The 72,089-nt window shown below is 46.8% G+C and overlaps 1 protein-coding gene and 1 long non-coding RNA gene across 2 annotated transcripts; both read left to right on the forward strand.

Moving 5' to 3' along the window:
• Positions 1-20,687: 20,687 nt before the first annotated feature.
• LOC147866251 (uncharacterized) lies at positions 20,688-22,518 on the forward strand. Its single transcript, XR_015529469.1, has 3 exons — positions 20,688-20,774; positions 22,010-22,082; positions 22,307-22,518. It is a non-coding gene; the product is annotated as an uncharacterized LOC147866251 (long non-coding RNA).
• A 114-nt stretch (positions 22,519-22,632) lies between these two features.
• On the forward strand, positions 22,633-25,160 carry LOC147866252 (uncharacterized). Its single transcript, XM_087317514.1, has 4 exons — positions 22,633-23,837; positions 23,983-24,328; positions 24,423-24,587; positions 24,732-25,160. The coding sequence occupies exons 1-4, from the start codon at positions 22,633-22,635 to the stop codon at positions 25,158-25,160; spliced, it is 2,145 nt and encodes a 714-aa protein (XP_087173640.1).
• Positions 25,161-72,089: the final 46,929 nt, after the last annotated feature.

A 72,089-nucleotide genomic window follows, 5' to 3' on the forward strand; every position in this document is an offset into this window, starting at 1 on the left:
TCATGACGTATCCGGATATTGACTGGCTAGTATCCGCATCAGCCGACATATCCGAATCCGTGAAACCGTCATGTTGGGGTTTACCGGAGCCGAATCGGAGGCACATACTTGAGGTGCCTTTCAAGTACAAGAGTATCCATTTTACTGCATTCCAGTGCTCCTTCCCGGGATTGCTCATAAACCGGCTCACCACTCTGACGGTGTATCCGATATCCAGTCGGGTACACACCATTGCGTACATTAAGCTCCCGACGACAGAGGCATATAGTATCTTCATCATATCCACCTTCTCTGCCTTCGTCTTCAGGCTTTGCTTACCGGATAACTTGTAGTTTGCCGGGAGTGTCGATCCAACCGGTTTCGCATCTGACATGTTGAACCACTGAAGCACCTTTGTCACGTACTTCTCTTGTGAGAGCCACAATTGCTTCTTTGACCGGTCCCGGATGATGTGCATCCCCAGTATCTTTCTTTCTGAACCCAAGTCTTTCATTGAGAAGGTCCGCTTAAGGGCCTTCTTCAGCATCCGAATCTTCGCTTGGTCCTGTCCGATGATCAACATGTCGTCCACATATAGGAGCAATATCAAGAAGTCTCCTCCATCGAATTTCTTCACAAATACACAGTGATCGGCTTGCATCTTGTGGTACCCTGTATCGGTCATGAAGGAGTCAAACTTCCGGTACCATTGCTGGGGAGCCTGCTTCAAACTATAGAGGCTCTTCTTCAACTGGCAAACCAAGTGCTCCTTCCCTTCACAAATCCTTCCAGTTGCTGCATGTAGATCTCCTCTTCGAGGTCTCCATGGAGGAATGTCGTCTTCACGTCTAATTGCTGTACCTCGAGGTCCATGCTTGCCGCTATGCTCAACACCGTCCGAATGGAAGTCATCTTTACTACCGGGGCAAATATCTCGCCAAAGTCCACGCCCTTCTTCTACTGGAACCCCTTCACCACGATCCTAGCTTTGTATCTTGGGGGGTTGCCGGCATCTCCTGGTTTCAACTTGTACACCCACTTATTCCGGAGTGCCCGCTTTCCTTCTCGGCAACTCCACCAGTTCATACGTGTGGTTCTCATGCAGGGAATCCATCTTGTCCTGCATGGCACTCAACCACTTGCGGCTGTGGGTGTTTTCCTTTGCTTCTTCGAAGCTTTCTGGCCCCCCCTCATCGGTTAGTAGCACGCGCTCTACATCCGGAAATCTCCAGGGGGCCCTTCTCTCTCGGAGAGGATATCTGCGTCCTTGGCTTTCGGCAATCGGCTCCTCTGTTTGTTCTTCATCCGAATCCGATTCAGGGTCTTGGCCGGTTCTTATTTTTGCTTCTTCTTCTTCTTCGGTCGGTTCGGTTTCCTCTCTGTAACCGGAAGGTTCTTCGAGTGTCAACCGGCTCTTAGCCGGGTAGGTCTGTACCTCATCGAACCGATCCTTACCGGTCGACTCGGAGTTCATTATCTTCTTCTCCGACTCCCAGTCGGCAAGGGTATTGTCCTCCATGAAGATAATATCTCGACTTCGGAAAACCTTCTTGTCGATCGGATCCCACACTCGGTAGCCGAACTCATCATCACCATATCCGAGGAATATGCAAGGCCGGGACTTTGGATCCAATTTTCCTCTCCGATCCTTTGCAACATGCACGTAAGCGAGACACTTGAACACCTTTAGATGCCGGTAAGACACTTCCTTACCGGTCCACAGTCTCTGTGGCGTGTCTCCGTCCAAGGGTACTGAGGGTGATCTGTTTATCACGTACGTCGTTGTCGCTACCGTCTCAGCCCAAAACGTCTTGGGTAACCTTGCATGTGCCAACATACTCCAAACCCTCTCCATTATGGTCTGGTTTATCCTCTCGGCCAACCCGTTTAGTTCCGACGTCTTCGGCACGGTAAATTCGAGCCGGACTCCCTTCGAGCGACAGTACTCCTCAAACTGCCCCCAGTATTCGCCTCCATTATCTGCTCGAACCGCCTTCAGCTTCCGGCCGGTTTCTCTTTCCACTCTCACGTGGAGCTCCTTGAAGACGGATAACACTTGATCCTTCGTCTTTAGCGGCGTGGCCCACAACTTCCGGCTGTGGTCATCTATGAACGTCACGAAGTACTGCGATCCGGCATGTGACTTCGTGTCCACTTGACACACATCAGTATGCACCAGCTCCAGTGGTGCATTACGTTTCATCGGTGGCCTTCGATTTGGAGATGCTGAATCAACTGAAGGCCAAGTGGAGAAAAGGGCAGTGTAAAAGGTGCCAACACTGCATGAGCAGACAAGCCAACCGAAAGGGTCGAGGCACGTGGAATCGAACGGGTCGACGAGCGCGAGCGAGGCGTGAAGGTATGTTGATCATATATCAATAAATGATACATATCCTTTTATAAGTTCTATAGTCTATAAAGTAAAGGTACAAGGTTCAAATCCCTATATGCCTATTATAATATTGTACTTGATCCTCAACACTTCTACTTTATGTTGATGATTTAGTCATTGCCGGTGCCGACCTGTAGGAAATCGGCCGCGTCATGTCCCAACTTGGCACATCATAAAGGATCAAAGTGGGACCTTCATTACTTCCTTAGGATCAAAGTGGGACCTTCATTACTTCCTTAGGATCAAAGTGATATGCACCCCCTAAGCATACTGATAAGCTAAAGGCACTATGTGTTGAGTATGCTCTTCAAGTTCGAGATGACAGATTGTAAAACCATCGCAACTCCTCTGGACCGAATCGGGAACGATGTGTGATTGACATGGTTCTGACAGATAGTTGGAACCTTGATTTACTTGACATCACTCGTACGAACCTCGGCTATACGGTCGGACTGATCAGTCAGTTCATGTCGAAACCGACCATCGAACACCTTCAATGCGTGCAGAGGATATTGAGATATGTCAGCGGCATTAAGGATAGAGCGTTACTGTATCGAACCAGTGTAGCTGAACAACTAGTTAGCTACATGGATGCCGACTAGGCCAGAAATGCTGGTGATCGTCGATCGACTTCTAGATACACTTTTTCCTTAGGAAGTGTGGCGTGTGCATGGAGCAGCAAGAAATAGTCGCTAGTCGCACAATTGAGTACTGAGGCCAAGTATCGAGGAGCGGCAATCACAACATGTGAAGCCATTTGGCTCAAGAGACTCTTGAAGGATTTGCATGTGGAGGTGTTTGAACCGACAATTATATACTGCAGCAACCTCAGTAGCATCCAACTTGCAAAGAACCCTCTCTTTCATGCTCGGACAAAGCACATTGAGGTGCACTATCATTTTGTCCGTGAGAGTGTCCTCTTCGATGAAGTGGAACTTGTGTATTTTTCAACAAATCGGTAGGTGGCTGACATCTTCACCAAACCTCTCGTATTGGACAAGTTGCAACAATTTTCGAGCATGCTTGGCTTGCAATACCGAAAAGATGGAGAGAGATGAAGTTTGAAGAACCGAATTAGATGAAGAGTTTGATCTCGGGACGACAGAAGAAGCCGAGGATGAATGTAGAGGGGGTGGCCAAAAGAAAGAGCCGTAGTCGGCGCCAACCGAACAAAGGGGAAGTAGAGTCGACAAAGGCAAGGTAGGCAACAACGTCAAGAAGGAGAGAGCTAATTGAAAGAAGAAGCCTAGGACTAGGACAAGGGCAGATGTAGTCAAATGCTTGAAGGAAGACAAATCGGAGACAACCGATTTGGTTGAGTGGTATAATCCGGATGAGCCGAATCGCATGAAGGCCAAGCGGACAAGGAGGCAGCCGAAGCCAATGCTGATACAAGGAAGCCGAGGGGCACCAATGTTGCAATAACGTGGAAGCTGAGAAGGGCCTAAAGAGCAGACGTATTGACTATAGGGATCTAGGAGCGTTGAACCATAGGGGTTGTGGAATGCAAGACCCGACTGGACGAGGAGTGTGAGCTAGGCGCGAGGATGCCAAGAGGAGCTAGAAGCAAGGACTGGCTAAATCTAACACGATGAACCGACCTCAAGTTGAGCTTGAGGGGAAGTGTTGAGCAAGCAAGCTCAACATGGGCCAAACTAGCTGGATAAGCTTGTAGGTTAGACTGGAATTGATCCAGTTGGCTAGGCCCAATGTTCGGACCGGATGCCGGATCGGTTGAAGAAGCCAGATATCAGATCCGGATGATGGAGCGGTTGTGGAAACCATTCCGGTATATCACACGTGCCGATTAGAACTATTCTAGGAAATAGGCCTAATATAAGCAGTTAATGAAGAGGCTCTTTTAAGAGCATTGAAATAATGGTCAGTACTTTTGTCAGTCCTTTTGAGGACTTGTATAAATAGTGCTCACGAAGCACAGTGTATGTACACTAAGCATTTTGTTTACAATAGAATCATTTTGTTGTCTGCTCTCACTCAGTCTCTCTCTCTCTCGCCCACATTCTATGTGTTTCCCTAACTATAATACTTCCGGATAACCAACCATGTACTCTGTGTCTTCCCATATGCTTCCATAGTTATCTTTTTACCGTATCTCATTACATGTAGCCCCATCATCCGTGCTCTGTCTGAGTCTGCGATTGGTGTGTCCGTGACATTGGCGCCCCTTGATCCATCGGTATTAGCTTCGACTGCCTTTCACACTTTTGGTCTCTATCTGATTTGGCTCATTCGAATCTCTCCCATTGTGCAAATCGGTTGTCCCCTTTCCTTGTTTGGCTGGCTCATCTGGTTCCTGCTCCGCCTCACTGTTGTCCTCATCTGTTCTCCCCCTCAAATATGGCACATCGAGATATTGTAGTCCAAACATCTCCAAAAATTGCCGCAACTTGTCCAATCCGAGTCCCTTGATGAAAATATCAGCCACTTGTCGATTAGTTTGAACATATCTTAGTTTCACTTCACCACTCACGGCTCGTGCACGAAGTGGTAATGCACTTCTATGTGCTTGGTGCGAGCATGGAAGATGGGGTTCTTCCGCAGCTGGATGCTACTTATGTTATCATAGTAGATCGGGATCGGATTGGCAACCACCACTTGCAGATCCCTCAAAAACCGTTTGAGCCATATGGTTTCGCACGTTGCGACATCTGCTCCTCTATATTTGGCCTTGGTGCTCGATAGTGTTGGCATACAAGGCCGACTCCTTCAACTTTGTATCCTTAATAGTGTCAACACGTCCAATAGTTAGGTCTTGATTATATAAGCCCTAACCTAATGTTGTAACACGACGACTTCTTGTATATTGAATCTTGTAGAGAGAGAGTTAAAGAAATTGTTGGGAAACAGGTCCCTCCGGATGGGAACAAAAGAACCAATTTGATGAGTAACTCGGCCAAGGTTGAAACCAAAACCAGAACCGAAATCGAAGTCGAAATCAAAAACCGAAATCGTTTCGGAAGACTATAATTGTTAATAGTCTAAAATGCCTCTTGGGGGCTATACTTTGTAAATAGCTAGAAAGTTGTTTTTGTTTATAAGCAACTAGGGAAAACCTTAGTGAGGTGTAGTTAATCATTATTGTAAAGTTAGAAGGAGGTAGTTTCCTGTGTACCGTGCGTGAGAGTGTGTGTGTAACTCTATAGTGGTTTGTCAGACGAAGGAGAACTCGAGGTCGTTGCCTTCGAGTTCCGTATTTGTACTTCCTCTCCGAGGGGTTTTTCTCGGGGTTTGTGAACCCCCCGAGGTTTTTCCCATTTCAGGTTTTCCACCTAAAATATCAGTGTCTCTATGTCTTCAAGTTTTTTTGTCTGTGTACTAGTTCTTGGTTTTTGCACACGAATACGAACGTGCAACCGGTTGTGGCCGGTCGATTCCTAACAGAAATAACAAAGCTTCCATTAAAGCTTAAGTGTGCATCCATCTTCTGTTCATCTTCTTGCCCTCATTCTTTCTATGTTGTTTGCTGAGCATAGCTCAACAGGTCCTCATACATATTTCCGCATATATTCGAACATCATAACCAAGAAGTAGTATTAGAGTGATTTGTTGTTCAACAACGACAAATAGCAGAAAAGAGGAGAAGCTATTCAGCTGAAAGAAAAGACCAGGTCAGTTAAATCTTACTTCCTACAAAACATGGCTTCAACATCTGGAACACGAGTTGAAATCTGAAAATTCGATGGCAAAATTTTGGCCTTGTTGAAGGAGATGATGCAAGATGTGCTAATCATCAGAAGACAAGTTAAAGACAAGTCGAATCCATTCGACATAGCGAAAAAACCATTACGATGTCAGCCGAAGAGTGGAGATCAATAGACGAAATTGTGCGCTCCACCATCCGAATGCATCTGGCCGAAAACATCTACTTTAGCATGGCCAAGGAGACGACAAAATTCTCGTTATGGGAGATGCTGCAAGCTGTGTACGAAAAGATGTCCTCATCTTCGAAATTGATATTGATCAGATAACTATTCAACATGAAGATGAGAGAGTTGGATCCCGCCACCTCCCACATGAACACCTTCAACCGGGTGTTATCTAAACTCTCCTCCCAAGGGATTAACTTCAAAGAAGAAGTGAAAGCCCTTGCCCTCCTATCGAGCTTGACGGCGAGTTGGGAGGTATTCTGCATGACATTTGCCAATAGCCGACCAAATCTAAATCTAGAGGAAACAATTGGCCAAGTCCTCACAAAGGACATTCGGTGAAAATCAATGGGACTCACCATCAATGAGTCGGTAGAAGCCCACCACTGAACCGAGTCGATCAACCAATTCAGTCGATGGAGAGAACATGCCGATAGAACTCGTCAGAATACCAATCGGTCAAGAACGAAGGGAGACCGACAAATATCGAAGTCCAGAACCATTTGACCTGGCGATTTCTGTACCCAATATAGAAAAGTAGGAGGTCACAATGTTTCCAACTGTTGGTTGATCAAGAGGAAAGAGAGTGGTCGGTGATCTGAGTGTAATCGAGGATGATCCGACTCGATCATTCTCCAGTCGGCAACCAAGTCATTGTTGCCGACACCGAATACAGAGAAATCCTCTCCTTTGAGGACTCGATGATCGGAGAAGTTCTCTATAGTGCACAAGATGCACATACGTGGTTGTTGGAGTCCAGCGCCACATTCGATATGACCCCAAAAATCGAATGGTTTTGGAACTATTCGGTTGGCGCTAACGGCACAGTCTAACTAGGCAACCGACAGGAATGTAAAATATCCGGAGTAGGCGAAGTACCCATTCAATTGTCGAATGGGAACACAATTATCCTGAACCAAGTCCGACATGTACCTATACTAAAAAGGAGTTTGGTCTCTGTTGGATGTTAGCCTAAGACAAGTACAAAACAACTCTTAGTTTGTCGGCATGGATGATCAGCCAAGGAAATCTAAAGATTGGCAACTGACACAAGTACAATAACTTGTATGCAATGATGGCTATCAATCCAGAAGGGGTCGTGAATGTAACCGAAAACACCGACTTGAACCTATGGCATGGCCAACTCTGCCATTTGTCACAATCTGGTTTAGATCGGCTAATGGCGGTTGGCTATATTCCAAAACTCCAAGCAAAGAAGGATTCCTGCGAGCATTCTAGATACGGGAAGCAGACCCGAAGTCTGCACTCTCTCCATTAGGAGATGGTACGACAACCCTTAGAGCTCGTGCACATAGATATATATAGGCCTATGCCTGAGCGATCACTAGGTGGTTCCCGATACTTCATCACATTTGTGGATGATTGTACACGGAAGGTCTGGGCCCACTCGATTAGGTCCAAAGACGAAGCGTTCAAGGTCTTTAGAGGGTGGATAGTTGAAGTGGAGAACCAGTCGGGACACAGATCACTATAAGAGAGGAGGTACAATAAAGAACTCGAAGGCAACAACCTCGAGATCTTCTTCATCCGTATGTCGGTTACAGAGTTACACTCACACACACTCTCTCACCTAAGTTACAGAGACAACTACCTTCTCTAACTATACAACAATGATCAACTACATCTTAAAGTTTGCCTTACTTGTTTATATACTAAAACAACTTTCTAGTTATTTACAAGTATAGCCCACAAAGGGCACATTTGGACTATTTACAAATATAGTCTTCCGAATCGGCTATTAAATCGATTTCAGTTCTCGATTTCAATCTTGGCATTGACTGAATTACCCTTGTGTCCTCGATTCGGTTCATTCTCTTCTTCCCGTCCGGAGGGACCTATTTTCCGAACAAACTCCCCCTTCACTCCAACATGGGGCACTTCAACAATCTGACCCTCTATCGGCACTCGTCCAGCTTTTCAGCCGACAACACCTTTGTTAGTATGTCCGACCCATTCTCCATCGTACGTACCTTTACTAGAGCAAACTCCTTCTATTCTACTCGCTCTCAAAGCCAATGATATCTCCTTTGGATGTGCTTTTTCCTTGATTGGTAGGTGGCATTTTTTCCAAGGTGGATGGCACTCTCGTTATCGCAATAGAGTCAGAATTTCTCTTGTTGAATTCCCAACTCTCCAATAAATTCCTTCATCCAAATTATTTCCTTACTGGCTTCCGTGGTTGACAATGCGACGATCTTCAGCAGCCTCGACTGCCATGAAACGGCTCCCCCTACAGAAGCCAATACGTACCTAGACATGGATTGGCTGGTATCCGCATTAGCCAACATGTCTGAATCCGTGTAACTTTCCAATGTGGGGTTACCCAAGCTAAATCGGAGACACACGCTTGAGGTGTCTCCACTCGAGGTGTCGCTTAGGTACCGCAATATCCATTTGACGGTTGCCCAATGTTCTCTTCCGAGATTGTTCATATATCGTCTTACGACTCTGACTCCATAACCAATGCCTGGCCTAGTGCAAACCATTGAATACATTAGGCTTCCAACTACCGAGGCATAAGGGACTTTTGACATCTCGTCCTTCTCGGTTTTCGATTTCAGACATTGGTTCTTGCTTAGCTTGTAGTTTGTCAGCAGTGTCGAGCAGACTGGTTTTGTGCTTTCCATGTCGAATCCCTGGAGCACTTTTTTCACGTACTTCTCTTGTGACAGTCATAACAATTTCTTTGTTCGATCCTGAACAATGTGCATTGCCAGGATTTGTTTTTCCAGACCCATATCTTTCATTGAGAATGACCTATTCAAGGCCTTCTTCAAACTTCTGATTTTCCTCAGGTTCTGTTTGACAATCAGCATGTCATCAACATACAACAGGAGGATGAGAAAATCTCCTCCCTCATACTTCTTGACAATAACGCAATGATCACCTTGTGTCTTGCCGAAACCATGATCCACCATGAAACATTCGAACTTTCGGTACCATTACCTAGGTGCCTGCTTCAGCCCATATAGGCTCTTTCTCGCTTTACCTTTTTCTTCAAATCCTTCCGGCTAGTGCATATATATCTCTTCCTCCAAATCTCCATGAAGGAAGGCAGTCTTGACATCTAGTTGCTCGACTTCGAGATCGATGCTGGCTGATATGCTCAACACTGTTCAGATTGACATCATCTTTACGACCGGGGCAAATATTTCGTCGAAATCGACACCCTTTTTCTATTAAAAGCCTTTCACCACAATTTGGGTGTTATACCTGGGTGGATTCTCACCGTCTCCCGGTTTCAACTTGTACACCTACTTATTTCAGAGTACCTTCTTCCATTTCGGCAATTCGGTCAATTCACATGTGTGGTTCTCATGCAAGGAATTCATCTCCTCTTGCATGGCACTTAACCACTTTCGGTTGTGGGTGTCCCTCTTTGCTTCTTCAAAGCTTTCCGGCTCCCCCTCATCACTTAGCAGTACACGCTCTTCATCCGGAAATCTTCATGGGGGTCTTCTATTTCTTAGGGGATATCTTCAGCCTCTATTCAGCACGGTCGATTCTTCTTCTGTCGAGTACAATTCGGTTCCTCGTTCGGCCAGTTCCCTTTGTTCTTCAGTTGGTTCTCGATTTTGCAGAGTATTAAATTGACCAATAGGCTCAGATTTGATTTCGATCGAATAGACTTCTACTTGATTCGGCCGAGTATTGACTCGGCTCGATTCGGTAGTTGGAGACTTATTCTAAATCTCCCAATTGACAATCGTCTTCTCGTCCATGAAGATGATGTCTCGGCTCCTAATCACCTTCTTCTCGGTTAAGTTCCATAATTGATAGCCGAATTCGTCATTGTCATGAAAGGGAGGAATGAGGCTAAGTACTAAATGTTAGGATTCGACTGGCCACAACCGGTTTACGTTCGTATTCATGTGCAGAAAAGCAAGAACTAGTACACAGACAAGGGAAAATGTGCAGACACAGAGACACCAATATTTTACGTGGAAAAACCCGAAATGGGAAAAAAACACGGGGTCCACAAAATCCAAGAAAACAGATCATTATGGTAGAGAGGAAGTACAGATACGGAACTCAGAGGCAACGACCTCAAGCTTTGCTTCGTCTGACAGATGGTTACATAGTTACACTCTCACACTCTCACTCCTAGTTACAGAGGCAACTACCTAGTCCTAACTTTACAATAATGATCAACTCCTTATCTAAGGTTTTCCCTAGTTACTTATAAACGCAAGCAACTTTCTGGCTATTTACAAATATAGCCCACAAGGGCATTTTAGACTATTTACAATTATAGTCTTCCGAATTGGTTGTCTTTACGATTTTAGTTTCGGACGATACATCAACTTGGCTCTCCTCTTCCCATCCGGAGGGACATGTTTCCCAACACTAAGAGAGAGCAATAGCATAATCAAGATCACAAGATTGTCACGGACAAGTAGATGAGGCTCAATATTAAGCGATAATGGGAGAGAGAGCATAAACAAGAGAACAATCAAGAGAGAGAGAAAATAGACAAATGAACAAGACCTGAATTATGCTTTCGTAACTGGTGTTGTTCACCTTGATTGTAATCAAGCTGCACTCTAGTATTTATAAAAGAATGGGGAGGTAAGCATGAAAGCTAGAAAACTTCTAGAGAGTGCATGGAAACTTCTAGAAAGTGCGTGAAGATGCATTCTCTAGAAGGTTCTTGAAAGTTCTGGTCATCAATTTATAATGAAATAAGTTGAATCTTATACATTACAATAATGCATTGATGGATGTAGCTCAACTGGTAAGGTTGCCCAATAAGACCAAAAGCTCATGAGTTCAACCCCCACCATTGCATGTGGCATCCTGTCATGAGACCAAATGGGTGTAATGAGGCTAAGTACTAAGAGAGAGTAAGCAAGATCTAAAGATTGTCAAGGACAAGTAGACGAGGCTCAATATTAAGAGAGAGCATAGACAAGAGAACAAGCTTGAGAGAGGATAGACAAATAAACAAGAACTGTATATGCTTTCGTAACTGGTGTTGTTCACCTTCATTGTAATCAAGGTGCACCCCAGTATTTATACAAGAATGTGGAGGTATGCATGAAATCTTGAAGACTTCTAGAGAGTGCATGAAGATGCATTCTCTAGAAGGTCTTTGAAAGTTCTAGTGATCAATCTATAATGAAATAAGTACAAGAATGTGGAGGTATGCATGAAATCTTGAAGACTTCTAGAGAGTGCATGAAGATGCATTCTCTAGAAGGTCTTTGAAAGTTCTAGTGATCAATCTATAATGAAATAAGTTGAGTCTTACACAATACAATAATGCATAATTGGTAAGGTTGCCCAATAAGACCAGAAGGTCATGGGTTCAACCCCCACCATTCCATGTGGCATCCTGTCTATGACATTATCCTCCTTCTAAGGCTACCTCCTAGGACCCGCGGCCGGTTTCTGTGGATAGCGTTCATGAAATGCTCGAACTATGTCCGGGGCATGCTTGAGATGATGTGCCGGCTCCGATATTGCTTTGGAGATCGGGTACCCTTTCCAGAGAGCAAGGTATTGAAGCTGGTGGAGGAGAAGGGTGTCGACCGGGGATTTCAGATATATGGTGAGGTTCCATAAGGGAGACATGGAATACATTATGAATACGGAAGTGGGATGATAGCTCAAGCGGACAGCCATGGAACCAATTTTCTCGATGATTCGGAAAGGGCCTAAATTCTTGTAATCAAGCTTCGGACAAGGACGAGTGGTGGCAATATTGCGACGGAGAAGCCAAACAAAGTCACCTACCTCGAACAGGGGAGCATCTAAGTGAAGACGGTCATCTTCCTCCTTGTGGCGTTCGCCAACGAGGGTGAGCTCCAAGGAAAGATTGCAATGTACATCCTCCAAGAGATGTGCTCAGTCCTCCGCAGAAGGATTGACACAGTTTGAGGGAAGAGAAATGTTGAAGCGGGGGTGGAGACCGTAGTTTGCGAAAAATGGAGTAACTCCCATAGTGGGAGAAGGTCAACCCAGTTATCTTGTTGGTAGCGAAGAGAGCACCACAAGTATTGTTCCAAGATTTGGTTAACCCGCTCCGTTTGTCCATCGGTTTGTGGATGATAGGCGGAAGACAGATTCACAGTACAACCGAAGGTTTCTAGAAGGTAACGCTAGAAATTGGAAACAAATTGTCGTCCTCGATCAGAAGTGATATCGTCCGGGAGTCCATATAGGCGAACCACATTTTTGAAAAACAAATCGGTTGTCTCCTATCTGGTAATGGTTTTGGCCATCTTGGTGAAGCGATCGACCATGACGAATACCGAGTTATAGCCACCAACAAAAGGAAGGTCAGTGATGAAATCCATGGAAAGAGAGGCCCAAGGCCGTTTGGGGATTGGGAGAGGGTGAAGGAGACCATATGGTCGATGATGAGATGCTTTAGAGCGAGCAAAAACGTTGCATGATTTAACGAACTCCTTTACCAAATTCCATGGTTGTGGCCACCAACACCCCCGAGATATCAACTCCAAGGTTTTCTCAACGCCAAAATGACCAACAAGTGGATCATCGTGACACTCGTGAAACACCCTGGTCCGACAGGAACCTTCTGAGACATACAAAAGATTATCCTGAATTGTAAAGTGAGCTAAATCAGGCCGTTTGGGTTCGTGGGAGGGGTTTGTGATACTTGCCTTGACCTCTGTGGTGAACTTGTCAATCGTAGTGGCTTTTGCTATTTTCTTGAGCAAAGAGTCATCCCGGAGCAAGCAAGTCGCGAAGTTGTAGAATTAGTCACGCTTTAACAAACTCTGGGATTGCTAAACATAGGCTTCATCCTCCGGAGTGAGCTCAAACTTAGACCGACGGGATAAGACATCGGTCGTCGTGTGTTGAGCGCCGGGTCAAAAGATTATCTCAAAATCATAGTCTGCCAAGAAGGTTGACGATCGCGCATGTCTATGATTTAAGGTTCGTGTGGTAGAAAAGTATATTAGATTTTTGTGATCGGTAATCAGTTTGATACGGTGTTGCGCCCCGGCTAAATAGGGTCTCCATTCTTCAAAAGAAGCAATAATAGCGAGAAGCTCCTTGTCGTATATGGGGTAGTTGATTTCTGGGGCCGTAAATTTGCAGGAGTAGTAAGCCGTTGGGTGAAGCACATTGACCTCATTTGGCTGGGAGAGGATTGCCCCAATGGTGAAATCGGAAGCATCCATTTCGACTTGAAAAGGCTTAGTGGGGTCAAGATGTAATAGGATTGATGCAATAGTAAATGCTTGTTTCAGCAAGTCGAACGCCTTTTGTGTAGTTGTTGTCCATTCGAAAGTAGCATCCTTCTGGGTAAGAGCAATGAGAGGTTACACAATCATTGATAATCCTTTGAAAAAAGTGACGATATGTCATCGACACAATGGAATGTAGGGGGTTGGACCCATGACCTTTTGGTCTTATTGGGCAACATTACCAATTGTGCTACATCCATCTATGCATTATTGTATTGTATAAGGTTCAACTTATTACATTCTATGTTAATCACTAGAACTTTCAAGAAACTTCTAGAGAATGCATCTTCTTGCACTCTCTACAAGTTTCCATGCACTCTCTAGATGTTTCCTAGCTTGCATGCATACCACCACATTCTTGTATAAATACTTCGGTGCACCTTGATTACAATCAAGGTGAACAACACCAGTTACGGAAGCATAATTTAGTTCTGGCTCTTTTGTCTACCTTATCTCTCTCTTGTTCTCTTGTCTATGCTCTCTCTCTATCTATATATCTATCTTTCACTCTCTCTTAATATTTAGCTCCCCTACTTATCCTTGTCCTGGTCTACCTGTCTGTAAGAGTTTGCTCACCTTCCCTTCTTGTTACCATGTCCAACTCGGCCTTAAGCCAAGTAATGGAAGCCTTGAACCAACTTCAATTACAAAATGAAAGCCTTCATCAATCATTACGAGAGCTTCAAAATAGCACAACCAACAACCCTCCACCCGTTGAGCCTCACCTTCCATTAGCACCTAACCCAACCCCTTCCTGTTAGAGACATGAACTAATGTAAGCATTAGATAAGGATAGAATATAGATAGATAGATAGAAAGGGGAGAGAAAAAGAAGGGTGCCGATCCACCCGACCACCCCCGAGCGAAGGGATCGAGACGAACTCGAGCCTCGATCGGCAACCCATACCACCACCGTGGCGTCGAGTCGTACCTGGTGCTGGCTCGCTCGCTACAAGGGTTGACCCACCACAAGACAGAGTCTCGACGTAGTCAACAAGATGCTCAAATGAGGGTAGCTAGGCCTCTTAATTATAGCGATACCCAAGGCCCCAGGCAAGTTCACATTTGGCCTAATGGGTTGTCTCAATCCCGAAGATTAAAAATAATCCGCCCCCTTCTTTACACTCTCATTTAACCCTCACACTTATCCACGTGTATAGAATGCTATGGTAAATTCTGACCACGGGATATTATATGGTCATGCCCGTAACATACTCCTCTTTAAAACATTGCAATCTTGCAATGGAAAGTTAGGGAAGTTAGTTCTGAGAGTATTTTCGCTTTCCCATGTGGCAACTTTTATTGATTTATCCATCCATTTTATTTTAAATTCTCGGATTTCTTTAGTACGTAATTTTTTTGTTTTAACATCGAGAATTCTTTCTGGTACATGTGGTTTAGAAGATAATTCTTTAGAAGTAACCAGAGTTTCAGTTATAACTGTATTGTCGCCAGAACCTAGAAGTTCTTTTAGACGACTCACATGAAAAACTGGATGAATTTCTACGCCATCGGGAAGAGCGAGACGATAGGCTGATGACCCAATGCGTTTGAGAACTGTAAAGGGTCCACAAAACCGTGGGCCTAACTTAGCGCACTTACCCTTAGACAATGTCTTAGAATTGTGAGGTACACGTAAAAATACCTTATGTCCAGGGTTGAATACAAGAGGTTGCCTATGATGATCGGCATAAAAACGCGCTCTATCTTCAACTGTTTTTATATTATCTCGTGCAATATGCAACATATCTTGCATATCCCGAAGAAAGTTTTGCGTACTTCACAACTCATCATGATATATATTAACATCAATCGGGGCTCGTGGCTGAAAACATCAACATAAAAGGACTATATCCTATCGATGTATGCTTGGAGCTGTTATAAGCAAAGTCCAAAATTGGGAGATAACGTTCCCATTTTGTTGGTTTTGCACCAACGTATGCTTGAAGCATGTCCTCAATAATTTGATTTACTCGTTCTGTTTGTCCATCGGATTGAGGATGATCCGTGGAGCTCATGCTCAATGTAGTTTCTAACTTCTTGAAGACTCGCGTCCAGAAGTCACTAGTAAACTTTGGATCTCGATCACTCACGATATCCATTGGTAACCCATACAAACGAAATAACTTGTCAACGAATTGGTAAGCCAATTCAGAAGCTGTAACCGCGGTTTTAGTAGCAATAAATTTGGCCATTTTAGTTAGTCTATCAACCACAACCCAGATGGCATCATGGCCTTTTTGGGTGCGAGGAAGGCTAACAATAAAATCCATGGATATACTTTCCCACTTATTATTGGGAATGTCCAAGGGATGTAAAAGTCCTGCGACTTTAAGTCGCTCGGCTTTGTTAACTTGACATTGGTGACATTTAGTCACATAGCTATGTATGTCAGGGCACATCTTAGGCCAATAAAATTGAGTGGAGATGAGAATGACTATACGATGTATTCCAAGGTGCCTTGCTAAGGGTGCATCATGGCATTAAAAAAGAATTCTCTTTTTGACATCAGGCAAATTTGGAACACAAACTTTCCCATTACGGTAGAGCAGACCGTTAGCAATGTGGAAGTATTCCTTCGAGGATGTGGTGGTGTCTGTTCCAGACTCAACTCTTGCCCAGTATTTTGCGAAATAACTGTCATCAGGATACTTTCCTCGAAGGTGATCATAAAGATCTGATGTTATTTCAGTGAAGCTAAGCATGTTAACTTCACAGATGCGACTTAGTGCATCAACGATAGTGTTCATGGAACCTTTACGATATCGTATGGAAAAATCAAAGTCCTGGATGAGATCAGCCTATCTTGCCTTACGATCTTTCAGGTCTTGTTGGTCACAAAAATATTTCAAGGACTCGTGGTCCGTAGTTACCACAAATCGATTTCCATAAAGATAATGGCGCCATGTTTTGAGTGCATGTATAACTGCAAATAATTCCTTGTCTTGAATGGTAAACCGAAATTGAGCAGAATCAAGTTTCGTACTCTTAAATGTTATTGGTTTACCATCTTGATATAAGACAACACCTATAGCATAATCGCTTGCATCAATTTCAACCTCAAAAGGTTTTGAAGGATCGGGTAAAAGAAGTGAAGGAGCCTTGCACACCAGGTCCTTGAGTTCCTTAAAGGTGAGGTCTAGTGTAGCATTCTAGACAATAGGTTTTGTAGACTTACGAGTTTGACCTTTTAGAAGATCAGTAAACGACGTCATCAATTGGGAGTAATTACGAAGGGATTTTCGCAAAAACCCAACAAAACCAAGGAATGATCGAACTTCTCGAATGTTCCGAAGAGTGGGCCAAAACATGATTTTGTCGATGCGAGAAGGATCAATTTCAACTCCTCGTTCGGTTATGAGATGTCCAAGATAAGTAATTGATTTCTTGAAGAACTCACATTTAGAGATCTTCGCATAAAATTTTTTGTCACGCAATGTTTGTAAAACAAAGCGGACATGTTTAGAATGTTCTTGTAATGTACATCTATAAACTAAAATATCATCCAAGAAAATAACGACAAATTTACCAAGTTGTTCTCGGAAAATGTCATTCATTTCTTGTTGAAATGTAGCCGGAGCATTGGTCAAACCAAAACGCATAACCAAAAACTCATAATGGCCATAGTGCGTACGAAATGCCATTTTAGGAACATCGTCCTCACTTATACGAATTTGATGGTAGCTAGTATGGAGATCAAGTTTCCTAAAATACTGAGCTCCCTGGAGACGGTCAATTAGATCGTCAACCCGGGGCAATGGATACGGATTCTTGATCGTCACTTTATTCAAGTGTCGGTAATTAATACACATACGCCATGTGCCCTCTTTCTTTTTAACCAAGAGAACTTGTGTACCCCATGGAGATTTAGTATAATGTATATAACCCATTCGTAAATAGTCCTTGAGTTGCTTAGATATGTCATCCTCTTCAGATCGACTTAAGCGATAAGGAGGTATAGTTATTGGTGAAACGCCAAGTACAATATCTATACGATGGTCTATATTACGTTTAGGAGGTAACCCATTTGGTAGTTCACTCGGAAAAACATCATGAAAATCATTTAAGATTTCATCAAGTTGTTGTTGTTCAAAATATGTTAATTGAACCGAGACATTATCGATATTGTAAACGTGAATGTCCGGATCAAGTACATAATAAAATAGAGTAGAATAAGACAACTCGGATATTGATGGAGAGGAAACAATCGAGAGGGATTGTTTTTTTACACATTGAATAAAATGAGTACAATCGTTCAGTACAAAAGTTATTGAATGATGAACCCAATCAATAGATAAAGAAGAGTTTTTATTATAGAACCAGGGATAACCAAGTATTACATCAGTGGTACAAAGATTCATTACATGGAAGCGTACTTCCTCTATATAAGTATCAATAGAAATTCCTAATGAATGAATCACATAGTGAATGTATTGTACTCTTCCATCAACCAAGTGCATCGGGTAGGTGTGATCACTTACAGTGGGTTGGATTCCCCATATCTGAACCAAACGATCATTCACAAAGTTGTGTGAGGTTCCTGAATGAAACAAAAATTGTATGGGAGATCCATTGATATACGCGTTTGCACGTAGTAAATCATTGGGACCCAATACATAGTGAGGGAAAGAACATTGACAATTACTTAAATGATGTGTATAGACCTGAAGGACATTAGGAATCTGACCTTTATGGTCTGTAGTTTTAGCTTTGTTGTCATGCTCTTTCCGTTGGAGCTTTCGACATTGTTCTTTTGTATCACGCTTCTTTTTTGTAGAATACGCAAAAAGGATGTTGTTGCTTACAATCGCGATCCATGAATTCGTTGGGTGTCTCGCGTTTCCCAGTGAATTGTGACTGCTTAGCCCCGGGCGCTTCGTTGGGTTTATTGTGGTCCTTCTTCGAAGTGCGTTGATAGTGAAGAACTATTTCAACAGCCTCTTCGAAGGATTTTGGATCCTTATCATGCACTATCCAGTTATAGTCCGAATTGGGGATGCCATTGACAAAACAAGCTATTAACCAATTGTCCCCTTCTAGACCCGCTTTTGGATTTGGGTTCTAGCATGGTGGACATAGTCTTCTAGCGAAGAAAATTTCCTGCTAGAGAAGTTCATTAAAGCTTGAGCTGCCTCAGTTCGAGAGGGAGGTTGTAGAAATTAGCCCTTCAAAACTGTGACAAAATCTGTCCAGGTATCGGGCAATTTCCCCAAAGTACGGAGCCCATGCCACCAGGTGGCGGCTTTATCCCCTAGTTCTCGGCCGACATATGCAATCTTTGTACTATCTGGCATCGGATAGAGCTCAAAATGAGACTCCCATCGGCCCAGCCACGTGCAGATTGCTTTTTTGGTTCTTTCCTTTTTTTCTCCTGTAAATGGCTTAACGACAAACGATGGTTCACCTTGTTGCTCATCAGCTTTATTAGTCTCACGTTGTAAACTAATGACACGTGCCTCGAGAGCACTTTGACATTGCCGAAGTTCGGTCATCTGTTGAGCGGTGAAACTAAGGTATTGGGTTATTTTTGAAAAATACATCTCAATGGACATTTGTCCAGGAGGATTTCCTTGAGTTCCTTCTGCTTGAGCGGATGTGTGAGCGGATGACATCGGGTCGTTATTTTGAGCCATTGAATGGTTATTTCTATCAAAGAAATAGGATAAGGTTAGACAAATAGTCGTAACATCATGTCGTGATGTAAACATATCATGGACAAACATTAATCGATATCATGATCTCATGTCATTACCCCTCTAGACGTATGAGATGAGGTTCAAGATCAGGTTACTATGGTAACACAAAGATGGGGGTTACAAATAAATGTCTTTCCCTGATCTCTATATCAATTTTTATCATGGCGGCTCCTTGAGGCTTAACCATGTATGTTTGCGTCATGAATAGTTTATACACGAAAAAAATGTTAACAATAAACTACGTTTTTGTGCCCACATATGTGGTTTCGGCTCTTTAAGTCCTATTACGAGGACCCCGAAGTGCACTTAGACCTCAAGTCTAAACATGTGTTATAGTCATATGTATCAACGATGTTGTATGGTCTTTGCCATATTTGAACTCGAGACCTCAAGAAAAAATGCATTAAACACTTGAGCCAACCAAGTAGGTTGCTCTTCTTGAATGTTTAATGTTTCATGCGTATAAGAGATGTGTAAGGCATTTGCCCATATATGTGTTTTTAAAGGAAACATAAATGTCAAGAGTCCTTATGTCCCCCTCATTTACTCCAAAATATGTTGGTACGTTACCTAACCTCAAGTCTCGTAATTACGATGGCATACGCCAAAGTGCAACCTAATGGCCAAGACAAATGAGCCCTCTTTTCGTAGTAGGCCCATGTGGCCCATCATATGGTTACGTCATTACGAATGCCTCTCATAAGAATGATCTCATGGTGGCATCGTATCCATGTAATGAGGGAGGGATGTTGGTTATGTGTGTCATAGGAGCGACCTCACATGAAGTGGGTTAAGCCCTACGTACTCAACACCATTGTGGCTATGATTGTTTCATTACGTAACGAAATATTGAAGTGACCAACGGGGATTTCAACAAAAAATTGCTGAAAAAGGGATAGTGAAAACGCCATTCTCACAAAAATGTGTGGACGGCCACCAAGATCCTTTTCCCAACAAGGACAACATTCGATAGAAATCGCGTAATATCAAATAAACACGTATGTTTACTTATCACATATATACGATCAAATATGTATACACGTGACCACATATGCGTACATTAAACAAATCGTTACATCAAATACCCAGAAATGATGTAATCGAGATATGTAATCAAGGCATATACCCTCTACGCACACGAAACATCCAAAAATAAGGGTTCATCGTGATACGTAATTGAGGTATTGACCTTTTACGCACATCATTTACAACGAAATCGAGGTATTGAACTCATACGCATACGTAACATATGTATGTGAGCGTAATACGCAATTGAGGTACTAATCTCGTGCCATTGTTTTTAAAAAACGCGTATTTTATAGATAGAGTACGTTTTAGAATACCCACACGTATTCTAAACGTATTCAACCTTTTGGACTTGTCATTTTTTCTAAGGCTAAATTTGTAAATAATTTAAAAATTATTTTTCTAGGGTATTTTTTACTAGAGAAAAAGAAAATAATTGGGGGTTTTTGTAACAATTTCCTACGTTTTGCAGACACTAGGTTTTTCAGCAGGATATGGAAGCTATCTACAGGAAATCCGAACTCTGAAGCTTCCAACAACCTAGGTTTTTACGCAGGTATTATGGTATATGAACTAATATTGCTTCTTGAATCTTGATTATATTATATTATTATACAAAATACAGTAAACTCTAGCTTTCAATTTTAGTGTTAATTAATCTTACACAGTGCACACATAGAGAGCATAAAACAAAGTTTTATTTTTGGCCTAATTTGACCAAAATTTCATAAAATTTGAAAGCAATTTCGATTATAAATAAACTATATACAATAGATACATTTTTAATCTTTGATGACTATTCATATTGACATGGAATAAACATCAAATTGAGCTTAATCTAGCCCTTTTAATGGTTGGTTATGATTGAATAACCAACCATTAAAAGGCCTCCCGATTTGGAGAAGAAAGAAGAGGGAGATGAGGAATGCCTCATCATTGGAGAATGTCTTTTGTGTGAGATGGAGAGGGGTAGAGTAGAGGGATGGGGTCTGGGGAAGAGCTAAAGCTCAGCTCTCGACAATGGGCGGCCATTATCTCATTCTTTATCTTGTGCTAATTTGACCGGAATTTCATAAAATTTCAAAGCAATTTTAATCATAAATAGACTATATACAATAGATACATTTTTAATCCTTGATGACCATTCACATTGACATGGAATAGACATCAAATTGAGCTTAATCTAGGCCTTTTAATGGCTGGTTAATTCAATCATAACCAGCCATTAAAAGGCCTCCTGATTTGGAGAAGAAAGAAGAGGGAGATGAGTCTTGAGAAAAACCTCATCATTGGAGAATGTGTTCAATGTGAGATGGAGAGGCATAGAGCGGAGGGATGGGGAAGAGCTAAAGCTCAGCTCTCGACAACAGGCGGCAATTATCTCATTCTTTATCTTGTGCCTTCCTTTGGCCACACAAGAAAGAAAGGAAGAGAAGAAGTGAGCATTTACAATACAATACACACACACACACACACACACACACACACATACACACACACACACACACATATGTATATGTATTGTATTGTATGTATGTGTGTATGTACATGTGTGTGTGCGTGTTTGCATTGTATTGTATATATGTATGATTCATGATGCATACAATTGTGACACTCTTTACATCTATTTCCTAGTCATGATATCTCACTAAATTTTCACTATCACTCTTGAGATTTTGGAACAAGTATTTTGGAATTTATAATAGACTATAATATAATACAACATGTTACATGTATGCTTTGGTTTTATGTGTGTCTATCCCTTCTTTAATACAACAATGTTGGTGGCAGATAGAGACATTGATAGCTTGTGGTGAATTATCAAAGAATAGTGTCTTCATACAAGAGCATACCGACATCACAGGTAAATGTTCCGTGATTATGTGCTCTTTTATAATTCATTTATAATGAATAATAATTTTTTCCTCTTGATGGGGATGGAATGCCATTTTCTTAGGCAAGTATCTTCCATTCGAATTTGCCATTTGCTTATGCCTATCATTTAAATTTTAAACAATTTCTTCTTGCATTATTACATCACATTATTTCCTTATTCACACATTTAACATTGTGGATTCATGAATTTAGGACAATATAAAAGACAACTTCGAGTCTCTAGAACTTGTCGTCCTCAATCAACCATGCCACGCAAGGAATCTCCCTTATGGGATAAATATTGTTTGAACAAACAAGTTGGGAAGTCATCTGGGAACTATTATTGGGATTGCAAATTATGTGGTTTTCATGGGTCTGGGACACTAACACGTTTAGTTGCTCACCTTGCTGGAATTAAAGGTGAAGGTATAGACAAGTGTGAGCAAGTAACTCTAGAGGCATATCAAGATGCTATAGCAGTAGCACAAGAAAGTGAATTGACTCGCAAGAAGCTAAAATGCATTAAAGAAGTAAAAGCCATGGAAAAACAAATTGAGCAAGAAGGTATGGTGGATTCAATGGTTGATTCAATGTTCCAATCACAACCTTCAATGGATAGCATATGTGCCTCATCTAAGAAGGATTCAATAGACCAAATTCCTATTGATATTGAAGATACAGAAGGTTCAAGAAGAAAAAGTCTCACTCAAAGCACAATAAGGAGAGGATCAAGTGCCGCTATGTTGATCAAGAAAGACCATGCAAACACAATGTTGGTTAGATGCATTGTGGAAGGTAATCTATCTTTTAATCTTTTGAAAATGTCATGTTGGAGGAACATGTTGTTAGCTTTCTCTGATATTGGGGAAAAGTATAGTGGTATTACCTACAATGATTTAAGAGTTAAATATTTAAAGAAAGAGCATTTGAATGTGCAACACAAAGTGGAAAATGTGAAAGCCCTTTGGCCAAAATATGGAGTTACCATACTTTCAGATGGATGGATTGACACTAGCAAGCGAGCACTTGTGAATATTTTGGTCTCATGTTGTTATGGCACAATGTACCTTAAAACTATTGATTGTAGTGGTGTTTCTACAAGGGTTGATGGTCCATGGTTGGCTGAAATGCTATCAACTACGATAAAGGAAGTAAAAGTAGAAAATGTGGTGCAAATTGTCATAGATAATGCATCTAATTGTGTTAGCATGGGTCACATTCTAGAGACTGAATTCCCAAGCCTTGTATGGACTCCTTGTGCATCACATTGTTTATATTTATTGCTAGAGGATATTGGGAAGTTGAGTTGGGTTCGTCAAGTGCACAAGAGAGCAAATTGTGTGGTTAGACTATTCTCCAAGAAAAGGAATGCACGAAAAATTTTCAGCAACTATTCATCTCTTGTGCTCCTTAGGCCAAGTGCCACTCGATTTGGCTACATTCTTATTGTCCTTGAGAGGCTGGCAAGAGTTTGGAGAGCCCTTGAACAAAATGTGGTTAGTAACTATTGGGAGGATTGGAATGACTCCAAAAAGCCAGATGCGGTCAAGGTGAAGTCCATTGTGCAAGATAATTCTACTTTGCCGTCAATTATGATTGTAATTTCGATTATGCGTCCACTGTTTTCTGTTTTGCGGCTAACTGATTGTGAAGGATCTACAATGGGCTTACTTTATGAGTTCATGAGGAGGGCTAGAGACAAATTGCAACAAGGCGCGAGAGAGAATACATTAAACAAGGACAGGTAATATGTTTCTATGTACTATGTAGTATGTACATTTGCTGTTTATTGCATCTTTTTCATTTCTTTAAATCATTGATATCAACTACGTTATGCATATTTTGGTAACTGTTTACGAGTTTTGATTCAAATTCAAATGTTAGTGCAGATATAAAGAGGTTTTGGAATGTTTTGATTGTCGTTGGTCGTGGTTCAAAACCCCAATTCATATTGTTGCACATATTTTGCATCCTTTATGGAAGCCCAAAGATCAACCAATAGTTATGAATGAAGAGATGACAGATGGATGGCTTGCATATATTCAAAAGGTATATTCTATAGATGAATGCGAAATCTTGCAAGATCAATTTGACATGTATAGGAATGGTGTGGGCCGATTTAGCAATGAACTATCAAAATCACACATTGCAAAATGTAAACTTGTCTCATGGTGGGAAAGATATGGGGACAATGTGCCCTTACTACAATCATTAGCTTGTAGAGTATTGTCTCAGGTATTATATTTCATTTTTTATTAATGTTTCAATTTTATTAATCTTCTATATAGTACAATGACATATATTGTTTTCTTAAAACTTTGTGTCATAGGATTGCTCTTCTGGAGCTGCTGAAAGAAATTGGAATGCACATGCATTAGCACATACAAAAAGGAGGAACCGTTTGAAGGTGAAACAAGTGGAGAGATTAATATATGTTAGAGAAAACTTAAGGCTTGTTCGAAGCTTTCAAACTCATGCAAGTCTTCCAATGCAGGTCTACATCTTTCTTATTCATGTTTGATATTTGATGTTTAGAAAACCATTTGAATTTTGTAGGTTAATTAACAAGCCTTGTTAATTGGTTGTGGTTTAAATATTGTAAATCATTATTATGATACCAAAATATTATTTGATTTAGGTAAATCCAGATGAGATAGACATTGACAAGACTCCTGAAATGCCTCCATCAACAACCAATATTGATACTCAATTCGCACAAGCATATTTTGAGGAAGCTGAGGCTATGCATATTGGTCGGGTTACTCGAAGTAGATCTAAGTTTACCGATATGATAGTGGATGAAGGATTGGTGGATCAAGTTCTAACACTATTAGAAAGGATTGTTCGTAGTCATGCTTGTGCAAGAGTTGCAAGTACAAGAAGGATAATTACTCGACAAACTACAACCGAGGCTTGCAATGCTGAATTTGGTAATGATGATGGAGATAAAGAGGATGAAGACATTGACAATGCCATAGTTGATTCATCTTCTGATAGTGATTATGTGGACAACTATGATGATACAACAACGGAATCTTCTAATGATGATTTAGAAGAAGAAATATAATCGAAAATTGCATGGAGATATGTATTGTTGGTTTTAACTTTTACATATCTATTCTAATTTTGATTCAAAGTTCAAAGTTCAAACTTCAAAGTTCAATTTTGGTTCAATTTTGATATGTGTTTTGGTTCAAAGTTCAAACTTCAATTGTGTTCTCGAATCTCAAATCTCTAGTGTCCACTTTCATTTAAAAATATGTAAATCACGTGTATAATGTATTAATGTATTGAAACATAGATAACCGTTTATCCAAATTACAAGTATATAGTATTCAAATTACAAGTACCTTTGCAAATTGGTTTTTAAGTATTTGATGTTTTTAACGTATTCAAAACGTACTCAATGAACTCAACGAACTCAACGTATTCAACGTATTTTACCTTTAAATACGTATTCTAAGAACTTATAAATTATTTTTAGAATACTTATAAAATACGTAGCATACGTATTGTACGCGTACGGTATGCTACGTATGTTACAACCATGCTTCGTGCGCACACGACACTAATCACATAATCAATATATGTCAAATGAGGTATTGACCTCGTGCACATATGTAAACGTTTTATATAACCAATTAATTACCACTACAACATCATTGAATCTATAAAAAAAATTACATATTAACCATACACATGATTAAATTGGGAGAAGGAAGAATAGAAAAAAACAAGAAAGATTACCGAAGTTCCTTTGTTGATTGTTGTTTGGAACAAGGTCGACCGCACATTGATCGATCGCCATCCATCAAGAAGACAAAACCAACAAAAGAAACATTAGAACATAGGCTCCTATACCAACTGTTAGAGACATGAACTAATGTAAGCATTAGATAAGGATAGAATATAGATAGATAGATAGAAAGGAGAGAGAAAAAGAAGGGTGCCGATCCACCCGACCACCCTTGAGCAAAGGGGTCGAGACAGACTCGAGCCTCGATCGGCGTCCCATACCACCGCCGTGGCGTTGAGTTGTACCTGGTGTTGGCGCGTTCGCTACAAGAGTTGACGCAACACAAGACAGAGTCTCGACGTAGTCAACAAGATGATCGAATGAGGGTAGCTAGGCCTGTTATTTATAGCGATACCCAAGGCCCCCAGGCAAGTTCACACTTGGCCTAATGGGTTGTCTCAATCCCCAGGACTAAAAGTAATCCTCCCCTTCTTTACACTCTCGTTTAACCCTCACACTTATCCATGTGTATAGAATGCTACGGTAAATTCTGACCACGGGATATTATATGGTCATGCCTGGAACACTTCCTCTTCCTATTCATATGTCTTCGAACCTAAGGCCACCCTACTTGATAAATTCAACGGCTCGAGGGCAGCATCCTCATGGCTTCATCAATCAAATTCGGCTTATCATCTACTTACAACCCCAACGTTATGCTAGTGATTTATCTCGTTTCGGACTCATTGGCACCCTTCTCTCGGGGCCGGCACAAGTGTGGTTTGCACCATTGATCGAGACCTCATCCCCACTCTCAGACAACTTTCCTACCTTCCTTGCGGAGCTTGAAGCCACATTCGGAGAGATAGATCGATGATGAACGACACTCACAAAACTCTTTTCCTTACAACAAGGCTCTCATCCAACTTCTGTCTATGCTTCAGAGTTTCGTCAGATCGCGTACGATGTCAGCTAGGATGACCAAGCTTTATGCGACTAGTTTCGTCGAGGCCTCAAAAATGATGTCAAGACTCTTCTCTTAAACTTTCCGGAGCCCACATCATTGTCCCATGTAATCTCCCAAACCGTTCAATGTGATAATCGTCTTTTCGAGCTTAGACAAGAGGAACGGGGGACTCGAGGCTTTTCATCTTCCTCCTGCAATGCTCCACTCACAAGGCCATATATATCAGTTTTGCCAAGCACATGTTGACCGGTCAGAAGAGCAAGGACAAGTGGGAAGGCGGAGTCGGATCGGATAATAGGAAGTAAATAATAGTAGAATTATTATTCGGAGGGACGGATCCGGTACAGTTGTACCGATCCGGATCCGGACCGATTCGGATGTCGGTTGCCTAAGCGCACCGATTGTAACCTTGCTGGATGCCTATAAAAGGATCCGATGATTTGTAAAGGTTTTGGGACGGAAGTAATACAAAAGTAATTATTGTTGAAAAACAGCGCTCGGCCACAACCGAGGAATAGGATCAACTCACAGAAAAAACAGGAAATACAAAATGCTCTAAGACAATAGAGAGAAGAGTACACAGGATGTTTTACGTGGAAAACCCTAAATGGGAAAAACCACGGGAGTCCTCAAACTCCAACTATCACTATACACAGAGATATACAATGGTGAAGCTACAAGGCAACAACCTTGAGCTCACTGTCTTCGCCACAGGCGGCGGCAATACACAGAGGCGTCGACCTCTTCCTTTCTCTCTCTCCCAGTCTCTCTCGGCTGCTCTCGCTTCGCTCTCTCGGCTAAAACATAAAAATGAGCAACAAACAAAAACTGTTTGCCCTAAGTCATATTTATACAACATATGACTTTCGGGCTATTTACAAATGTAGCCTAGAGAGCCCTTGGCAAACATATTCACAAATATGTCCCCGCATCCGGATCTCTCTCCGGGGTCTTCATCATCCGGCTCCGTAGCCGGGTCTTCATCATCCGGCTCCGTAGCCGGGGTCTTCATCATCCGGCTCCGTAGCCGGGTCTTCATCATCCGGCTCCGTAGCCGGGGTCTTCATCATCCGGCTCCGGACATCTGACCATCCCATCCGGAGGGACCGTAATCCCAACAAACTCCCCCTTCACTTCGGCATGGGATGTCTTTCCAGTCCGACCCTCTTCCGGCACGCTTCCAGCTTGTCGGGTGTGAGTACTTTGGTCAGCATATCTGACCCGTTCTCGTCCGTGTGGATCTTCGTCAGCACGAACTCCTGGTCTTCTATCCTTTCCCGGATCCAGTGATATCTTCGCTGGATGTGCTTCGTTCGGGAGTGATAGGCCGCATTCTTCGCAAGGTGGATGGCACTCTGACTGTCGCAGTAGAGTAGGTACTCCTCCTGCCGGATACCGAGCTCTCTAATGAAGTCCTTCATCCATATTATTTCCTTGCCGGCTTCAACAGCCGCCATGTACTCCGCCTCCGTGGTTGACAACGCAACCGTCTTTTGCAGCCTCGACTGCCACGAAACAGCTCCCCCTGCATACGTCATCACATACCCTGATGTGGACCGGCTGGTATCTGCATCAGCCGACATATCTGAATCGGTAAAGCCGTCGAGTTCGGGCTTACCGGAGCCGAATCGGAGGCACACGTTTGCCGTGCCCTTCAGGTATCGCAGTATCCACTTGACCGCGTTCCAGTGCTCTTTGCCGGGATTGCTCATGTACCGGCTCACCACTCCGACTGCATATCCTATGTCCGGTCTTGTACACACCATTGCGTACATCAAGCTTCCTACGGCAGAGGCATATGGTACTTTCATCATGTCCTCTTTCTCAGCCTTTGTCTTGGGGCTTTGCTTGCTGGACAGCTTGCAGTTTGCCGGGAGGGTTGATCCGACCGGTCTTGCTTCCGACATGTTGAACCGGTGAAGCACCTTTGTTACGTACTTCTCCTGTGACAGCCACAACTGCTTCTTCTTCCGGTCTCGGATGATGTGCATCCCTAGTATTTGCCTCGCCGGACCCAGGTCCTTCATTGAGAAGGTTCGGTGAAGTGCTTTCTTCAGCATCCGTATATTGGCCTGGTCCCGTTCGACGATCAACATGTCGTCCACGTACAGGAGGAGTATTAGAGAGTCTCCTCCTTCGAACTTCTTCACAAACACGCAGTGATCGGACTGCGTTTTGTGGTACCCTTCGTCGGTCATGAAAGAGTCGAACTTCCGGTACCATTGCCGGGGAGCCTGCTTCAGTCCGTAAAGGCTCTTCTTCAGCTGGCATACCAGGTGCTCCTTCCCTTTCTTCTCGAATCCTTCTGGTTGCTGCATGTAGATCTCTTCTTCGAGGTCACCGTGAAGGAATGCCGTCTTCATGTCCATCTGTTCTACCTCGAGGTCCATGCTTGCCGCTATGCTCAGCACCGTCCGGATGGAGGTCATCTTCACTACCGGGGCAAATATCTCGTCGAAGTCGGCGCCCTTCTTCTGCTGGAACCCCTTCACTACGATCCTGGCTTTGTATCTCGGGGGGTTTCCGGCATCTCCTGGTTTCAGTTTGAACACCCACTTGTTTCGAAGTGCCCGCTTACCTTTCGGCAACTCCACAAGTTCATATGTGTGGTTCTCATGCATGGAATCCATCTCCTCCTGCATGGCACTTAACCACCTGCGGCTATGGTTGTCAAGCTTTGCTTCTTCAAAACTTTCCGGCTCCCCCTCGTCGGTTAGCAGCACGTGCTCTGGTTCCGGAAATCTCCGGGGGGCCCTTCTCTCTCTTAGAGGATATCTCCGTTCCGGAGCTTCGGTAACCGGCTCCTCCGTTTCCTCTTCATCCGAAACCATTTCGAGATCGGGGCCGGTTCCGGTATCAGTTTCATCTTCCTCGGCCGGTTCTGTTTCTTCACCGTCTTCGGCCGGATCCTCGAGTGCTAACCGGTCCCTTGCCGGTCGGGACTGCTCCTCGTAGAGTTGATCCTCACCGGTCGACTTGGAGCTCTTCATCTTCTTCTCCGACTCCCAGTCGGCGAGTGTCTTATCCTCCATGAAGATGATATCACGACTCCGGAATATCTTTTTGTCGACCGGGTCCCATACTCGGTAGCCGAACTCGTCATCGCCGTAACCGAGGAATATGCATGGCCGGGTCTTTGGATCTAGCTTTCCTCTCCAGTCCTTTGCCACATGCACATATGCGAGACACCCGAACACCTTCAGATGCCGGTAGGATACTTCCCTACCGGTCCACACTCTCTGCGGCGTGTCTCCGTCCAAAGGTACTGAGGGTGATCTGTTTATCACGTATGTCGCCGTCGACATTGCCTCAGCCCAAAACCCCTTGGGTAATTTCGCATGCGCCAGCATACTCCGGACCCTCTCCATTATGGTCCGGTTCATCCTCTCGGCCAGCGCGTTCAGTTCCGGCGTCTTCGGCACAGTAAACTCGAGCCGGATTCCCTTCGAGCGACAGTACTCCTCGAACTGCCCCCGGTATTCCCCTCCGTTATCCGCTCGTATCGCTTTCAGCTTCTTGCCGGATTCCCTTTCCACTCTCGCGTGGAGTTCTTTGAAGACGCACAACACTTGGTCCTTTGTCTTCAACGGTGCCGTCCACAGCTTCCGGCTATGGTCATCAATGAATGTCACGAAGTACTGGGCTCCGCCATGTGACTTCGTTTCTACTTGACACACGTCAGTGTGCACCAACTCCAATGGTGCGCTACGTCTCGTCAGTGGCCTTGAGTGGAAGGAGGTCCGGTTCTGCTTACCGGCCAGATAGTCGGTACACTTCCCCAAGTGTACATGCTTTACCGGTATCAGGTTGTCTTCGGCAAGCCTCTTCATCCCTTTCTCGCTCATGTGGCACAGTCTCTTGTGCCACAGCTCACCGGCAGCGTCGGCTGCCACGTTCAACTCCTCCGGACACAACCAGGCATTCATAAGGTACAGTGTGTTGACTTTTCGGGCTCGAGCCACTATCAGGCTCCCCTTGCTGAACTTCATTACACCATTCCGGATGCTACCCGTGTAGCCTTCATCGTCTAGCCTCCCGGCCGAAATCAGGTTCAATCGAACCTCCGGAACGTGTCGGACATCCTTCAGCAGGATTTTGCATCCGTTCGAGGTTGTCAACCACACGTCTCCTATGTCGACAATCCGGCACGTACCTTCATTTCCCATCCGAACATAGCCGTGCTCGCCGGCTGTGTAGGATGAGAAGTATTTCTTCTCCGGGGTCAGATGGAACGATGCTCCGGAATCGACCACCCAGGTCATCTCCTCACCGGCAAGGTTCAGCTCCGTCTCTTCGGTAATGAGCATTATCTCTTCTTCACTTGCCGCGAGTGCTGTCGTTCCTTTCCGGTCCTGCCCTCGCCGATCCGGACCTCTCCGGTCCGTGGCTCCCCGGTATGCACCGTTTCTCTTCGGTGACTTCTTCGAATCGGTGTCGTCGGCTCCGTTGTCCTTTCGGTAATGCCGACAATTCTTCCGGAAGTGCCCCGGCTTCCCACAGTGGAAGCATGTGGGTCTTCCTCTTGACTGCGACCGGGTCCCCGACTTCTCCCGTCTTTGCGGACTCCGGTTCCATTGTCTTCCCCGTTCCGATTCGGTAAGCAGCGCCTTCGAGTCGGAGGCCGGTTCTTTATCTCTCCGACGCGCTTCTTCATTTAGAATACTTGTCTTTACCGTTTGTAGAGACAAGTTATCTTCGGTGCAGGAGGTGCTGAGAGTCACCACCAAGTTCTCCCAGCTTTCCGGCAATGTACACATCAGAATGATGGCTTGCATTGCATCCTCCAACGGGAACTTGATCGCCGCAAGCTGGTTTACGAATCCCATGAACGTGCTCACGTGTTCCACCATATTCTCGCCGTCCTGGTACTTGAGGTTCACTATCTTCCTCATCAGGGAGGTCCGGTTCAACGCATTCTTCCTCTCGTAGAGGCCCGACAGCTTCTTCCACATCTCATATGCGTTGGTGTCGTTCGCCACATGTTGTAGAACGCTTACATCGACATATTGCCGGATCGTCGCTACGGCTTTCCGGTTCAGGAGCTTCCACTCCGACTCTATTACCCCCTTGGGTATCTCGGCATTGTCGATCGGTTCATACAGGTCTCGGACGATGAGAAGGTCTTCCATCTTTATCTTCCAGTTGGCGTAGTTCTGTGAGTTCAACACCATCATGCCCGGACGCCCACTACCGCCGCCTTCCATTTTCTGTGTTACCGTGCTCTGATACCAATTTGTTGAAAAACAGCGCTCGGCCACAACCGAGGAATAGGATCAACTCACAGAAAAAACAGGAAATACAAAATTCTCTAAGACAATAGAGAGAAGAGTACACAGGATGTTTTACGTGGAAAACCCTAAATGGGAAAAACCACGGGAGTCCTCAAACTCCAACTATCACTATACACAGAGATATACAATGGTGAAGCTACAAGGCAACAACCTTGAGCTCACTGTCTTCGCCACAGGCGGCGGCAATATACAGAGGCGTCGACCTCTTCCTTTCTCTCTCTCCCAGTCTCTCTCGGCTGCTCTCGCTTCGCTCTCTCGGCTAAAACATAAAAATGAGCAACAAACAAAAACTGTTTGCCCTAAGTCATATTTATACAACATATGACTTTCGGGCTATTTACAAATGTAGCCTAGAGAGCCCTTGGCAAACATATTCACAAATATGTCCCCGCATCCGGATCTCTCTCCGGGGTCTTCATCATCCGGCTCCGTAGCCGGGGTCTTCATCATCCGGCTCCGTAGCCGGGTCTTCATCATCCGGCTCCGTAGCCGGGGTCTTCATCATCCGGCTCCGTAGCCGGGGTCTTCATCATCCGGCTCCGGACATTTGACCATCCCATCCGGAGGGACCGTAATCCCAACAATTATTGCGTGTTTATCTGTATCTTCGTATTGTTTACCGTCAGTGCTTAATTGTAATCATCTTACGCGTATAACCTAGCATCCAATCCTTACCACCCCTTTCGAGAAGTGTCGGATAGACACCTGTGTTGAGGCTAGTCCGGCCAGGCAGACAACACTATTTTGGCGACCACGATTCCTGCAAAGTGTAGAGGACAACCGGGGGATGGATGTCTAGACCAAACGACGACCACATCACCGAACGAGGGAGACGATACACCAAACGCGAGCAACGACGGGAAGCCCTGCAGCAAGCCGTCGACGAGATCCGGCGGGATCGGTCATTCTCCAAAACTCTTCGGAGAGTCGCAGAAGAAGCACTGCAGTTCCGGGTTCTGCAAATCCCTGACGAAGGCAGTAGCATAACAAGCCTGCAAGAGGCGGAAACGATACTACAGACGCTCGCCGGGGGCGACGGGGACTCGGAAGCATTCGCAACACTTGAGGCGGAGTTGGAAAGCGACGGAAGCGTTGCGTCCCGGTATAAAAGCAGCCACGACACACCAAACGACCGGGGGGAAGAGGGGTCGGAAGACTCAGTAACACCGGAGCCAGAGGAAGAAATAACCTTGGAGTTCGGTGACCGGCAATCGCCGAGGGAGGCTGACGGCATACCGACAACACCCGCGAAGGAACCGAAGGAGCGGATACTGACAACACCCGCGGAGGAACCAAAGGACCGGACACCGGCAACACCCGCGGAGGAATTGAAGGAGCGGATACCGGCACCAACCGCGGAGGAACCAAAGGTTCTCACACCGACGCCAATAGCGGACAGAGAGCGGAGAAGGCAGGAGAGTCAGTTGGACGACACGATGCCGTACCCATACCCAAAGTACCGGGATGAGCCCGACGCGGAGGCACACGTGTACGCATTCCTCCAAACATGGGAAGCCAACCATGTCTCCCAAAGACTGACGGAGCCCGAAGCCGAACGATCCAAAGTCGCCGAATTCGGCATGACCTTAGAAGGACCGGCGGCCCGATGGCACGCAAAGCACTTACCGGGCAGCTTTGCCACATTCGATGCCTTGAAGGCCAGATTCCTCAGGCTTTTTCACAGACAAGTTGAGCAAAGGGAATTGGTCGGGCAGTTCTACACCACCCGGCAGGAAGAGAACGAGACTGTGCCACAATTCATCATTCAGTTTCAGACCCTGCACAGCCAACTGACGAGAGCACCACCCAAAGACGAAGCCAAAGCAGTCTTTTTGGCCGCGCTGAAAGAGCCACTTCGAACAATGTGCGGAGTCCTTGATTTCCACACCAGCACAATGGACCAAGTTATTGATCGGGTCTTAGAAATGGACAAGACTTGTTCCTTCTTGTCGATGGGGATGTTACACCGGGCACTCCCAAAGGAGGAAGACCTGAGGTTCCGACAGGCCTTACAATGCACAACATGCCTAAATTCGGGCCACTCAACAGTAGACTGCACCCTGCGGACACAATGTATGATCTGCAACTCTCGAGCCCATACAACGGACCGATGCGAATATAACCTGTTAAATCGGCAGGCAGCACCGATTCAACACATAGAACCGCGCAATCAAAATCCGGATGAGGATCGATTCCGGAGAGACAACCGCTACCAACGTGAACGCGGTAACAGATACGCTGATAGAAGACGCGATAACTATGACCGAGAGGAGAAACACAGAGATAGCTACCCCCGGGACCGGTACGACAGAGACGAATACCCGGAATACAAACGACGCAGAGAAGAGAGGCGACAAGGGAACCGAAATTTCCGACGAAATCAGAAGCGTGGATTTTTCCGAAGAGAGGAACGTCGGGAGGCAGCAAGGAATGACAACCCGGTATCGGTACCGGATAACCGAAAAACCGAAGACGACCGCCGAAGCCTACCCACCCTCCAAACCGGGGACAAAGGAGAAACGAGCAACAGTCACAAGGTGTACTGTTATTACTGCCGTAAGGAAGGCCATTATAGTAACCAATGCCCAAGCAAAACCAATGACAAGCAGCCGGCACTCAACATGGTTACAACCGAAATAACAGAAGTACAGCAGGTCACAACCCGGTCAAAGGGAAAGCCCGCCGAGTGGGAAGCCCAGGAGGCAATCAGAAAACAAGCGGCGCAATGGATCAAGGAGGCCAAAATATGCCAAAAGACGAAGAAATCATACAGCCAGGAGAAAACCCGACGTGGCAAGCGCTACAGGACTGTCAAATCGTGCTGCCGTTAGCACGGCTACTACAGTTGGTGTCACGGTTTACGGCAGACTTACAGGCATCCGTGAGCAAACAGAAGCTGACGCCAGCACCAGCATTCTTCTCCAACCCGGAGGAAGGACCAGCGGTGGTCGATACAAGTAGCCCGGCGATCACGACAATCGTGAAAGGAAAGGAAATTGCTGGAACGATTATTGACGGAGGCTCCGGGGTAAATGTCATCAGCCGACAGACATGCGATAACCTGGGCATCCGGGAATGGGAACTATGCCCCTTCTGGTTATGCATGGCGGATACCAGCTCAGTCCGACCGACCAGACTTATCCGGGATTTGGAAGTAACGATCGGAGGCCACGTATTCCGGATATCGGCCGTGGTGCTGCAGCTGAATGTACAAGGCGCGTACCCCCTACTGCTAGGACGACCATGGCTGCGAACGGCGCATATCAAGCAAAACTGGCAAAAGAACATGATCACATTCTGGCGAGGGAAAACAAAGGTACAAGTAACGACGCAACCACGGGTGATCGCCAGTAAGGAAGCAACTCCATTGTATGCGGAAAGCATCAACATGTTGGAGGGATTACCAGATGAGGAAGTCGAGCGGTACCTCGAGGAACACCCACGAATCGTCCCACTATTTGAGGTGGATATCACGGCGGTAGTAGAACCGTACATTACGATGCCGGACGAACCGGACCAAGCGGCGATCCAGGAACTGCGACAAGCGCAGGAATCCCTAGAGAGGGAAATGACGATATCCTAGAGGGTAAAAGCATCCCAACTAGAGGAGGTGGACCTCGGCACAATAGACAAGCCCCGACCGGTAAATGTCGCAAAGGAATTGCCGAAGGAAGAAAAGAAGGCAATGATAGCATTATTAACAGACTTCAAGGATGTGTTCGCGTGGTCGTACGAAGACATGCGAGGGCTGGACCCCCAGCTCTATCAGCACCAAATTCACCTAAGTACGGACGCAAAACCGATCGCTCAATGCAGGTACCGGATGAATCCGAATTATGCGGCGAAGGTGAAGGAGGAGATTGATAAGCTCCTCCGGGTCGGATTTATCCGACCGGTCAAGCAGGCAACCTGGCTGAGTCCGATAGTGGTGGTCCCGAAAAAGAACGGCAAAATCCGGGTATGCGTGGACTACCGAAAACTAAATGCCGCAACAGTGACCGATGCATTTCCACTACCATTTACGGACGGGGTGTTAGATGCGGTAGCCGGCCACGAAGTTTACAGCTTCCTGGATGGATTTAGCGGCTACAACCAAATACGAATGAACCCGGCCGACCAGGAGAAGACAACGTTCGTTACGGAATGGGGAGTGTTCGTCGCGGTCGTGATGATGTTCGGACTAAAGACAGCTCCAGCGACCTTTCAAAGGATAATAATGGAAATTTTCGGGGAATATATCCCCGGTTTTATGCAGGTCTTCCTTGACGATTTCGCGGTCTACAGCCGGCACGGAGAGCATCTGGATCACCTCCGGCTGTGCTTGGAGAAGTGTCGCGAGTACCGGTTGAGTCTGAACCCGGCCAAGTGCGTCTTTGGAGTGGCAAGCGGCAACTTACTAGGGCACGTGGTGAGTAAGGAAGGAATCGTGGTAGATCCGGATAAAGTCAAGGCGATTCTCGAGGCACCAGCACCAAATAACGCAAAGGCTTTAAGCCGGTTCCTGGGCCAAATAAGGTGGCATAGCCGGATGATACGACACCTCGCAGATTTCGCTACACCATTACATATCGCCGTACACAGGGTACCCTTCCTATGGGCGGAGACGGAGGAGGAAGCCTACCAAGCGTTGAAGGTTATGCTGTCACAAGCTCCAGTGGTGCAACCGCCGGATTGGAGTAAAAGCTTTCACGTCTTCGTCAACGCGTCAGACGTAGCAATCGGCAGCGTTCTGATGCAACTCACGGAGCCGAAATGGTACCGACCGGTGTACTACGCAAGCCGGAAACTCTCAAAAGCCGAACGGAACTACTCTACGATGGAACGCGAGGCATTAGGAATGGTGTATAGTGTCACAAAGTACAGGCACTATCTGCTCGGAAGGAAGTTTTCCTTCCATGTCGACCATTCGGCACTACTCTACCTGGTCTCGAAGGCATCCCTGACGGGAAAAATTGCACGATGGACACTGCTGTTACAGGAATTTGAATTCGACATTTTCCACCGACCCGGGGCGCAGCATGCGGTAGCGGACTACCTGAGCAGACTCGAATCCGGAGAAGCAGGGGACGGCGTCCAGGATGAGTTCCCCGACGCCGAGTTGTTCCGGATCACGACAAAACCGGCAACGGATGCAACGGTAGCCGATGAAGACACGTGGCTAACTGAGATGCATCAGTTCCTGAGCACCGGAGTACCCCCGGAGAACATGGACCGTGATGAAAGGAAAAGGGTAGCAGTAAGAAGCAGACATTTCTGCTTGGTTGGAGACACCCTCTATCACAAGGGGGCAGATGGCATCTGGAGACGAGCAGTGCAGAGCGATGAGAAGGATTTAATCCTCAGGGAAGCCCACTATGGAATTGCCGGCGGGCATTATGCCGGCGACGCAACCGCTCAGAAAATATGGCAGAGCGGACTGTGGTGGCCCACCACCCTAAAAGATGCCGTGAAGTGTAGCAGAGAATGCGATTTGTGTCAACGACTGGGCCAACCCACGGAGCAGGCCCGGATGCCACACCACCCGGTCTTGCCTTTGGAACCGTTTCAAAAGTGGGGTTTGGACTTTGTCGGTCTCTTCAAGCCACCGACAATGCGAACCGGAAATCGGTATGTCATAGTGGCGACCGACTATTGCACCAAATGGGTGGAAGCAAAGGCCTTACGGGACAACACGGCCGCGTCCACGGCAAAGTTTCTGTACGAGTGCATATGGTGCCGGTATGGATGCCCGATCGAGCTTATAAGTGACCAAGGAGGACATTTTCTCGGGCAGGTAGTAGAAAGCTTGACGTCATTTTACGCGGTGGTACATAAAAGGAGTACTCCCTACTACCCTCAAGCCAATGGACTAGCGGAATCAACGAACAAAATTCTGCAGAACATCCTACGAAAAATCATCAACGAGAACCGGAACGACTGGGATACGAAATTACAAAGCGCGCTATGGGCGTACCAAACAACATACAAAACCAGCATTCGGACAACCCCGTTCCGACTAGCATTCGGTTTAGAAGCGGTCATGCCGGTAGAGTTTCAGATTGCCAGCTTACGGATCCAGGTAAAGGAGCGCTTAAGTGAGAAGGAGTCCGAACGAATCCGGCTGGCGACATTGTTGGAATTAGAAGAAAACCGAATAGCCAGCTTACTACAACTCGAACTGGAGCAAAGGAGGAGAAAAGCTTTTGTGGACCGACACTGGCGTGGCAACGAAAAGGAGTTCGAAGTCGGGAAACCGGTGCTACTATTCCAGACACAGATGGGGAACATGCCGGGAAAGTTGCGGTTTCGGTGGACCAGACCATTCTGGATCACCAAGGAGTACAATGGGTCGTATCAGCTCGGCACATTGTTTGGAGATGTCATCGGTAAGTGGGCAAATGGGTTTCGGCTAAAGCCGTATAAGGGAAATATGCCAGCCAACCCGTTCAAGCAAAACCCGGAAATCCGGCAAGATGAGGAACCGACACCAACAAACGCTGCTGAAGATATTCGGACCGAGGAGGAACCGACACCGATACTAACAAAGACTATCCCGGAAAACCGACAACAGGATCCGGTATCAGCGCGAACCGACCCGAACAAATCGGGGGGGACCAGAAAATGACGTGGTCCAAACAAAGAAAGAAAAAATAAAAAATAAAAAAATAAAAAAAAATGACGTGGGCCAAATCGGCGCGAATCATAGTAGTGATGGGGAGATCAGAAGAGGTGGGAGCACCACCATGCAACGAAGAGGCGCCATGCAGTAAAGAAGGACGTGCGCGTACTTGCTATTTAAAGCAGGGAACGTGGGCACTCACACGCGGCAAGCAAGAAAGGACATACTAATTATGGCGGGAGATGAACATGCACGGGAAACGAAAGAGGGCGGCTCGAGGCAAAAGCCACTATATAAGACACAGGCTTGCGAAGGACTTACTTTTTACGAATTTTCCTACACACAGGCGCAGAAGCACAGAAGAGCGATCCGACGCACAGCGCACACACAGCCCGATCCCGAACAACAGACAGCAGAAGAAGAATTCAAACCAATGGTACTGTCGGAGGAGGCACGCCAATGGATGAGGGAGAACGGGTTAAAAGGATTGCTGCGGATCGCCGACGCTCCACCACACGCAGAACCAGAGCAGGCGGCAACATCGATTGATTTATCAGAAATCACGGAAGGAGCGGTGCAGGCGCTCACGGGGATAAAAGCAGGAGGACTTCAAACAATCGAAAACCCTTCAAGTGAAATCCTGTTCGAATATTTCGGTGAGTATTCTATCAGCAGCAAGGCGTACCGAACACAGGGCGGGGAGAACCTGCTGTTCGGAGAAGTGGCCCGCGCCATGATGGAATATGGATTCGTGAATCCTCGTCCCCCGGCCATAGCCAGGTACTGGGCAGCGTTCTTAATTGCAGCGTACGAAGGATTACAAGTGGACTGGCTCCATTTCATAATCGAAGGATTGAAGGAGGCCATCAAGAACCTTGTGGAAGGAAAAAAGCCATGGGCCGGGATAGCACAATGGCTAACGGTGTTAGTCCCACCGGTGCTCCCCATCAAACAAAAGAAAAGAGGTCGGCAGGAGACAACGCCGAAAAAGGTCACAAAGCGCCGACATATCCTGGAGAAACACACCCCCGGATGGACCCAGGAAGAAGCAAAACAGCGGGGGGAAGGACCATCCCGACAGCAGCAGGAACCGGCAACAAAGGCAAAACCGGCAGGAAAAGGCAAAGGGAAATCGGCCGAGGAGGAACCGGTAGCGCTCAAACCAATCAATATAACGCTGCGACGGCCGGAACCAGAACCAGAGGTCTTTATACAAAAGGTTCGTCTGGTAGCCGCACCGGAGGAGGAAGCTGAAACAGAAGACTCATCCGAACCACTGGTAAGACTCCCAGCAAGACAAGGTCGGGAGAGACGGGCGAAAGGACCGGCTCCACCAGTTGACAAAACTCAGCAGAGGGCGCAAGGACCACCTCCAGTAGCCGAGGCGGAAGCAGTACTGGAACCCGTACCGAGGGAAGCATCACCAACACCAGTTTTGCCGGACTTCAGAGAAGAGGAATGAACAAGCGCCGGAGCCAGAGAAAAGGCCGGAAAAACAGCCTGAGTTAAGGAGTTGAAGTGAGCAAGGCCACCCTGACACAGGAAGCACAAAGCCACAATGGCTGAGATGGCTTTCGGAGCAGTTATCGGGAGTAGCGGATCAGTTAGAGGAAGAAGAAACGTGTAGGCAACATCTGACGCATACAACAACTCAGGAGTTGGTCGCGCTCCGAACACAGATCGAGGAAATACAAGGGGAGCTGTTGCAGGCAAGGGAAGGAATTCAACAAGCACAAGTTGTCACCGAGCCGGTCGGGACAACAAGGAAGCAACCGGAACCGGAACCGGAACCGGAACCGGTAGCCTTGCAAACCGGCCTTGAGACCGAAAAAATAATAGAAACCTTACGAGAGGAGTTAAAAGCTCAGGAGGCATTAAGGGAAAAAGAAAGGGAGCAGCGGAAAGCGGTGGAGGACGACAGACGAAAAATGGAAGAAGGCCTCCGGAAAGGCCGAGCCACTAATGACCGATTGCAAGAAGAAAAAGAGAAGCTGCAAAAGGAGAAGGACCGACTGCGTCGACATGCCGAGCAGGAGATAGAACGACTGCAGGAAGAACTCCGACAACAGAAGGACCGGGACGACCGGTTAAGAGCTCAGGCAAACCGACGCCTGAAGCAGAAGACGGAGGACTTCGACCGTCTCTACCGAGATCACAAGCAGGCCGAGTCGGACAACAAGAAACAGACAGCAGACTACGACCGGCAAATAGAGAAGCTGAAAGAACAGCTCAAAGAGACCCGATTAGATCTGGCTAAAGCAATGGATGAGGTCAGTGCCGAAAAGGAAGCATTGTCGGCGGAAATAACCCAAGCGACGGAGAGAAGGAAGGAATTAGAGACGCTAAGGCGGGAAAAGCTGGATCTGACTAAGATCAGGAATGAAGAAAAGGAAAGATCGACCTTCACGATCAACAAACTGCAAAGTACCTATGAAAAGTAGAAAGCGGATTACGAGGCCCAGGCTCAGATAATGGCCGACATTATAAAATGGGCAAGGAAGGAAAAGCAAGAAGCTTATGCGCATGCTAAGGCGGGGGTTGACCGGATCAAGCTCATCATGTCAGGTTGGAGTACCCGAGCTCAGGCAAGCATCAACGAAAGTACCGAAAAGCTATGGAAGGAGTGGTCACAACAGGCAGCCGAGCTACAGACACTCCGAGCGGATGCCGAGAATCGGAGGAAGACCGGTGACAAGTTCTACAAGATGGATGAAGAAAGTATCGTCGCCATTCGGGAAGAATTGTCGGAGGATTTCTACGCTTTAGCGGAAGAACATCTCAAAGAAATCCGAGGGTTGGTAGAGAGGTTGGATGACGGGCAGCTCGCAACTCAGTTGGAGTTGGAGAAATACGAGTAGGACCGGTTACGACAGGAAGCCAAGGGAAGAACGACGCCAATCACTATAAGTGAGGGAGAGCAACCGGCTGAAGTTGAACCAACCGACACCGAACAACCCCAACGAGGAATACCCGAAGAAGAACTTCCGTTCGAAGGAGAAGAAGAAGAGCAGGAGCAGACCGATGCCGAAGAAGAAGAAGAGCTAAAACCGGAAGACACCAGAGCAGAGGAAGAAGGCGTACCGAGCAGACCAGTTGAGACCGGAGAAAGCGACATTGGTAACAAAACAGAGCCTGGAACAGAGGGAGAACAGGAAGAACCCGGACGAAGCGGTGAGGATGCACCGGCACCACAGAATCAAGCAGAGTCGGAGTAGCAAATTTTTACGGAACAGCCAACCCAACCGGAGGTCGGAGACCAGGCAGGCAAGGAACAAGAATTGGAGGAAGAAGCACCACTTGACACCATCGAGCAGAGTGTGCTCGATATTTTGGAGGAAGAATGAGGCCGGGAGTGGATTCGAAGTGCAAGGCACTTTCCCACGGGCGTGCCATGTGTTGACCGGTCAGAAGAGCAAGGACAAGTGGGAAGGCGGAGTCGGATCAGATAATAGGAAGTAAATAATAGTAGAATTATTATTCGGAGGGACGGATCCGGTCCAGTTGTACCGATCCGGATCCGGACCGATTCGGATGTCGGTTGCCTAAGCGCACCGATTGTAACCTTGCCGGATGCCTATAAAAGGATCCGATGATTTGTAAAGGTTTTGGGACGGAAGTAATACAAAAGTAATTATTGCGTGCTTATCTGTATCTTCGTATTGTTTACCGTCAGTGCTTAATTGTAATCATCTTACGCGTGTAACCTAACATCCAATCCTTACCACCCCTTTGGAGAAGTGTCGGATAGACACCTGTGTTGAGGCTAGTCCGGCCAGGCAGACAACAGCACACCATGGTTTCCATCTTCCAATGAGATGGAGGTCGAACCCCATACCCCAATGGAGATCGACCATGCTCGGTTCCAACCCTTAACCGATGTCCAACAACAAAATCGATGTGACAATGGCCTCTGCCTCTATTGTGGTACCCCCACCATGTCCTTCGCCACTGTCCGATGCGCGACCCTCGTCATCAATCCCACCGTGCATGTTTTGCAGAGGTTTCTCGACAACAAGAAAACGATCGTGCACATCTTGCGGAGGTTTCTGGACAACAAGAAAACGAGCAAGTCTAGCTGCAATAGGAGCCATGCCGCTGGACACTTCCCGTCGCCCTACTTCTCTGTGCTCCTACAATTCAGTCACACCAGCATGAGGTTTTACTTTGCAAGGAAGTCTTTGTTTTGGGTCTATTTCAATAAAATCCCATGCATTGCTTGATTCTGGTGCATCTACTTGTTTAATCGATAACGCGTTCGTCTGAACACATAAAACCCCACCATCCTCACAACACAACCCATGTCCGTTGAAGGTATCGATGGACAAGTTCTCTCTTCGGGGGCGGTTACTGAAGCCATTGTCCCATTGGTACTTCAAGTCGGGTTCCGCCAGGAGTTATTAACATTCTATCTCATTGCCACCCCTCGACAACTGATTGTTTTAGGCCTCTCCTGGTTGGAAACACACAATCCGATGGTGGAATGGTGTAGCCACTCCATCACCTTTCGACAAACACCAGCGTGGGTCTCTTCCACAAACACCGTTACTTGTGTGGGGGTTGCTTTTAGCTTGGGTGCACATTCTTCTGATTCCTTTGTGGTTGATTCTAGCGTGGTCGCTTCCGTGTCCATTGTGTCACAAGACGTCTCTGTTCTTGTCACCAATTTGCCTGCCAGATATACCGATTTTTTGGATGTGTTCGAAAAGCAAAATGGGTTACCGACACATCGCCCCTATGATTGCATAGTTGAACTCCAAGATGGCGCACATCCACCATTTGGGCCCATCTATGGGCTATTTGAACTCGAACTTGAGGCTCTTCGCACATATTTGGATGAAAACCTCGCCAAGGGCTTCATTCAACCCTCCAAATCACCGGCTGGGGCCCCAATCTTATTTGTCAAGAAGAAGGACGGCTCATTACGCCTATGTGTGGATTATCGGAGTCTCAACAAAATTATGGAACGTAATCGTTATCCCTTGCCTTTAATTCCCACACTCCTTGACTGAGTTCGAACCAGGCGTATCTTCTCCAAAATTGACCTTCGGGGAGTCTACAATCTAGTGCGTATCAAGCCAGGAGACGAGTGGAAAATTGCCTTCCGAACACACTATGGGCATGTCGAGTACAAGGTCATGTCTTTTGGTTTCACCAACGCCCCGACGGTCTTTCAGCTCATGATGAACAATATATTTTGAGAGTATCTCGATCACTTCGTTGTGATCTACCTTGACGACATTTTAGTTTTTTCTTCCAACATAGAGGAGCACACTCGACACGTTCGACTGGTTCTATCCAAACTTTGGGAACATGGACTTTACGCCAAAAGTGAGAAATGTGAATTCAATCGGACCTCTGTCGAATTCCTAGGTTACGTGATTTCACCCTCCGGGATCACAATGGATGCACGCAAGGGAGCGGCAATAACCGATTAGCCTGTCCGTACTCGGTTGAAAGAGGTACAATCATTTCTCAGTTTTCCAAATTTCTATCGACGATTTATCAATAGTTTTTCCTCTTTAGTGCAACCTCTAATCATCCTTACTAGAAAAGATACTCCATTTCTTTGAACCTTTGTGGTGCAAAGTGCTTTTGAGGCCCTCAAGGAAGCTTTTCTCACAGCCCTAGTGTTTGTCCACCCCGACCCCACAAGGCCCTTCCAAGTTGAAACCGATGCCTCTGACTTTGCCATTGGAGTTGTCCTGTCCCAACCAGACGACGAGGGCACACTACATCCAATTGCCTTGTAGTCTTAGAAGTTTACCACCCCGGAAATCAATTATCCGGTCTACGACAAGGACCTTGCAACAATCATATTTTCCTTCACTGAGTGGCGACCCTATTTGGTTGGGACCCAACATCGCATCTAGGTGCTGACTGACCACAAAAATCTAATTTACTTCACCACCAGTCGTACATTGAATCGGAGGCAAGACCGATGGCCATCTTTTCTCGTCGACTACGACTTTGAGATCTTATTTTGACCTGGAGTTCAACATGGGAAAGTTGATGCCCTCTCTCGGCGTCCTGATTTTGCATTGTGTCTAGGAGATGACGCATATTCACAACAATCCCATTGTTTGTTGCGGCCTAATCAACTTCAGATGTTCGCGACCCTATTTGGCTGGGACCCAACATCGCATTTAGGTGCTGACCAACAACAAAAATCTAATTTACTTCACCACCAGTCGTACATTGAATTGGAGGCAAGCCCGATGGCCATCTTTTCTCTTCGACTATAACTTTGAGATCTTGTTTCGACCTGGAGTTCAACATAGGAAAGTTGATGCCCTCTCTCGGCGTCCTGATTTTGCATTGCGTCCAGGAGATGACGCATATTCACAACAATCCCATTGTTTGTTGCGGCCTAATCAACTTCAAATGTTTCTGTGCCCACGTATGTGGTTTCGACTCTTTAAGTCCTATTATGAGGACCCTGAAGTGCACTTAGACCTAAAGTCTAAACATGTATTCTAGTCATATGTGTTGGGAGATAGGTCCCTCCGGATGGAAAGGGAGAAGAACCGTATGAGGTGTACCCGGCTGCGGAGAGCCGGATGGTGCAGACTTGGTATGAACCGGATGAGGAGTACCCGGCTACAGAGAGCCGGATGGTGCAGACCCGGTATGAACCGGATGAGAAATACCCGGCTACGGAGAGCCGGATGATGCAGACCCGGTGAAGACCGGATGAGGAGTACCCGGCTACGGAGAGCCGGATGGCGCAGACCCGGATGGCGCAGACCCGGTGAGGAATGCTCTCCGGATGAAGAGACATATTCGTAAATATGTTTCTGAAGAGCCCATCGTGGCTATATTTGTAAATAGCCGAAAAGTCATATTAGTATAAATATGACTTAGGGCAATCTTTTTTTTGGTGTTGTTGTCATTCTTGTTGGTGGAAGAATAGAGAGTGTGCGTAACTGTACAGAGAGAGAGAGAGAGAGAGAGAGAGTGAAAGAGGTCGTTGCCTCTGTTGTAACCGCCGCCTGCGGCGAAGATTTGTGAGCACGAGGTCGTTGCCTCAGTGAACTCACTTGTGTACCTTCTTACATAGTGACAGTTTGCAGCCTGTGGGCTGCCGTGGTTTTTCCCCTAGTTTGGGGTTTTCCACGTAAACCTCCTGTGTATATTCTTCTTCTTTGTGTCGTGTTTTATTTCCCGTTTTCTGTGCATCATTCAAAGCTCGGTTGTGGCCGAGCGTTGCGCATAAGGAGCGTTCAGTTCCCGTCAATTGGTATCAGAGCAAAAATCGACACAGAAAATGGATGAATCGTTTGGCGGCATGTTCAAGCTCACCGGCTCCAACTATTCAGTGTGGAAGTCGAAGATGAGGGACATGCTCGTAGTTAAAGACCTCTGGCTGCCGGTTCAGTTCGGGGACAAGAGACCGGACAAAATCGACGCCGCGATATGGGAGGTGATGCACATGAAGACAACGGCATACATACGGTGCTTCATCGACATGAGCCTGTACAACAACTTCAATGAAGAGAGCAAGGCTCATGAGCTCTTGGAGAAGATCGGCATAATGTTTCAGAACAAAAATGCTGTCAATCAGGTGTCGGTATTCCAGAAGCTAGTAAGACTCCGGTACCAAGATGGCTCCAGCATGGCGGAGCACATGAATGCCTTCCAGGGGCTGATCCACCAGGCAACTTCATTGGAAGTACCTCTCGCCGATGAGGTACTTGCGCTGCTCCTGTTCGGTTCCCTCCCGGATAGCTGGGAGACATTGGTTGTCACTTTGGGCAACGCCGGGCCGGAAGGAAAACGGTTATCCCTAGTAAGAGTGAAGTCGAGCCTGCTAGATGAGGAGGCGCGTCGGAAAGATAAGGATACGAGCTCCGACTCCAAAGTGCTCCTTAGCGAATCTGAACGCGGAAGACATAGAAACCGTAGTCCCCAGAACTGGGAGAAGTCGGGGACACGGTCAAAGTCAAGGGGGAGGCCTACTTGCTTCTATTGCGGCAAGCCGGGACACTTCCAAAAGAACTGTCGGCATTTCCAAAAAGATAAGGAGACCGACGGTACCGATTCGAAGCGGACCCCGAACCGGAACGGTAAAGACCGGAAGGGGACGACGGCAATCGCGGCAAGTGAAGAAGAGTTGATGCTCATCACCGAGGAGAGTGAGATAAACCTTGCCGGCGACGAGATGACCTGGGTGGTAGACTCCAGAGCGTCGTTCCACCTTACCCCGGACTGGAAATGCTTCTCATTCTACCCAGCCGGTGATCACGGCTGTGTCCGGATGGGGAATGAAGGTACATGCCGAATTGTCGGCATAGGAGACGTGTGGCTGACAACACCTACCGGATGCAAATTACTGCTAAAGGATGTCCGACACGTTCCGGAGGTTCGTCTGAACCTGATATCAGCCGATCGGCTAGATGATGAAGGCTACACTGGTAGCATCCGGAACGGTGTCATGAAGTTCAGCAAAGGGAGCCTGATTGTGGCTCGGGCCTGGAAGGTCAACACACTGTACTTGATGAATGCCCGGTTATGTCCGGAAGAAGGGAACGTGGCATCCGACACTGCCAGTGAGCTTTAGCACAAGAGGCTGTGTCATATGAGCGACAAGGGGATAAAGAGGCTTGCAGACGACAACCTCATTCCAGTGAAGAACGTGCACTATGAGAAGTGCATTGATTGTCTGGCCGGTAAGCAGAACTGGACCTCCTTCTGACCAAGGCCACCGATGAGACGTAATGCACCACTGGAGTTGCTGCATACGGCTGTGTGTCAAGTAGACACGAAGTCACATGCCGGAGCGCAGTACTTCGTGACCTTCATAGATGACCATAGTCGGAAGCTGTGGGCCACACCGTTGAAGACGAAGGATCAGGTGCTATCCGTCTTCAAAGAGGTCCACGCGAGAGTGGAAAGAGAAACTGGCCGGAAGCTGAAGGCGGTTCGAGCAGATATTGGAGGTGAATACCGGGGGCAGTTCGAGGAGTATTGTCGCTCGAAGGGAATCCGGCTCGAATTTACCGTGCCGAAGACACCGGAACTAAACGGACTGGCCGAGAGGATGAACCGGACCATAATGGAGAGGGTCCGGAGTATGCTAGCGCATGCAAAACTACCCAAGAAGTTTTGGGCGGAGGCACTGTCGACGACGACATATGTGATAAATAGATCACCCTCAGTACCCTTGGACGGAGACACGCCACATATAGTGTGGACCGGTAAGGAAGTATCCTACCGGCATTTGAAGGTGTTCGGATGTCTCGCGTACGTGCATGTAGCTAAGGACCGGAGAGGAAAGCTAGATCCAAAGACCCGGCCATGCATATTCCTCGGTTACGGTGACGATGAGTTCGGCTACCGAGTGTGGGACCTGGTCAACAAGAAGGTATTCCGGAGTCGAGATATTATCTTCATGGAGGACAAGACGCTCGCCGACTGGGAGTCGGAGAAGAAGATAATGAACTTTGAGTCGACTGATAAGGATAGACTCTACGATGAGCAGACCCAACCGGCAAGTGACCGGTCAGCACTCGAGGAATCAGCCGGTTACGGTGAGGATACCGAACCGGCAGAAGAAGAGGTAGAGGAAGCTGAGACCGGAACCGGCCAAGACCCCGAATCGGATTCGGATGAAGAGCAAATGGAGGAGCCTGTTACCAAAGCCCGAAGACGTAGATATCCTCTCAGAGAGAGAAGGCCCCCCCGGAGAATTCCGGATGCAGAGCATATTCTGCTGACCGATGAGGGGGAGCCGGAAAGCTTCGAAGAAGTGAAGGAAGACACCCACAGCCGAAAATGGTTAAGTGCCATGCAGGTCGAGATGGATTCCTTGGATGAGAACCATACATACGAATTGGTGGAGTTGCCGAAAGGAAAGTGGGCACGCCGAAACAAGTGGGTGTACAAGTTGAAACCGGGAGATGCCGGCAACCCCCCGAGATACAAAGCCAGGATCGTGGTGAAGGGGTTCCAGCAGAAGAAGGGCGTGGACTTCGACGAGATATTTGCCCCGGTAGTAAAGATGACCTCCATCCGGACAGTGCTAAGTATAGCGGCAAGCATGGACCTTGAGGTAGAGCAGCTGGATGTGAAGACGACATTCCTTCACGGTGACCTCGAAGAGGAGATCTACATGCAGCAACCGGAGGGATTTGTGGAGAAAGGGAAGGAGCACCTGGTATGCCGGTTGAAGAAGAGCCTGTACGGGTTGAAGCAGGCCCCCCGGCAATGGTACCGGAAGTTCGACTCCTTCATGACCGATCAAGGGTACCACAAGACGCAGGCCGATCACTGCGTGTTTGTGAAGAAGTTCGAAGGAGGCGACTTCCTGATACTCCTTTTGTACGTGGATGACATGTTGATCGTCGGACGTGACCAAGTCAAAATACGGATGCTGAAGAAGGCTCTCAACCGGACCTTCTCAATGAAAGACTTGGGTCCGGCAAGGCAAATGCTGGGGGATGCACATCATCCGGAACCGATCAGCAAAGCAATTATGGCTGTCACAGGAGAAGTACGTGACAAAGGTGCTTCACCGGTTCAACATGTCAGATGCGAAACCGGTCGGATCGACACTTCCGGCAAACTGCAAGCTATCCGGTAAGCAAAGCCCAAAGACGAAAGCAGAGAAGACGGATATGATGAAGATTCCATATGCCTCTGCCGTCGAGAGCTTGATGTACGCAATGGTGTGTACCCAACCGGATATAGGATACGCAGCCGGTTCATGAGCAATCCTGACAAGGAGCACTGGAACACGGTCAAATGGATACTCCGGTATTTGAAGGGCACTTCAAATATGTGTCTCCGATTCGGATCCGGAAATCCTCAACTTGACGGTTTTACCGATTCGGACATGTCAGCTGATGTGGATACCAGCCGGTCTACATCCGGGTATGTAATGACATATGCAGGGGGAGCTGTTTCATGGCAGTCGAGGCTGCAGAAGACGGTTGCATTGTCAACCACAGAGGCGGAGTACATGGCGGCTGTGGAAGCCGACAAGGAAATATTATGGATGAAGGACTTCATCGAAGAGCTCGGTATCCGGCAAGAGGAATACAGACTCTATTGCGACAGTCAAAGTGTCATCCACCTTGCTAAGAATGCGGCCTACCATTCCCGGACGAAGCATATCCAGCAGAGGTATCACTGGATCCGGGAAAGAGTAGATGACCAGGAGTTCGCACTGACGAAGATCCACACGGCCGAGAACAGGTCAGATATGCTAACCAAAGTGCTGACACCCGACAAGCTAGACGCATGCCGGAAGCGGATTGGACTGGTAAGACACCCCATGCCGGAGTGAAGGGGGAGTTTGTTGGGAGACAGGTCCCTCCGGATGGGAAGGGAGAAGAACCGTATGAGGTGTACCCGGCTACGGAGAGCCAGATGGTGCAGACCCGGTATGAACCAGATGAGGAGTACCCAGCTACGGAGAGCCGGATGATGCAGACCCGGTGAAGACCGGATGAGGAGTACTTGGCTACGGAGAGCCGGATGGCGCAGACCCGGTGAGGAATGCTCTCCGGATGAAGAGACATATTCGTAAATATGTTTCTGAAGAGCCCACCGTGGCTATATTTGTAAATAGCCGAAAAGTCATATTAGTATAAATATGACTTAGGGCAATCTTTTTTTTGGTGTTGTTGTCATTCTTGTTGGTGCAAGAATAGAGAGTGTGCGTAACTGTACAGAGAGAGAGAGAGAGAGAGAGAGAGAGAGAGAGTGAAAGAGGTTGTTGCCTCTGTTGTAACCGCCGCCTATGGCGAAGATCTGTGAGCACGAGGTCGTTGCCTCAGTGAACTCACTTGTGTACATTCTTACATAGTGACAGTTTGCAGCCTGTGGGCTGCCGTGGTTTTTCCCCTAGTTTGGGGTTTTCCACGTAAACCTCCTGTGTATATTCTTCTTCTTTGTGTCGTGTTTTATTTCCCGTTTTCTGTGCATCATTCTAAGCTCGGTTGTGGCCGAGCGTTGCGCATAAGGAGCGTTCAGTTCCCGTCAATATGTATCAACAATGTTGTATGTTCTTGGTCATATTTGAACTTGAGACCTCAAGAACAAATGCATTAAACACATGAGCTAACCAAATAGGTTTCTCGTGTTGAATGTTGAACGTTTTATGCGTATAAGAGATATACGAGGCATTTGCCCAGATATGTTTTTTTAAAAGAAACATATATGTCAAGAGTCCTTATTTCCCCCTCATTTACCACAAACTATGTTGGTACATTACCTAACCTCAACTGTCATAATTACCATGGCATACGCCAAAGTGCAACCTAATGGTAAAGCCAAATGAGCCCTCTTTTCATAATAGGCCCACGATGGTTATGTCATTACGAATATCGTTCGTAAGAATGATCTCATGGTGGCATCGTATCCATGTAATGAGGGAGGGATGTTGGATATGTGTGTCCTAGGAGCGATCTCACATGAAGTGGGTTAATCGTAACATCAAATAACCAACATATGATGAAATCGAGGAATATAGCCTCTACGCACACGAAACATCCAAAAATAAGGGTTAATCGTAATACGCAATTGAGGTATTGACCTCTTACGCATACGATACTAATCACATATTAAATATATGTCAAATGAGGTATTGTCCTCATACACATATGTAAACGTTTTATACAACGAATTAATTACCACTACAACATCATTGAATCATGACAAAAAATTTCATATTGACTATATAGATGATTAAATGGGAGAAGAAGAAATAGAGAAAAAAACAGGAAAGAGTTACCGAAGTTCCTTTGTTGATCGCTATCTGGATCAAGGTCGACCGCACGTCGATCGATCACCATCCATGAAGAAGAAAAAAACAAAGGAAACATGAGAAACATAAGCTCTGATACCAACTGTTAGAGTTATGATCAAAAGTAAGCAAATGATAAGGATAAAAGATAGATCGATAGAAAGGAGAGAGAGAAAGAAGGGTGCCGATCCACCCGACCACCCCCGAGCAAAGGGATTGTTGGGATTTCGGTCCCTTTCGGATGGGATGGTCGGATATCGGAGATGAATGCCGACGAGCCCGGTTTCGGTTTCGGATCCGGATGACGAAGACCCCGGTTTCGGTGCCGGATGACGAATGTACCCGGAGAGCGATCCGGATGCAGGGACATATCCGTGAATATGTTCGCTATGGGCCCCTGAGGCTATAGTTGTAAATAGCCCAAAGTCATATAAGTATAAATATGACTTAGGGCAAACAGTGTTACTGTTGCTTCTCATTTTTCTGTTTTTCCACTTTAGAGGAGTGAAGAGAGAGCAGCCGTGAGAGAGATAGAGCGCGAGAGAGGAAGAGGTAGACGCCTCTGTGTATTTCCGCCGCCTGTGGCGAGGACAGCGAGCTCAAGGTCGTCGCCTTGCAGCTCGCCATTGTATACTTCTCTGTATAGTTTTGGTTTGGAGTCTTGTACTCCCGTGGTTTTTCCCGTCTAGGGTTTTCCACGTTAATCCCTGTGTACTCGCGTTTTGTTTCTCCGTGTGGTTCCTATTTTCTGCTCCATCGATTCGCGCTTACTCGGTTGTGGCCGAGCGAAGAAGGTGAATAGAAGGGCCTATTCCTTACAAACTGGTATCAAAGCGACTGTTGCAGAAAATGGAAGGCGGCGGCAGCGGGCAGCCGGGGATGATGGTGCTGAATGCACAGAATTACGCCGACTGGAAGATCAAGATGGAGGATCTTCTGATTGTTCGGGACCTGTACGAACCGATTGACAGGTCGGAAATACCGAAGGGGGTACTTGAGTCGGAGTGGAAGCTCCTGAACCGGAAAGCCGTAGCGACGATCCGACAATATGTCGATGTAAGCGTCCTACAACATGTGGCGAACGACACCAACGCATATGAGATGTGGAAGAAGCTGTCGGGCCTCTACGAGAGGAAGAATGCGTTGAACCGGACCTCCCTGATGAGGAAGATAGTGAACCTCAAGTACCGGGACGGCGAGAGTATGGTTGAACACGTAAGCACGTTCATGGGATTCGTGAACCAGCTTGCGGCGATTAAGTTCCCGTTGGAGGATGCAATGCAAGCCATCATCCTGATGTGTACATTGCCAGAAAGCTGGGAGAACTTGGTGGTGACTCTCAGCACCTCCTGCACCGAAGATAACTTGTCCTTACAAACGGTAAAGACAAGTATTTTGAATGAAGAAGCGCATCGGAGAGATAAGGAACCGGCCTCCGACCCGAAGATGTTGTTTACCGAATCGGATCGGGGAAGACAATGGAACCGGAGTCCGCAAAGACGGGAGAAGTCGGGGACCCGGTCGCAGTCAAGAGGAAGGCCCACATGCTTCCACTGTGGGAAGACGGGGCACTTCCGAAAGAATTGTCGGCATTACCGAAAAGACAATGGAACCGACAACACCGATTCGAAGAAGTCACCGGAGAGAAACGGTGCATACCGGGGAGCCACGGACCGGAATGGTTCGGATCGGCGAGGACAGGACCGGAAAGGAACGACGGCACTCGCGGCAAGTGAAGAGGAGATCATGCTCATCACCGAAGAAGGTGAACTAAACATTGCCGGCGATGAGACGACCTGGGTGGTCGATTCCGGAGCATCGTTCCACCTGACCCCGGAGAGAAGATACTTCTCATCCTACACAGCCGGCGAGCATGGCTGTGTTCGGATGGGAAACGAAGGTACGTGCTGGATTGCCGGCATAGGAGACGTGTGGTTGACAACCCCGACCGGATGCAAAATGCTGCTGAAGAATGTCCGACACGTTCCGGAGGTCCGACTGAACCTGATTTCGGCCGGGAGGCTAGATGATGAAGGCTACACGGGTAGCATCCGGAACGGTGTCATGAAGTTCAGCAAGGGGAGCTTGATAGTGGCTTGGGCCCGGAAGGTCAACACACTGTACCTGATGAATGCCCGGTTATGTCCGGAAGAGCTGAATGTGGCAGCCGACACTGCCGGTGAGCTGTGGCACAAAAGACTGTGCCACATGAGTGAGAAGGGGATGAAGAGGCTTGCAGAAGACAACCTTATTCCGGTGAAGCATGTGCACCTGGAGAAGTGCACCGACTGCCTGGCCGGTAAGCAGAACCGAACCTCCTTCCACTCAAGACCACCGACGAGACGTAGCGCACCATTGGAGTTGGTGCACACCGACGTGTGTCAGGTAGAAACGAAGTCACATGGCGGAGCCCAGTACTTCGTAACTTTCATAGATGATCACAGCCGAAGACTGTGGACGGCACCGTTGAAGACAAAGGACCAAGTGTTGTGCGTCTTCAAAGAACTCCACGCGAGAGTGGAAAGGGAATCCGGCAAGAAGCTGAAAGCGATACGAGCGGATAACGGAGGGGAATACCGGGGGCAGTTCCAGGAGTACTGTCGCTCGAAGGGAATCCGGCTCGAGTTTACTGTGCCGAAGACGCCGGAACTGAACGGGCTGGCCGAGAGGATGAACCGGACCATAATGGAGAGGGTTCGGAGTATGCTGGCGCATGCGAAATTACCCAAGGGGTTTTGGGCTGAGGCAATGTCGACGGCGACATATGTGATAAACCGATCACCCTCAGTACCTTTGGACGGAGACACGCCGCAGAGAGTGTGGACCGGTAGGGAAGTATCCTACCGGCATCTGAAGGTGTTCGGGTGTCTCGCATACGTGCACGTGGCGAAGGACCGGAGAGGAAAGCTAGATCCGAAGACCCGGCCATGCATATTCCTCGGTTACGGCGACGACGAGTTCGGCTACCGAGTATGGGACCCGGTCGACAAGAAGATATTCAGGAGTCGAGATATCGTCTTTATGGAGGACAAGACACTCGCCGACTGGGAGTCGGAGAAGAAGATGAAGAGCTCCAAGTCGACCGGTGAGGATAAACTCTACGAGGAGCAGTCCCGACCGGCAAGGGACCGGTTAGCACTCGAGGACCCGGCCGAAGACGGTGAAGAAACAGAACCGGCCGAAGAAGATGAAAATGATACCGGAACCGGCCCCGATCCCGAAATGGATTCGGATGAAGAAGAAGAATCGGAAGAACCGGTTACCGAAGCTCCGAAACGGAGATACCCTCAAAGAGAGAGAAGGGCCCCCCGGAGATTTCCGGAACCAGAGCACGTGTTGCTAACCGACGAGGGGGAGCCGGAGAGCTTTGAGGAAGCGAAGCATGACACCCAGAGCCGCAGGTGGTTGAGTGCCATGCAGGACGAGATGGATTCCCTGCATGAGAACCACACATATGAACTTGTGGAGTTGCCAAAAGGAAAGCGGGCACTTCGAAACAAGTGGGTGTTCAAGCTGAAACCGGGAGATGCCGGAAAACCCCCGAGATACAAAGCCAGGATCGTGGTGAAGGGGTTTCAGCAGAAGAAGGGCGTCGACTTCGACGAGATATTTGCCCCGGTAGTGAAGATGACCTCCATCCGGACGGTGTTGAGCATAGCGGCAAGCATGGACCTCGAGGTAGAACAGATGGACGTGAAGACGGCATTCCTTCACGGCGACCTCGATGAAGAGATCTACATGCAGCAACCGGAAGGATTCGAGAAGAAAGGGAAGGAGCACCTGGTATGCCAGTTGAAGAAGAGCCTTTACGGACTGAAGCAGGCTCCCCGGCAATGGTACCGGAAGTTCGACTCCTTCATGACCGACGAAGGGTACCTCAAAACGCAGTCCGACCACTGCGTGTTTGTGAAGAAGTTCGAAGGAGGAGACTTTCTAATACTCCTCCTGTACGTGGACGACATGTTGATCGTCGGACGGGATCAGGTCAAGATACGGATGCTGAAGAAGGCTCTTCACCGAACCTTCTCAATGAAGGACCTGGGTCCGGCGAGGCAAATACTAGGGATGCACATCATCCGGGACCGGAAGAAGAAGCAGTTGTGGCTGTCACAGGAGAAGTACGTGACGAAGGTGCTTCACCGGTTCAACATGTCGGAAGCAAGACCGGTCGGATCGACCCTCCCGACAAACTGCAAGCTGTCCAGCAAGCAAAGTCCCAAGACAAAGGCTGAAAAGGAGGATATGATGAAAGTACCGTATGCCTCAGCCGTCGGGAGCTTGATGTACGCCATGGTGTGTACGAGACCGGACATCGGATATGCAGTCGGAGTGGTGAGCCGGTACATGAGCAATCCCGGCAAAGAGCATTGGAACGCGGTCAAGTGGATACTCCGATACCTGAAGGGCATAGCGAATGTGTGCCTCCGATTCGGCTCCGGTAAACCCGAACTCGACGGTTTCACCGATTCGGATATGTCGGCTGATGCAGATACCAGCCGGTCCACATCAGGGTATGTGATGACGTATGCAGGGGGAGCTGTTTCATGGCAGTCGAGGCTGCAGAAGACGGTTGCGTTGTCAACCACGGAGGCGGAGTACATGGCGGCTGTTGAAGCCGGCAAGGAAATAATATGGATGAAGGACTTCATTAGAGAGCTCGGTATCCGGCAGGAGGAGTACCGACTCTACTGCGACAGTCAGAGTGCAATCCACCTTGCAAAGAACGCGGCCTATCACTCCCGGACGAAGCACATCCAGCGAAGATATCACTGGATCCGGGAAAGGATAGAAGACAAGGAGTTCGTGCTGACGAAGATCCACACGGACGAGAACGGGTCGGATATGCTGACCAAGGTGCTCACACCCGACAAGCTGGAAGCATGCCGGAAGAGGATCGGATTGGAGAGATATCCCATGCCGAAGTGAAGGGGGAGTTTGTTGGGATTTCGGTCCCTTTCGGATGGGATGGTCGGATATCGGAGATGAATGCCGACGAGCCCGGTTTCGGTTTCGGATCCGGATGACGAAGACCCCGGTTTCGGTGCCGGATGACGAATGTACCCGGAGAGCGATCCGGATGCAGGGACATATCCGTGAATATGTTCGCTATGGGCCCCTGAGGCTATAGTTGTAAATAGCCCAAAGTCATATAAGTATAAATATGACTTAGGGCAAACAGTTTTACTGTTGCTTCTCATTTTTCTGTTTTTCCACTTTAGAGGAGTGAAGAGAGAGCAGCCGTGAGAGAGATAGAGCGCGAGAGAGGAAGAGGTAGACGCCTCTGTGTATTTCCGCCGCCTGTGGCGAGGACAGCGAGCTCAAGGTCGTCGCCTTGCAGCTCGCCATTGTATACTTCTCTGTATAGTGTTGGTTTGGAGTCTTGTACTCCCGTGGTTTTTCCCGTCTAGGGTTTTCCACGTTAATCCCTGTGTACTCGCGTTTTGTTTCTCCGTGTGGTTCCTATTTTCTGCTCCATCGATTCGCGCTTACTCGGTTGTGGCCGAGCGAAGAAGGTGAATAGAAGGGCCTATTCCTTACAGGGATCGAGATGGACTCGAGCCTCGAGCGGCATCCCATACCACCATCGAGGCGTCGAGTCGTACCTGGGGCTGGCGCACTCGCTACAAGAGTTGACCCACCATGAAACAAAGTCTTGACGTAGTCAAGATATGATGAAATGAGGGTAGCTAGGCCTCATATTTATAGTGATACCCAAGGCCCCCAAGCAAGTTCACACTTGGCCTAATGGGTTGTCTCAATCCCGAGGATTAAAAGTAATTCTCACCACGGGATATTATATGGTCATGCCCGTAACACTCCTCATACTTCATACTAAGTCGTTTGTGACTCCTTGTAATGCTACATTTTGTATTGCATATTCTCCTTGTGAATATACACCTTCTTCTTGAGTATTCCTTTTTCTAATCTATCTTGTGTTTCTCTTCTGTTGTATCTTTCCTCTCACACATACACATAACACATACCTCTTCCACTACACAAGAACTATACCCGATTCTTTACCGTATGCATGAAAGCTAGAAGAGTTCTAGAGAGTGCATGGAAACTTCTAGAAAGTGCATGAAGATGCAATCTCTAGAAGATTCTTGAAAGTTCTAGTGATCAATCTATATTGAAATAAGTTGAATCTTATACAATACAATAATGTATACAATACTGGTAAGGTTTCCCAATAAGACCAGAAGGTCATGGGTTCAACCCCAACAATTCCATGGGGCATCTGGTCTATGATCGTCGTCGACGAGGTCGAGAAATATACATGGCCGAGATTTCGGGTCCAGCTTCCCCCTTTGGTCCTTTGCAACATATGCACATAGGCAAGACAACTGAACACCCTCAAATGTCGGTATGATACCTCTTTGTTGCTCCACACCCTTTGTGGAATATCATCGGCCAAGGGTATTGAGGGTGATTGGTTTATCACATACACAGCCGTCATCAGCGCCTCACCCTAGAACGTCTTCGGTAACTTTGCATTTGCAAGCATACTTCAGACCTTCTCCATTACAACCCGGTTCATTCTCTCGGCCAACCCGTTAATTTCTGGCATCTTTAGCATGGTATATTTGAGCCGGATTCCCTGCACTCGGCAATATTCTTGTACGGTCCACGATACTAACCTTCATTGGTCACTCGGACTGCCTTCATTTTTCAGCCGGTTTCCCTCTTGGCCCTTGCTTGGAACTATTTGAAGATGGATAGCACCTTATCCTTCGTCTTCAGCACGGAAGCCCACAACTTCCGGCTACAACTGTTTATGAAGGTCACGAAATACTGTGAACCAGCATGTGACTTTGTGTCCACATAGCATACATCCGTATGCACGACTTGCAGCAACATTTTCTTCCTCATTGGAGGCCTCGATCGGAATGAGGTTCTGTTTGTTTGCCGGCCAGACAATCGGCACATTTATTTAGATGCGCACCTTCTTCACCTCTAGTAGGAGTTTTGTTTCGGCTAGTATCTTGCATTCCCTTTTGCCTCATGTGGCATAGCCTCTTATGCCATAACTCACCGGATGTGTCGGTTGGCATGCTTACTTCCCCTCAGCATAATCAAGCATTCATCATGTATAGTGTGCTGGTTTTCTGAGCTCGAACCATGATCAAAATCCCCTTGCAAAAATTCATGACGTCGTTGCGGATGCTACTCGTGTAGCCTTCGTCATCTAGCCAACCAGCTGATATCAGATTCAATCTGACTTCCTGAACATGTCGAACATCTCTCAACACCAGTCTGCACCCAATCGATGTCATCCGACACACATCTCCAATGTTGACAATTCGGCATGCTCCTTCATTTCCCATATTTACAAGACCGTGGTCTCTAGCCTTGTATTATGAGAAGCATTTTTGGTCGGAGGTTAGGGGAAACGAAGCACCCGAATCGACCACCCATGTCGATTCTTCGTCGGTGTCATTGATCTCATTTTGTTCACTAATGAACATAAGCTCCTCTTCAGTCGCGGTGATTGCTGAGGTGTTGTTTCCATCCGGAATTTTCTTCGGCTCTACATTATCAACTCCCCCTTTCTCCTTTCGAAAGTGTCGAAATTTTTTCTGAAAGTGCCCCAACTTCCCGCAATAGAAGCATGTAGGCCTCCCCCTCGACTTCGACCTTGTCCCCGACTTATCTTAATTCCCGGGACTACGATTTCGGCCTCTTCCTTGATTTGTGTCACTTTCCGTGACGAGGGCCTTCAGGTTGGTATTGGACTCTCGGTCCTTTAGAAGAGCTTCTTCATTCAATAAGCTTGACTTCACCTACTCTAGGGATAAATGCTTCGCTTCCGATCCAGGGTTGCCCAAAGAGACAATTAGCATCTCCCAATTGTCCGGAAGGGATCCCGACAACAATAGTGTTAATAGCTCGTCGGCAAGAGGTACTTCTAGAGAGGTGGTTTGATTCATCAGTCCTTGGAAGGAATTAATGTGCTCCCCCATGTTAGAGCCATCCTGATACCTCAATTTCATGATCTTTATGGAATACTGATACTATTGGGAAATCGGTCCCTCCGAATGGGATCCGGTGTTAAATGAAGAGGACCCGGTGTGAACCGGATGAGAAGACATTTTTGTGAATATGTTTTGAGTAATCCTATTGAGGCTATATTTGTAAATAGCCCTAAGTTCATATAAGTATAAATATGACTTCGGGCAAACACTTTTGCATGGCTATATTGTTGTTTAGATAACTGTTGTATAGACTGAGAGAGAGAGAGAGAGATATAGAGCTATACTCTGTTGTAACCGTCGGTTGGCGAAGATACAAAGCTCGAGGTCCTTGCCTCTGAGTCTCTATTTGTACCTTTCCTATATAGTGATAATTTGGAGTCTGTGGACTCCCATGGTTTTTCCCTATTAGGGTTTTCCACGTAAACATCCTGTGTATCCTCTATTGTTGTCAGTGTGTGTAAGCGTGCTCACTCCCTACTTCCTATTATTGTGTTTGATTTCCATCCAAGTGATTCAAGACTCGGTTGTGGCCAAGCTATATTCCGCGAGACTCTTTTCAAACAAGTATCAGAGCAAACAACACAGGAAATGGAAGAATCTTTCACCGGTGTGTTCAAGCTCACCGGCTCCAACTACTTAGTGTGGAAGTCGAAAACGAGGAATTGCTGGTGGTTAAAGATATTTGGTTGCCGGTTCAGTTTGGGGACAAGAGACTGGATAAGATCGACACCACAGTGTGGGAGGTGATCCACATGAAAACGACGACATACATCCGGTGCTTCATCGACATGAGCCTGTACAACAACTTCAATGAAGAGAGAAAGGCTCATGAACTCTGGGAGAAGATCGACATCATGTTCCAGAACAAGAATGTTGTTAATAGGGTTTTGGTATTCCGAAAGCTAGTGAGGTTCCAGTACCAGGATGGCTCCAGTATGGCGAAGCACATGAATGCCTTCTAGGGGTTGATACACCAAGCAACCTACTTGGGTGTACCTCTCCCCGATGAGGTTCTTGCATTGCTCTTGCTCAATTCCCTCCTGGATAGTTGGGAGACGTTAGTTGTCACGTTGGGCAACGCCGGGCCGGAAGGAAAATAGTTGTCCCTAGAAAGGGTAAAATCAAGCTTGTTGGATGAAGAAGCTTGTCGGAAGGACTGGGAGTCCAGAACCGATCCGAAGGCCTTGGTCACGGAAGATGACCACAACCGGGGAAGACGCCGGTATCGGAGTCCCCAAAGCCGGGACAAATTGGGACGAGGTCAAAGTCAAGGGGGAGGCCCACATGCTTCTATTGTGGGAAGCCGGAAAACTTCCAAAAGAACTGTCAACATTTTTGGAAAGAGAAGGAAATCGGCACTACCGATTCGAAGAAGAGTTCAGACTGAAACGGTTCGGACCGGAGAGGCCCGGATCGGAAAGGAACGTCGGCAATCACTACAAGTGAAGAGGAATTGATGCTCACTACCAAAGAGAATGAGTTAAACATTGTCGGCGACGAGACAACGTGGGTTGTCAATTCCGGAGTGTCGTTCCACCTGACACTGGATGAGAAATGCTTCTCATCCTACACAGCCGGTGATCATGGTTGTGTCCGGATGGGGAATGAAGGTGCATGTTAAATTAGCGGCATAGGAGATGTGTTGTTGACGACATCAACCGGATGCAAGTTGTTGTTGAAGGATGTCAGACACATTCTGAAGGTTCGACTGAACTTGATATCAGCCAGTCGGTTAGATGATGAAAGCTACACTGGTAGCATCCGGAACGAAGTTATGAAGTTCAACAAAGGGGGCCTAATAGTGGGTCAAGCTTGGAAGATCAACACACTGTATTTGATGCATGCCCAGATATGCCGGGAAGAAGTGAACGTTGCATCCGACACTGCCAGTGAGTTGTGGCACAAGAGACTGTGTCACGTGAGTCAGAAGGGGATGAAGAGACTTGCCGAAGACAATCTCATTCCGTTGAAGGATGTGCAACTTGATAAGTGCACCGATCGCTTGGCCGGCAAAAGAAACCGAACCTCCTTCCGGTCAGGAACACCGATAAGACGGAATGCACCACTGGAGTTGGTGCTTACTGATGTGTGTCCAGTGGACACGATGTCACATGCCGCATTGCAGTACTTCGTGACGTTCATAGACGACAACAGCCACAAGTTGTGGGTCTCACTGTTGAAGACGAAGGATCAGGTGCTATCCGTCTTCAAGGAACTCCTCCTGAGAGTGGAAAGGGAAACCGACCGAAAGCTGAAGTCGGTTCGAGCGGACAACAGAGGAGAATATTGGGGGTAGCTCGAGGAGTATTGCCGGTCGAAGGGAATTCGGCTTGAATTCTGTTGGGAGACCGGTCCCTCCGGATGGGAAGGGCGAAGAACAAAGGCCGAGGCTGAAATCGGACCAGGAGTACCCGGCTACGGAGGACCGGATGGTGTAGACCCGGTGAGAACCGGATGAGGAGTACCCGGCTACGGAGAGCCGGATGGTGCAGACCCGGTGAGAACCGGATGAGGAGTACCCGGCTACGGAGAGCCGAATGTTGTAGACCCGGTGAAAACCGGATGAAGAGACATATTCATAAATATGTTTCTAAGAGTCCAACGTGGCTATATTTGTAAATAGCCGAAAAGTCATATTGGTATAAATATGACTTAGGGCAAACCTATAGTTACTGTTATTGTCATTTTCTTGTTGGTGCAATAAGAGAGAGCGTGTAACAGTGGATAGAGAGAGAGAGAGAGAGAGAGAACGAGGTCGTTGCCACTGCTGTAACTGCCGCCTGTGGCGAAGATCGTGAGCACGAGGTTGTTGCCTCCGTGAACTCACTGTTGTACCTTCTAGCATAGTGATAGTTTGCAGCCTGTGGGCTGCCGTGGTTTTTTCCCTAGTTTGGGTTTTTCCACGTAAACATCCTGTGTACTCTTCTCTCCTTTGTGTCGCGTGTTTTTCGTTTCCTATTTTCTGTGTATCATTCTAAGCTCGGTCATGACCGAGCGTTGTGCATAAGGAGCGTTGAGTTCCCGTCAAGTGGTATCAGAGCGAAACGACACAGAAAATGGACGAATCGTTTGGCGGCATGTTCAAGCTCACCGGCTCCAACTCTTCAGTGTGAAAGTCGAAGATGAGGGACATGCTCGTGGTTAAAGACCTCTGGTTGCCGGTTCAGTTCGGGGACAAGAGACCGAACAAAATCGACGCTGCGATATTGGAGGTGATGCCCATGAAGACAACGGCGTACATATTGTGCTTCATCGACATGAGCCTGTACAACAACTTCAATGAGGAGAGCAAGGCTCATGAGCTCTGGGAGAAGATCGGCATAATGTTTCAAAACAAAAATGCTGTTAATCAAGTTTCGGTATTCCGGAAGCTAGTAAGACTCCGGTACCAAGATGGCTCCAGCATGGCGGAGCACATGAATGCCTTCCAGGGGCTGATACACCAGGCAACATCATTGGAAGTACCTCTCGCCGACGAAGTACTTGTGCTACTCCTGCTCGGTTCCCTCCCAGATAGCTGGGAGACGTTGGTTGTCACTTTGGGCAACTCCAGGCCGGAAGGAAAGCGGTTATCCCTAGAAAGAGTAAAGTTGAGCCTGCTAGATGAGGAGGCGCGTTGGAAAGATAAAGATACGAGCTCCGACTCCAAAGCGCTCCTTACCGAATCGGAACGCGGAAGACATAGAAACCGTAGTCCCCAGAACCGGGAGAAGTCGGAGACATGGTCAAAGTCAAGGGGGAGGCCCACTTGCTTCTATTGCGGCAAGCCGGGATAATTCCAAAAGAACTGTCGGCATTTCCATAAAGACAAGGAAACCGACGGTACCGATTCGAAGCGGACCCCGGACCGGAAAGGTAAAGACCGGAGGGGAACGGATCGGAAGGGAACGACGGCAATCGCGGCAAGTGAAGAAGAGTTGATGGTCATCACCGAGGAGAGTGAGATAAACCTTGTCGGCGACGAGATGACCTGGGTGGTAGACTCCGGAGCATCGTTCCACCTTACCCCAGACCGGAAATGCTTCTCATCCTACTCAGCCGGTGATCACGGCTGTGTCCGGATGGGGAATGAAGGTACATGCCGAATTGTCGGCATAGGAGACGTGTGGCTGACAACACCAACCGGATGCAAGTTGCTGCTAAAGGATGTCTGACACGTTCCGGAGGTTCGTCTGAACCTGATATCAGCCGGTCGGCTAGAAGATGAAGGCTACACTGGTAGCATCCGGAACGGTGTCATGAAGTTTAGCAAAGGGAGCCTGATTGTGGCTCGGGCCCGGAAAGTCAACACATTGTACCTGATGAATGCCCGGTTATGTCCGGAAGAAGTGAACGTGGCATCCGACACTGCCGGTGACTTGTGGCACAAGACGTGCACTTGGAGAAGTGCACTGATTGTCTGGCCGGTAAGCAAAACCGGACCTCCTTCCGACCAAGGGCACTGATGAGACGTAATGCACCACTGGAGTTGGTGCATACGGATGTGTGTCAGGTAGACACGAAGTCACATGCCGGAGCGCAATACTTCGTGACTTTCATAGATGAACACAACCGGAAGCTGTGGGCCACACCGTTGAAGACGAAGGATCAGGTGCTATCCGTCTTCAAGGAACTCCACCTGAGAGTGGAAAGGGAAACCGACCGAAAGCTGAAGTCGGTTCGAGCGGACAACAGAGGAGAATATTGGGGGTAGTTCCAAGAGTATTGCCGGTCGAAGGGAATTTGGCTTGAATTCTGTTGGGAGACCGGTCCCTCCGGATGCGAAGGGCGAAGAACAATGCCGATGAACAAAGGCCGAGGCTGAAATCGGACCAGGAGTACCCGCTACGGAGGACCGGATGGTGTAGACCCGGTGAGAACCGGATGAGGAGTACCCGGCTACGGAGAGCCGGATGGTGCAGACCCGGTGAGAACCAGATGAGGAGTACCCGGCTACGGAGAGCCGAATGTTGCAGACCCAGTGAAAACCGGATGAAGAGACATATTCATAAATATGTTTCTGAGAGTCCATTGTGGCTATATTTGTAAATAGCCGAAAAGTCATATTGGTATAAATATGACTTAGGGCAAACTTATAGTTACTGTTATTGTCATTTTCTTGTTGGTGCAAGAAGAGAGAGCGCGTAAGAGTGGACAGAGAGAGAGAGAGAGAGAGAACGAGGTCGTTGCCTCTGCTGTAACCGCCGCTTGTGGCGAAGATCGTGAGCACGAGGTTGTTGCCTCCGTGAACTCACTGTTGTACCTTCTAGCATAGTGATAGTTTGCAGCCTGTGGGCTGCCGTGGTTTTTTCCCTAGTTTGGGTTTTTCCACGTAAACATCCTGTGTACTCTTCTCTCCTTTGTGTCGCGTGTTTTTCGTTTTCTGTTTTTTGTGTATGATTCTAAGCTCGGTCATGGCCGAGCGTTGTGCATAAGGAGCGTTAAGTTCGCGTCAAATTCACGGTGCCGAAGACGCTAGAACTGAACGGGCTGCCGAAACGGATGAACCAGACCATAATGGTGAGAGTCCGAAGCATGTTGGCACATGCAAAGTTACCCAAGATGTTTTTGGTTGAGGCGCTGACGACAGCGACCTATGTGATAAACAGATCACCCTTAGTACCCTTGGACAGAGAAACACCACAAAGAGTATGGACCGGTAAGGACGTATCCTACCGACATCTAAAGGTGTTCTGATGTCTCGCCTACGTGCATGTGGCAAAGTTCAAGAGAGCAAAGCTGGACCCGAAGTCCCGACCATGCATATTCCTTGGATACAACGATGATGACTTCGGTTACCAGGTGTGGGATCTGGTCGACAAGAAGGTGTTCCGGAGTTGAGACATAGTCTTCATGGAAGACAGAACCATTGCCGATTAGGAGTCGAAGAGGAAGGTGATGACCTCCGGATCATCCAATGAAAACAGGCTTAAGGACACAAGGACTTACCCGGTTGGAAACCGGATGTTAGCCGGTAACCAGATGACACTCAAAGAACCGGCCGGATACAGACAAGAAACCGAACCGATCGAAAAAGAAGAAGAAGAAGACACCGGAACCGGACAAGATCCCGAATCGGATTTGGATGAGGAACAAATGGAGGAATCGGTAGTCAGAAACCAAGGACGAAGATATCCTCTCCGAGAGAGAAGAACCCCCAGAGATATCCGGATGCAGAGCATGTGTTGCTAACTAATGAGGGGGAGCCGAAAACTTCAAAGAAGCAAAGACAGACACCCACAACCGCAAGTGGTTGAGTGCCATGTAGGACGAGATGAATTCCCTGAACCACAAGTATGAACTGACGGAATTGCGGAAAGGGAAGAGAGCAATCCGAAACAAGTGGGTGTACAAGCTGGAAATAGGAGACACCCGAAATCCACCAAGGTACAAAGCCTGGATCGTGGTGAAGGGCTTCCAGCAGAAGAAAGGAGTGGATCTCGATGAGATCTTTGCGCCGATAGTAAAAAGGACATCCATCCAGACGGTATTGAGCATAACAGCAACCATGGACCTCGAGATAGAGCAACTGGACGTCAAGAGAGCAGTCCTACATGGCGACCTCGAAGAAGAGATCTACATGCATCAAACAGATGGATTTGAGAAGACAGGGAAGGAGCACCTAGTGTGCCGGCTGAAGAAGGGCTTATACGGATTGAAGCAAGCCCCTCAGCAATGGTACTGGTAGTTCGACTCCTTCATGACCGACCAAGCGTACCACAAGACGGAGGCCGATCATTACGTGTTTGTGAAGAAATTTGACGGATTTCTTGATACTCCTCCTATATGTGGATGATATGTTGATCGTCGAACGAGATCAAGGCAAGATTCGGATGCTAAAGAAGGCTCTCAACCGGACCTTCTCAATGAAAGACTTGGCTCCGGCAAGATAGATATTGGGAATGCACATCATCTGGGACTGGTCGAAGAAGCTGGTGTGGTTGTCACAGGAGAAGTACGAGACAAAGGTGCTTCAACAGTTCAACATGTCGGCGATGAAGTTGGTCGGATCCGGAAAACTACAAGCTATCCGGAAAAGAAAGTCTGAGGACAAAGGCGGAGACAACGGATATGATGAAGATACCATATGCCTCTACCATCGGAAGCTTGATGTACACGATGGTATGTACCCGACCGGATATCAGATATGCAGTTGGAATGGTGAGCTGGTTCATGAGAAATCCCGGAAAAGAACACTGAAACGCGGTCAAGTGGATACTCCGGTATCTGAAAGGCACGTCGAGTATGTGCCTCTGGTTCGGCTCAGGTAATCCCCAACTTGGCGTACACAGATTCGGATATGTTGGCTGATGCGCATACCAGCCGGTCTACATCTGGATATGTTATGACTTATGCAGGGGGAATTGTATCATGGCAGTCGAGGTTGCAAAAGAAGGTTGCGTTGTCAACCAAGGAGGCGAAGTACATGGTAGTTGTAGAAGTCAGCAAGGAGATCATTTGGATGAAGGACTTCATCGGAGAGTTAGGGATTCAGCAAGAGAATATCGGCTCTACTACAATAGTCAAAGTGTCATCCACCTTGCAAAGAATGCGGCCTACCATTCCCAGACGAAACATATCCAGCGGAGGTACCACTAGATCTGAGTTAGAGTAGAAGATTAAGAGTTCGCGCTGACCAAGGTGTTGACAACCGACAAGCTGGACGCATGCCGAAAGTGGATCGGGCTGGCGATGAAGAGGACCTGGTGAGAACCGGAAGAGAAGACATGTTTGTGAATATGTTCTAAGCCTATTGAGGCTATATTTGTAAATAACCCTAAGTTCATATAAGTATAAATATGACTTAGGGCAAACACTTTTGTGTGGCTATATTGTTGTTTAGATAACTGTTGTATAGATTGAGAGAGAGATACAGAGTTATACTCTACAGGGCACCCTGGAATAGTGATAGTTTGGAGTCTCTGTTTGGAATAGTGATAATTTGGAGTCTCTGATCGGCGAAGATACAAAGCTCGAGGTCGTTGCTCTGAGTCTCTGTTTGTACCTTACCTATATAGTGATAGTTTGGAGTCTTAGGACTCCCGTGGTTTTTCCCTATTAGGGTTTTCCACGTAAACATCTTGTGTATCCTCTATCATTGTTAGTGTGTGTAAGCGTGCTCACTCCCTACTTCCCATTACTATGTTTGATTTCCATCCAAGTGATTCAAGACTTGGTTGTGGCCGAGTTATATTCTGCGCGACTCTCTTCAGATACTCTGTTAATGACGTTTTTGTTTTCGAACATGACATTGATCTTCTTCCACAGGATATCCGCTTCTATTTCTTCACTGAAGTTGTTTAATAGACTCGTGTCTATAAAAAACCTTCTATATGCAGCCCCCTTCAGATTCAACACTTCCCAAGCCGATGCATCGATCTTTTGTGGTCTTTTATCTCCGAACTACACCTATAGCCAGAGGTCTTTGCACACGAGCATGTCTCTCATCTTTGAATTCCACATTGAGTAGTTGGAGCCGAATAACTTGACTTCCATCGCTCTGATACTAGTTTGTTAGGATCATGACTGGCTATGCTTATGAATATATGTTTGGGTGCAAAGAAAACGACCAAGGTAATGCTCAAACAAAAGAGAACAGAAAACGAGAAACTAAAAAACAAGACAAAGATATTTAACGTGGAAAACCTGAATCGGGAAAAACCACGTGGAGTCCACTAACTCCAAATAGATCACTATAAGAGAGGAGTTACAATAAAGAACTCGGAGGCAACAACCTTGAGATCTTCTTCGTCCGTCTGACGGTTACAGAGTTACACTTACACACTCTCTCTCACCTTAGTTATAGAGAGAACTATTTTCTCTAACTATACAACAATGATCAACTACATCTTAAAGTTTGCCCTAGTTATTTATATACTAAAACAACTTTCTAGTTATTTACAAGTATAGCCCACAAAAGACACATTTGGACTATTTACAAATATAGTCTTCCGAATGGGCTATTAAATCGATTTTGGTTCTCGATTTTGATCTCAGCCTCAGCCGAATTACCCATGTGTCCTTGATTCCGTTCGTTCTCTTCTTCCCATTTGGAGGGACCTGTTTTCCCAACAGAGAATATACCTATTTGACAAAGGGATCAAACACCAAAAGACTGTTACTTACACATCCTGTAGAATGGAGTGGCCAAAGGGATCAACAGAACAATCTAGGAGAGGGTGACGACAATGCTCCAGGAAGCCCTACTAACCTGAAGTTCTAGGCCAAAGCATTGTAGACGGCAATATATCTAATCTATCTATCTCTGTCAAAAGCAGTAAGGCTCAAAGTGCCAGAGGCACTATGGTCAAGCAAACAACCGACCTATAACAGACTTCGTATATTCACATGTGAAGCCTGCGCATTCATCCCCAGGGAGAGGAGGACTAAGTTGGCACCCCATGCAACAAAATGCATATTTCTCAGTTATGGAACCGATCGGGAATTCAGCTATAGGCTATCGAACCTTGAGAATCGGAAATTGATCCAAAGTAGTGACGTAGTCTTCAATGAAGACTTTATTCTCTCGGAGCGGAACCAACAGAAAATAGTTGGTAAAATTGTCTCCTTCGAAGATGATAGAAACATCGTAAAAAGACTGACCCATTGGGCCAAATTAGAGATTCAACAAACAGTTGAACTCAACCAAGCCGGCAATACACCTGTGGACTCCGAATCAATAAGAGGTCCACTAGTCGAACTCGAAGACAAAGCCATCAAAGACAAAGCCGAATCGACAAGAGTCCAAAAAGGCAATGTCGACAAAGTGTGCGCCTGAAACGATAGACTCGAAAGAGACAGAGTCGACCCGACCGAAACACCCAAGGCCAAAGAGAGAAACAAAACCTAGTCAGCTAAGACTCGTATCTTCAAGTCAATCAATCCTGAAGCAGGGGAGGTTGACGTGACATTGCCGAACTCCTATTCCAAGGACAATTCATACAAATGAACTACTACAATAAGTTGTTCACGAAACACCGATCACTTCGGCACCCACGAGATCCGGACGAGCCAGAAGGCCTACGTAGTTTTATCAACCGGGCCTTGACTACGTCAACGACACCGACGCAGGAAAACCAAGAACACATGAAGAAGCTATAGCCGCACCGAACGCGGATACATGGTTGCAAGCCATGAGATCCGAGATGGACTCGATCCATCAGAATAATACATGGGAGTTGGTGTCATGAATACATAATCAAGAACCCAACCATTAAGATAGCCTATGGTCATATGAAATTAAAAAATCTACTTTTTGAAATATATTGATTATTGTCAATACTTTGGAACATTCTAGAATGTTCTAGAAGATCCTAGAACATCCTAGAATATTCTAGGTGTAGAACATTCTAGAACATTATAGAAACCTCTACGTTATTCTATAGGAACCTATAAATATAGACATACAATTATTCTCAAACCAATTCAAATCAACACCGGTCTTTAGCTCTCATTACATATCTTGTATCCATTCTTTTTCTCTTCTATCTTAATACACCCATTCTTCTCTTATCATCTCGTCCCTTTTCTTCTCGTGTTCTTTTATATCCTTCTTCCATCACTCTATCTTTTATTCTTAGTTCTGATAGTTGGTTGAACTACTAGCAGGAAGGAAGCCACTACCTTGCAAATGGGTATTCCGATACAAATATGTATCTGATTCAAAGAAGCCCAAATACAACACTCGGCTTGTCGCGAAAGGGTTCAAACAGGAACATGGAGTCGACTACGTCGAGATGTTCTCACCAGTCATCAAGATGAACACCCTTCGGCTCCTACTAGGGGTTGTGGCAACAAAAGACGTAGACCTCGAGCAGATGGACGTAAAGATGGTGTTCCTACACCGAGATATGGAAAAGGACATTTACATGTCTCAACTGACAGGCTTCACGGCGATGGGGGAGGAAGGTCACCTCGTCTGTCAACTGAAAAAAAGCCTCTATGTCTTAAAACAAGCGCTGATGATGTGGTACGAGAAGTTCGACTCCTACATCCGACATCTAGGCTACAACTGGTACGACTCTGACCCATGTCTATATACTCAACAATTGGTCGATGAGTCCTAGATCTATCTAATCCTACATGTCGACGACATGCTGATTGTAGGAAGCAATCAAGATGAAATTGAAAAGCTAAAGCGAAGTCTTCATAAAAATTTTGCGATGACGGATCTCGGACAAGCCCGACACATATTCGCATGAGGATAGAGCAAAATCGAACAACAAAAACTTTTCGACTCTCCAAGTCCGACTATACTCGCAAGGTGTTGAAGTGCTTCAATATGGAGAATGCAAAGCCAACACGAACACCGCTTCCGACATCGATCCGACTATCGGACAAAGCCTCTCCTTCGTGTGGGGAAGGAAATTGGTCCCTCCGGATGGGATCTAGTTGTGAATGAAGAGATCCGGAAACCGGATTGGATGAACCCGTTGAGAACCGGACGAGACCCAATGAAAATCGGAAGAGAAGACAGATTTGTAATTATGTCTTGAGTAAGCCTATTCAGGCTACATTTATAAATAGCCCTAAGTTCATATAAGTATAAATATGTTAGGATTTCGGTCCCTCCGGATGGGATATGAGTACCCGGAAATGAAGGCCCGGTGAGAACTGGATGATGAAGGGCTGGTGAGAACCGGATGATGCAGGCCCAGTGAGAACCTCTCACCGGATGAAGGGACATATATGTAAATATGTTTCTGAGAGCCCATTGGGGCTATATCTGTAAATAGTCCTAAAGTCATATTAGTATAAGTATGACCTAGGGAAATCTGTGTGTAGTGGTCATTTTATCTTGTATAGAGTTATTGGTGTAACTGCGGTATAGAGTGGAGAGAGAGAGAGAGAGAGAGAGAGAGAGTCAGAGCAAGTCTCTGTTGTAACCGCCGCTAGGCGAAGATTGTGAGCACGAGGTCGTTGCCTCTGTGTTCCCTTGTTGTATTCTCCTTGCATAGTGAGAGTTGGAGTTTGGGGACTCCCGTGGTTTTTCCCGTTTGATTATCATTGAAGTGATATAAGTCTTGGTTGTGGGCGAAGATTATTCTGCATAGTTCCTGTCAAACTGGTATCAGAGTGAAATGACACAGAAAATGGAAGATTCATTTGATGGCCTGTTCAAGCTCACCGGCTCCAACTACTGAGTGTGGAAGTTGAAGATGATGGACATGCTCGTGGTTAAAGATATTTGGTTTCTGGTTCAGTTCAGGGACAAGAGACCAAACAAGATCGATGCCACGATATGGGAGGTGATGTACATGAAGACAACGATGTACATACGGTGCTTCATCGACATGAGCTTGTACAACAACTTCAATGTAGAGAGCAAGGCTAATGATCTCTAGGAGAAGATCGACATTATGTTTCAGAACAAAAATGTTGTTAATCGGGTTTCGGTATTTTAGAAGTTAGTGAGGCTCCGGTATCAAGATGGCTCCAATATGGCGGAGCACATGAATGTCTTCCAGGGGCTGATACACCAGACAACCTCGTTGGAAGTACCTCTCGCCGATGAGGTACTTGCTCTACTCCTGCTCGGTTCCCTCCCGCATAGCTGGGAGATGTTAGTTGTCACTTTGGGCAACGCTGGGCTGGAAGGAAAACAATTATCCCTAGCAAGAGTCAAGTCGAGCTTGCTAGATGAGGAGACGAGTTGGAAAGAGTCCAAGGATACGAGCTCCGACTCTAAAGAGCTCCTTACCGAATCG

The sequence above is a fragment of the Azolla caroliniana genome, unplaced genomic scaffold, assembly GCF_043228905.1.
Source record: "Azolla caroliniana isolate FFs.n. ecotype wild unplaced genomic scaffold, voAzoCaro1.0.p SCAF_3, whole genome shotgun sequence".
NCBI lineage: Eukaryota > Viridiplantae > Streptophyta > Polypodiopsida > Salviniales > Salviniaceae > Azolla > Azolla caroliniana.

Bases quoted from the DNA above. Each gene is read 5' to 3' on its own strand.
- LOC147866252 (XM_087317514.1), top strand. From the start codon at position 22,633: ATGGAAAAACAAATTGAGCAAGAAGGTATGGTGGATTCAATGGTTGAT. The intron at 23,838-23,982 runs GTAATATGTTTC...ATGTTAGTGCAG, and splicing joins AATACATTAAACAAGGACAG to ATATAAAGAGGTTTTGGAAT. The intron at 24,588-24,731 runs GTCTACATCTTT...TATTTGATTTAG, and splicing joins ATGCAAGTCTTCCAATGCAG to GTAAATCCAGATGAGATAGA.